This window comes from Bidens hawaiensis, unplaced genomic scaffold (genome assembly GCF_021521415.1).
Source record: "Bidens hawaiensis isolate Kalapana, Puna unplaced genomic scaffold, B.hawaiensis_p1.1 tig00006109_1, whole genome shotgun sequence".
NCBI lineage: Eukaryota > Viridiplantae > Streptophyta > Magnoliopsida > Asterales > Asteraceae > Bidens > Bidens hawaiensis.
In genome coordinates this window covers 527,143-599,231 of record NW_027491407.1, presented here as the reverse complement: position 1 = coordinate 599,231, position 72,089 = coordinate 527,143, and the positions used below count along the sequence as shown (strand labels likewise).

The following is a 72,089-nucleotide window of genomic DNA, read 5'->3' as shown; positions in this document are numbered from 1 at the left end:
ATACAAACTACGATTTTGTTTGTCGCTTGAATCTTCATGATAGGCTATGATTACGCTTGGCTATTTGGCGAGGAAACCAATGTTTCAGCAATAACGGAGATTTGAGCCTCGACAAATTAGGTCACATTTCGATTTGTTTTAAAGTTTGGTCATATATTTCTTTGTTGCATTTGTATTTTGAGTTGCATTAATATATTTAGATGTTTACAGGTTTGTTTTGCTTTGTCACAAACCTTACACAACATTCAAATTGACCGAACCCGACCCCACGTCCCCCCCCCCCCCCCCCCGCAACGCCCGGGGGTTGGGGGGGGGGGGTAAAATACTAGTTAAGTCTAATAAGCAAAGCACTAAATACTTGAAAAGCAATAATTCCAAATTTTCTAATATGATGCAACAATCATTTATTATTTGGAATATTCTTATTAATACTATCATATCACGTTACTTGTATTAATCTTTTAATAACTACCATATTTAACATTTTTAGTACCTCCCAAATCTTCCTTCTATTAATGACTACTAATTAAATTTTTTAATTTCCTCTAAAATTACTTATTCATCACTTTTAATTTCTCATCATTTTTCTATAAGTATTTACTATTAAGCAACCACTTTCATTACCTTTTTATCTATTTTTTTAAGATTAAAATGATATAAAACGTTACTAATATTCTGAAAATGGATGATCGTGTTCTTTTGGATCTGAATGAGCTTCGTGGTGAAGAAGATGCTATTGAAGAACAAAGTGAAAGCAAGAAAACAATTTGTACGGAACCATTTGTGAATTGGTCAATTTTTTATAAGTGATAAGAGGCTTTTGCTTTTTTCTTTTATCAAAATTATGCAAAAAATAATGAGTTTTCCGTTCGAAAAGGGAGGTTTGTGAAGTAGAAAGGAAAAGACGTGAAAAAAAGAGAAAAAAAATAGTTAGTAGTCATGAATGGAGTGAATACTAAAAATGTTATATATGATAGTTATTAAAAGATTAATATAATTAATGTGAATGATAGTGTTAATAATAATATTCATATAATAAATGATTGTTATATGAGCAAAATACCAAAATGATTGTTGTTTTGGTTAAAAATCGGTTTAAGGATCAAGTAACCAAATTAGTTTGTGAGAATTTATGCTTGTATGAATAATATGAATAAAATGACAATTCTAAGAGATAAACAACGAGATTTATATGAGGAAAAGCCCTTGGTAACTAATATCCCGCCGACATAAAAACTTCGGGTAGTGAAAACTATCACTACCAATTATATTAAGCTAAAAATAATTACAAGAGATGGAATCAAGGCTGATCGTGATTATAAAGTGTTTTTGCTAAGAGTTCTAAGTGATAAAGTGTTGTGTGTCATGTGATCTAAACAGCTCCTATATATAGTTACAAGAAGGATAATTAAATAATAACTAGCCATAAAGAGTATTAATTGTCCTGGCGAGAATCTTGGAGCGATTACGACTTGTATATCATTGTTATAAACGAGTTGTAACTCCTTCCAATGTCTACAATCTTCAATGCTTTGACCAAGTCTTCGGCTAGGCATTAACTTTTGTGGATCCTTTAACCATAAAGGATCCTTATTCCTGGAAATAGTCGCAAAGAATAGCTTATTCACAAGAATCAAGAATCCTGGTCCCAATAATTGTCCCCAAACATGATAGGTGTGAATGGATAACAGCTGCCATGTTTATTCCGAGAATTCAAATCGCAGCCGTTGGAAAGAAATGATGTGACCATTGCCTGCTGACTCATTATTATCCCTAGGTTATAGCATTGAGGCGCCTTATAACCATTCTTCATTCCAGATTAAAAACACTATTCCGACGATAGGTGGGGATCAAGATGTTGGTGATGGTGATGGTAGCGTGGTGAAGGAATGAGCGGGGAAATTAGCCATGATGGATATGAAGACAAGGCCGGAGCCCATTTTTTATGATGTTTTAATGGTTTTTTTTTGGTGGTTTATGTTCGAACAATAGTAGTAGTAATTCTCAGGATCGATGATCCTTAAGACAATTATCAAAGGTGGTTAGGGTGGAGGGATCCTCAGTTTTTTAGGGATGAAGTCTTAACCGCCTTTGTCTTTTTAATTTCTGCATAGACATATGATAATCTTGTAAAGGCTTGACCCGGGGTGGATGGTCCACCTGTTGCTGGAGAAGCCCGGGTCAACTTTTGGTTTGCTAGTTGATAATATAACTCTTTTGGTTTCCGTTTTGTATTCTGTGTTTCTAGGATAGAGAATCTTGATTTCTTATAGTACTTCTTGAATTGCTTACCTGTTAAAATAAGTAACCAAAAGAGAACAGAATAATTAGAAAAGTTGGATCTAAATCTAACCATCTCGGGGACAAGCCCAATAAAATGTGGGGACAAGCCCAAAGAAACGTGGGGACAAGCCCGATAAAACGTGGGGACAAGCCCAATAGATACGTGGGGACAAGCCCAATAAAACGTGGGGACAAGCCCAATAGATACGGGCGACGAGCCGATCCTTGGCGTTGGCCCAAATAAACGCGGTGACGAGCCTAACCCGATGTTGACCTTAACTTGTGCATATGGTACGTTTACCATTTAATTCGTAGGATCCGAGACATGATTTTTAGCCATGAAATTGTCAGCCACGTATAGTGTACTGGTCCCACAGCCTCCAATTATACCCAGATAATCGTGCGCTCCAGGCGAGGGTGTCAAAACCCTAATTTCATGGGATAAGGTGAAGACCTTATAAACCTGGGGACAAACCCAATTAAACTTAGGAGAGAGTTGGTCAATCCGTTTTTTCCACTTGAGGGCCCTATTGCTCGGCATTTATGCAAACTTGACATTTTAGCAAATCAAAGGCTTAACATAATTAATATGAACATAGACATAAAGTAAAGTTTTACTAAGTACTAGAGTGAAGTGACCGACCAGGATCCAGGATCCTGATCAACAAAAACACTTTTTCAGATGAATTGTATTCCAAGCCCTTGGGAGCATGTCACCCTCCATATTCATCAAACAATATGCCCCCTTTCCAGCTTCGGATTCAATCAAGTAAGGCCCTTCGCATTTGGGTGCTAATTTTCCATTAGCAGGATTAGTTGTATTTTGAAAAGCCTTTTGAAGAACTAAATCCCCAACTTGAAACCTTCTGATTTTGATATTTTTGTTGTATGCACCGACTATCTTCTGTTGGTAGGCTGCCATCCTAAACCTTGCTTGATCTCTAAGTTCTTCTACGGTATCTAGGTCTTGGACAAGATTCTCTTCATTTATTTGAGGATCACGGATGCTTGTTCTGGCTGTTGGATAGACCATTTCGCTGGGGATCACTGCTTCAGCTCCAAAGACTAATGAGAACGGTGTTTGTCCTGTGACATTCTTTGGAGTTGTCCTATCTGCCCAAAGCACGTAGGGTAGTTCCTCAGCCCATTTGCCTTTCTTTATTCCAAGCTTCTTCTTCAAGTTGTTGATGATGATTTTGTTGCTTGATTCTGCTTGGCCATTTGCTTGTGGATGGACTGGTGTTGAAGTGATCATCTTAATTCCCTAGCTGTCACAAAAGTCCCAATAAATTGGGAACCATTATCACAAATAATTTCAGAAGGGATACCAAATCTAGTAATAATATTACGCTTAATAAAGGATATAACTTCCTTCTTCCTGACTTGAGGAAATGCCTCAGCTTCAATCCATTTAGAGAAATAATCCGTCATAGCTAACATAAAGACTTTTCCCCCTAGAGTTGTAGGGAGTTTGCCCACTATGTCCATTCCCTATTTCATGAATGGCCATGAGGAGACAATGGGGTATAAGGGTTCTGCTTGCTGATGTAGGATGTTGCCATGCCTTTGACAAGCATCGCACTTCCTTTAGTATTCCATAGCATCTTTCTTCATAGTAGGCTAGAAGTATCCAGTCCTTAGGATCCTGGAGAATAATGCTCTGCCCCCTGTATGATTGCCACAATCTCCTTCATAGAAATCCTTTAGTACTTCCTAGATCTCAGATTCCTCTATGCATTTTAAGTATGGACCTGCAAGGGGTTTCTTGTATAGCATATTATGTATAATAGTATATTTTGATACATTGGCTTTGAAAGCCCTGGGGTTTTCGCCTTCTGGGATTTTTCCCTTTTGGATGTACACCATTATTGGAAGGATCCAAGATGAACGATCCCGAGGATGATCCTCAGGATCTATGAGCATCTTCCCTCTACTTCCAATGTCTTGTATTCCTCGATTGCCGGAGATAAGACATGAATAATGGGAATTTTTGTATTCTCAGGGAGCTTCAAGGCTAAAGCTAGATTTGCTAAGGCATCAGGCTCGGCATTTTCTTCTCTCGGTACCTGTGTAATATTGAAATAATCAAAGGATCCTGCAAGATCCTTAACTATATCTAAATATTTAACTAACTTTTCACCTTTGACTGCATATGAGCCATTAAAATGATTAGCAATTAATAATGAATCTACAAAAATTTGAAGATACCTGATTCTCATACCTTTGGCTAGTTGTAAACCTGCAATGAGTGCCTCGTATTCTGCTTTATTGTTAGTAGCCTGGAACTCACAAGCTATTGAGTGGGGTAGTATGTCCCTTTGTGGCGATTTTAGTAGTATTCCCAATCCTGTTCCTTTAACGTTTGAGGCTCCATCAGTGAAGAGTGTCTAAGGATCCTTGGTTTCTTCAAGCTGTTGAACTTCAGGATTGGCTTGTTCCCTTATGTCACTACTGAGATCAGCCACAAAGTCTGCTAGGGCCTGTGACTTGATTGCGTTTCTAGGCTCATATTGAATATCATAAGCACTCAGTTTTACAGCCCACTTAGCTATTCTACCTGACATTTCTGGTTTTCTAAGGACATTCTTAATAGGATAATTAGTTTTTACGATGATAGTATGAGTTTCAAAATAATGTCTTAACTTAGTTGAAGCCATAATTAGAGCGAGAATAAGTTTTTCTAGGTGAGAATACCTGGATTCTGCATCAAGGAGGCATTTACTTACATAGTAAATTGGATGTTGGTTACCTTCGTGATTCTTTACTAGGACTGCGCTTAAAGCAGTGAGAGAGACGGCTAGGTAAAGGATCAAGGGTTCTCCATCCACAGGTTTCATCAGAGCGGGTGCCGAAGATAAGTAGTCCTTTAGAGCAGTGAGGGCAGCCTCGTGTTTCTCCGTCCACTCGAATTTCTTGTTTTTCCTCAAGATGTCATAGAAATCTTTACATTTCTCCGAGGACTTTGATATGAACCTGTTCAATGCTGCCACTCTTCCAATCTTTGCACCTCTTTAATGTTTGTTGGGGACTTGAGATTTAAGATAGCCTGAATCTACTCTGGACTTGCTTCTATCCCCCTTTTGGTTGCTAGATACCCAAGGAACTTTCCGGCTTTGACACCAAATACACACTTAGCAGGATTTAGCTTTATGTTGTATTTGTCAAGGATGTCAAATGCTACTTCCAAATCCTTGAGGTGATCTTCCGCCTTCTTTGATTTTACCACCATGTCATCGATATAGACTTCCATGGTGTCTCCTAACTGATCCTTGAACATCATATTAACCAGTCTCTGGTACGTAGCACCTCATTTCTAAGACCAAACGGCATAGCAATATAACAATATATGCCCAATGGGGTTATAAATGTTGTGTCCTCTTGATCAGATGGTTCCATCTAGATTTTTTGATGAAGCATCCATAAAGGTCAACATTTCATGCCCTGCGGTAGCATCCACCATAGAGTCAATGTGGGGAAGAGGGAAAGGATCCTTGGGACATGCCTTATTCAAATCAGTAAAATCGACACATACCATCCACTTTCCGTTTTTCTTTTGAACTACAACCACATTGGCTAACCATTTTGGATACTTTACCTCCCTAATCATACCTGCCTTTAATAGTTTCTATACCTCTTCCTGGATGATTGCATTTCTTTCTGGAGCAAATTTCCTTCTCTTTTGATGAATAGGCCTGAAAGAAGGATCAATTCCAAGTTTATGGGTTATAACATCTTTAGAAATACCTATCATATCTTCGTGTTTCCAGGTAAAGGTTGATTTTCTTCGTTGTAAGAAGGATACTAGATCCTTCTCAATGGATTCTTGTATTTCAACTCCAATTAGGACTTTGCTGTCAGGATCCTTCGGGTGTAAGACCATTTCCTTAGAATCTTGTTCCCTAGTCTCCATGACGTTTCTCCTCGCTTTTTGTAATTGCTATGCTTCCCTTAGCTTTTTTGTAGGCTTCATTGAAGAAGTATAGCAATCCTTAGCGTCTTGTTGGTCGCTCTCGATCTTCGCTATTCCCCATGGGGTAGGTAGCTTTACACATTGGTGGTAAGTAGAGGGAACTGCCTTCATTTCATGTATCCAAGGCCTGCCAAGAATAACATTGCAACAAGACAAGGAATCGATAACACAAAATTTTTTGAATAGAATTTACTCCCTCTATATATATGGGTAGTTTGATGTCCCCCAATGTATTCTTCGTTTCCCCACTGAATCCTACAAGAACTGAGGATCGTGGGACAATTTCCGACTTCGGGATATTCATCCTTCTGAGTACTTCTAATTGGATGATGTTAACTGAACTTCCTCCATCAATGAGTATCCTGCGAACAAAATGGCTGGAAATAAATAAAGTATTGACTAAACCGTCATGATGAGGATCCTGGATGTTGACTCGATCATCCTCATCGAAAGAGATGACTTTTTGTTTGACTGTTGTAGAAGTCCAGATCGGCCTTTCACCATTTTCCAGTTTGGATTCTCTAGCATGCTTCTTTGTAGCAGAATAACAAGTCCCGCATATGTCAGATCCTCCGAAGATCATGTTGATAACTTGAGCATCCAGGGGAGGTGGACCAGCTTTTTCCAGGACCGGTTCAGGATCCTGGGTCCGGGACTTTTTTCTTCCAAACAGCTCCTTGAGGTAGCCTTTGCTGAGGAGGTTGCTAATCTCTTTTCTCAAGGCTATGCAGTCTTAAGTCATGTGGCTGAAGTCTTCGTGAAAGGCTATCTTTGGAGGGAGGTTCCTTCTCATTTTTTCTTGGCCATCTTGCTCTGTCACCAAGTTCCTGACGGCAAGCATCACTCCTCCCATATCTGCAGAGAAGCAGTAGTAAGATATTCTTGAGCAATCTTCATCGTCTTCTTCTTACTCCACAACATTGATCTTCGGGCCATTTGGTTTAGCGTATGCTTTGGAGTTGTTGTTTCTAAAGTAGGATCTCATTTTCTTGTCTTGAGATTCATTTTTTGCCGGAGTGTTCAGTTGATCTTGTATCCTTTGATCCTCCTCCAATCTGATGAATCTTAATGCTCTGTTTCGGACTTCATCTAAGTTCCTGTAAGGGGTCATAGCAAGATCTTGATAAAATGTAGAGTCCTTTTGTAATCCTATTTTGAATGCCTCAACAGCTGTTGGGACATCCAGATTTGGAATTTCTAAGGCTTTTCTTCCAAACCTAGTAAGGAACTGCCTAAGGGGTTCCCCACGAGGTTGGACAACTCTATATAAATCACTAGTTAATTTTTCAAAGGATATACTGCATGAAAATTGACTATTAAACAGATTGATCAAATGAGAAAAAGAAGTAATAGAATAAGGAGGAAGACTTAGCAGCTATTTGAGGGTAGATCCGGTGAGGGTTGAGCCAAAGCCTTTACATCAGCAAGCTTCTTTCAACCTTTCTGGGATTGGGTTGATTTCCATTCTCTCACGATATAAGGCTACATGTTCCTCAGGATCCGTGGATCCATCATATAACTTCATACTAGGGGCGGTGAAGCGCTTTGGTATCTCAGCATCACAAATTGGTGGAGCGAATCTGGATATGTTATGGCTTCCTGCTGATAACTCAGGGATCGGTTTGATGACTCATGGTACATGGTATATCATATCCTTGAGCTTCTGTAACTCACAGGCTATAGTTTGATTGATTCCTGTATCCTGCATACCACCATGATTAGTGCAAAAAGATAAATTATTTTAAGTGTTACCTCTTGTGTGATCAAAAGATCTCCCCCCATAGCTGTGTCCGGGGTACATTGTTTCAGCGTCAAGAGTTGGTCCAGCAGGAGCAGTGGTTTGCATGGGAATGAAGTCCCCTTCGTGGGCCTCAAGTGGCCTTGATTGTGGTTCCTTCAAAGATTCTTTCCCATAAGGATAGTAGTATTCTGGATGCTGATGGACGATGGATTCTGTCTGGAAGCCCAAGGATCCTGGTTGATAGATAGAGGATCCTTGAGGCTGGTGAGTAGAGGGTCCTTGACGGAAATCTGAGGGTCCAGATTGGAAGGCGGAGGATCCTTGCGAATGGTGGCTGGAGGATCTTAAGTGCTGACTTGAGGATCCTTGTTGAAGGATAGATGATCCTTGTGAATACTGGGTAGAGTATCCTTTCTGGAAGAGATCCGAGGATCCCTGTTGAGGATAAGAGGATGGTGGGCACCTTTGACCAGGAAAATCTGGAGTGCTGAAGTCAAGTATTTTTGAGATGATGGGACTTGCTTCTTCAATAGTCTTCCTAGTTCTCTTGATTTCCTCAATATCATGGGGGATCCTCTTGTTGGTCTTTTTCTGCTGCTCCATATAGTTTTTCATCTGTGCATATAAAACAGAAACATCATTGTTAGTAGTTACCGTTTGGGATACAGTAGGTGGATTTTGATCCGGAGAATACGGCAGTCTCCTTCTTCTGAGCAATAGTTATGGGATTTTGTGGCTTTGTAGAGACAGGTAGCGGTGGCAAAGATACTTGAGCCGAAACACTTGAAGCAGCGGTTGTAGCTTTTCCTTGAGAGGCCATCGAGTGATAACTTTGAGTGTAGGAATTGAATAAAGGTAAGAATTTTTTAGGATTAAAGTACCAATGGCCCCACGGTGGGCGCCAAATTTTTTTGGTTAAAAATCGGTTTAAGGATTAAGTAACCAAATTAGTTTGTGAGGATTGATGCTTGTATGAATAATATGAATAAAATGACAATTCTAAGAGATGAACAACGAGATTTATACGAGGAAAACCCTTGATAACTAGTATCCCGCCAGCATAATAACCTCGGGTAGTGAAAACTATCACTACCGATTATATTAAGCTAAAAATAATTACAAGAGATGGAATCAAGGCTGATTGTGATTACAAAGTGTTTTTGCTAAGAGTTCTAAGTGATAAAGTGTTGTGTGTCATGTGATCTAAACAGCTCCGATATATAGTTACAAGAAGGATAGTTAAATAATAACTAGCCATAAAGAGCATTAATTGTCCTGGCGAGAATCTTGGAGCGGTCACGACTTGTATATCATTGTTATAAACGAGTTGTAACTCCTTCCAACGTCTACAATCTTCAATGTTTTGACCAAGTCTTCAACTAGGCATTAACTGTTGAGGATCTTTTAACCATAAAGGATCTTTATTCCTGGAAACAGCTGCCAAGAATAGCTTATCCACAAGGATCAAGAATCCTGGTCTCAACAATTGTTATATGTACCCATATTAGAAAATCCCTGATTTATAAGGTTATTTATTTTCAGTTTTAGCATTAATAAATATTTCATACCAGTAAAAAAAATTCAAGCTTGAATTTTCGACAAGAGTTGCACGTGAGTCCCGATTGATGGTTTGGAACACGATATTTTAGTAGATGTGCTATGTTACAAATAGACTTCCCGGTGACCTCTTAACATCTTCACTCATTTTTCCTTAAGTCATCTTTTACCTTTTTCTTTCTTCGAAATTTTACAAGGGTCGATATCAAAATTTCACATGGATTGGTAAAAAATTATCGTACATATAACACTAGAAAAATGGAATTTCACAGGGGTCGGCCACCCCCCGCAACATCGCAATAGGTCTGGCCCTGTCTAAGAGTACCCACAACACAAATGCAAAGGTTGTGGGCGCCGGCCCATCCCATGTGGCAGAGCACAAACGAGCAGCAGCAAACGTGTCGCATTGTGACTCTTGTCCTTCCACTTTGTCCTCCCCTCAAGTTTGTATTCCCAGACTTGCAAATTGCAGTGGACTTGTTGTGTGGGTCCCTTCTCACATACATATATACATATATTATATATACACAAAAATAATGATTTTTAATGGGGTTTGTGGAAGAAAGTAGGGAGTATTTGAGAAAAATTTGGAATCTGATGTGGTGGTTTGCAGACGTCCAACAATGAATTAATTGTTCTGAAAGTTGTTAACGAAATTGTGGGATTAGAACGAATATATGAAAGAACTCTCAATCAAACGATTATGACTCCTTTGACCAGATGATTCTACGAATTACAAAAGATAATGAAAACGAATTACAAGAATGGTTGATTTTAATTGAAAACAAACTGATGAAACCCCCCAATTATACGAGGCCTAGCAGTTAATGGCGGTTAACAAACTATATTTGAAAATGACGCAAACACCCATTGAACGTTTAGCACCATAAAACCTTAACCAATTTGTCATCAGCTCACCAAATTTGTTAATCACACCAACTCATCAACCTAACGTCGACTAACATTGACCAAGCAAGAGTTGACTTCAGTAACAGTTGACAATCGTTGACCATATTGAATTCCTATCTCAATACTTAACAAGCTCCACTTTCGAGAGGGATTATCAAAAATGCCAAAATACTCCTGATGGTAAGAAATGTGCAGCATGTTTAAACAATGCATAAAACTTCGAACTCAATACACTTTTACTCTTTTAGTTAACAGATAAGCTGCAATTTGCCTTCATGCCTTGTATCAACACACTCCACTATAACTTCCTTAGAATTTAATAATTCTCTAATCCAATGCAGCTTTACACTAATGTGTTTTGACCTTTCATTGAACACCTGATACTTTGACAACTGTATAGATTCTAAGTTGTCACAATAAACGACTCCACATCATTCACATGCATACCCATTTCAGTCATAAACCCTTTTAACAAGATAAGCTCCTTCAAAGCCACAGTTAGTGCAATAAACTCAGCCTAACGTGTAGACTGTGCTGGAAAGAGGCTTTCCAACTAATTGCCTCCAAGTACTTTAAACACAAATGACCATGTGTAGCCATAAAACTCCACCTAGTAGCATTTCGCGATATGTGGCGTCCCAGTCAGCAATGAGACGTTTTGCAAAAAATGATTTAGTGGTAAAATGTCCTGTAACCCTTTTCAATCATTACACAATTATTATTTTTTTTAATATAAATAAAATATAAATTAAAAGGTAAAAAACCTTGATTGGCCAATGCTCTAGCCCACCATCACTGTGTACAAAGCGTTGGACGCCCAAAACTAGGGGTGGCAAGACAAACCCAAATGGGTTGTTTTGGGTTAATATGAATAACTTTTAAAATTGAAATGAGTCAGGATGGATCAAAAGAATTTTCCAAGGAGGTCAAGATGGGTTGGGAAATGCTAGTGACTTTTGGTTATGGGTTAACACTTAGAATGGACTAAAACAAGCTTCATCCTATTTTATTTCAAACAAAACCCACGAAACCGAGAAATCAAATCGAACAGAAACCTAAACATTAAAACCGAGCAGATACCAAAATCGGCCAAACGAAAAAGGAACCAAAACCAAACCGAAAAAACGAACCTGAACCAAGACGAAACCAAGTTGTTTTTTTTAATGAACAAGGACGACGGGAGAAACATTTTAGTTGTTTTACTTTTTTCTTTTTTAATTTGTATTGAGTTATTATTTTTTTATTGATTTTTTTGAATTTTTTAGGGGTTTCTGAAAACCTTTACTTGGGTCGAGATGGGCTAACTTTAGGCATTTTGACCCATACCCATCCTAACTTCTTTTTGTTTAAAACCCATCCTAACCCAAACCCATTCTGACCGATCATCCAATCCAACCCAATCCATTCATATTACCATCTCTACCCAATACACACCCAAAACGTTCAGGGGGCGGTGTTCCTGGGCATTGGGGGGGGGGGGGGGGGCATTTTGCAAGTGGGGAAACATCCCCTACGGATGTGCCTTTGTCAAAGTCCACCAAAGTCAGAGTTAACAAGCACAAAAGTGCTTAGTGTACTATTCATGACAATGTTTTCAAACGAACATATTTTGAATCGTTTGATGAAAAATAATGGTGAGCTAACACTTTCTACAGATAAATTAGGTGATAATGAATCAAGGACCGGACCAGCATGGGACCGACACTGAATGAGGTGATAAGCGAGGGCCAATAAACGGACCATATATGCTCGGGTCAGTCTTCGGTTAATCCGTTAATGTGTATATTTTGGGGCCATAGAATTAGTCCAGATCAGCTTGCTATGCTTGTTTAATTAGTTCATCTATATGAAGATGCTAAAGTTAAACTGAACCAGACCATACATATTAATAAACATCATACAAATATACAACATCCCTCTCTTCTCAATGCTTCAAACACACACAGTCATACAAGGATACACACGCACGTATATACCTCGTCCCTGCTAAGACAAATGAACTGTTTCAATGTAATAATGTTAAACGAACCAATTAAATCGTTACATACAAAAGGTACGGTTGGTGATGACGAACATAGTAAGCCGATTCGAGATGGCTAATCTCCCAAGATAGTGACCCTTTGAGCGGGTTAGACTCCAAAGAAATAGAGAGAACAAGACATAATTTTACTTCAATATCCTTCTTAATCATATAACAAAACTAAGAGGCCTTTTATAAGGCTTACAAAGTGAAAGACCAACTACCCACTACTTTAAATAAAAACAAACTAATTAATAGACTTATAGTTGGCATGTATATTTCCCTTGTAATTATATTGATCTCTATCCTGATATAGAGAACTGTAAGTTACTATTTATTGGAGAGATTAATGAGAAAGGAATCAAGAAAACCAATTACAAAAATATTGTACGTTAACATGGTATTAGAGCAGGTGACACAATGTTCTTGAATCAAAGTTCCTACGCTCAAGACATTATTAAACGGGCCGGCATGCAATCGTGTAAACCAATTGCTACCCCGGTTGACACCGACGGGAAATTAAGCTCCAATTCTGGTACACCTTTTGATGATCCCACTCTTTACCGGAGCATGGCCGGGGCTCTACAATATCTCACATTTACACGTCCGGACATCAGTTATGCGGTACAGCAGATTTGCATGCATATGCATGCCCCCATGACTACGCATTGGGACACTCTTAAACGCATTATCCGTTATGTTAAAGGTACCGTTCATCTTGGTCTCACTATCGGGAAAGCTTTGAATCCGTCTCTTCTTGCATACACTGATGCCGACTGGGCTGGTTGTCCAGATACTCGCCGTTTGACATCAGGGTATTGTGTTTACTATGGCTCCAACCTCATTTCTTGGTCTTCCAAACGGCAACCAACAATTTCTAGATCGAGTACAGAAGCAGAATACCGGGGAGTAGCCAACGTGGTAGCAGAAATATGTTGGCTTTGTAATCTACTTCTGGAGCTTCACCGACAGTTATCTCAAGCCACCATTGTATATTGTGATAATGTTTGTGCTATTTATCTCTCTGGTAATCCGGTGCAACATCAGCGGACGAAACACATTGAACTTGACATTCACTTCGTTCGCGAGCAGGTTCAACGAGGTTAGGTTCGTATACTTCATGTCCCTCTCCATATCAGATTGCAGATATTTTTACTAAAGGTCTTCCACGAGTATTATTCGAAGATTTTCGCTCCAGTCTCAGCATCCGTTCACCTCCCGCTTCGACTGCGGGGTGTAATAGACTTATAGTTAGCATGTATATTTCCCTTGTAATTATATTGATCTCTATCCTAATATAGAGAATTGTAAGTTACTGGAGAGATTAATGAGAAAGGAATCAAGAAAACCAATTACAAAAATATTGTATGGTAACACTAATGCAGAAAATAAAGATATAAATTGCAAGCATTACTCCACGATTTGTTGTGCATGGGAATTATGGAAGATCATGGGTGACATGGCATGATGTAACATGTATGGCACCTATCAAACCTACGACTATTTATACCTTTTGGTTTCCATGTACACCCTTTAATAAAAACAAGTTTCCTTTTTTATTTTTATTTTAAGAGAGAACTCTTATTTTGGTCATTGTGGTTTTTTGATTTTAACTTATTTTGGTCTAATCCATAAACCTTTAACAATTTAAGTCATTAAAGTTTTATATTGTAACAATTTTAGTTCAATTGATTAACGGAGTTATACTTCTCCATTAAACCCCATCTAGATGAGGGGTATTTTCGTCAATTATAACTCTTTTAAATCACCCCCCCCCCCCCCCCTCATTTTATCCCTTTCAACATGATAAAAACTATAATAATTGTTAATTGATATAATAATGCTTCTTACTATTTTAACAGATATCATCATCACCATCATCATCGTACTTAGTAAATCCCATCAATAACAAAGTTATGGTAGGGTCTGAGAAGGGTAAGATGCAGACAGTCTTACCTCTACCCCATAGGAATAGAAAGGCTGCTTCCGGTGAGACCCCGACTCGATAGTAGTTTTGCATCAAGCCTTGGGTATAAGGCACATAACACTCAACAACGGGGACACCGGCTGAATGGTGCATGCACCCTTGTCTTTCGGCTATCAACGCCACCACATGATGCCTGATTAACCTTCCGCCACTTTTAACGTTATTTTCACGAGATTAGTAAAATAACGACAAAATTAGTGCAATTTTACTTTTGCACCCAAGGGTTCACACATATATACATTAACAGATAGTAAAAAAATAATAATAATTGCTATATATTATGCTAATAATTGTTATATACTATGTTAATATTACAATAATTGTTAACAAATAGTAAACGAGCCAAGCCCAAGTTGAGTTCAAACTTGAAAAATGGCTCATAAGCCGAGCTTGAGCTTTAGAAACAGAAATCAAAACGAGCCAAACTCGAGCTCGAGCGTTGTGTATGTTAAACAAGCCGAGCTTGTTTGCACCCCTAATGCAGGGCTCTTTATGTTGTGTATAATGCATATAGGGGTGCAAACGAGCCGAGCCCGAGCTCAGATCATTTAACCTATACTGGTCTTGGGCTCGAGCTCGGTTCATTTCAATCTCTATTTCTAAAGCTCGAGCTCTGCTCGTGAGTCGTTTTTCAAGCTCGAGCTCGACTTGGGCTTTCGTTTACTATTTGTTAACATTTATTATAATTTTACATAATATATAGCATAATATATAACAATGATTATTATAGTTTTTATCAAGTTGATAGGGATAAAAAATGGCGGACTTAAGAATTATGAATTGGTGAAAATACTCCTCACCTGGATGGGGGTTAACGGAGAAGTATGACTCCGTCAATCAATTGGACCGAAACTGTTACAATATGAAACTTTAATGACTCAAATTGTTAAGGTTTGTTGATTGGACCAAAACAGTTAAAATCAACAAACCATAGAGACCAAATCAAGAGTTTTTCTCTTATTTTAATTAACATCATGTTTATATGGGTAATCTTTGCGTTGGGACTGAGTTGGCCTGAAACCGAATTGCATACAAAATCAAGAACCAAGGATCAAACCAACTTTTAGTCGACTGTCCGAACTAACGGTCCAATAAAAACATCATTAAACTCTCCCATCATTCAGCTCTGCAAACATATTTTCATATTTACAACAGCCATTCTATACATATTTTCTCTGCATCTATCATACTTTCAACACGATTTCCTAAGAAAGCACGACCAAACTGTCATGATATGTTAGTTTGTAATAGTCCAAGGGTTATAGTGTCAAAAACTGGACGGTCCAAGTTGTAAGTTGTTAACTAACGCGTTATATAGATCATTAAACCGAACCCAAATGTTTTCTAGAAATTAATCTTCTTCCCAGTCGATGCCGTCATTATCTTCGTCTAGTGAATACTTTGCTGCTTTATCATTCAAGCCCACCCTGAAGGTGTCTCCTGCAGAAGTCAACAAAAAAGATGTGGGTTATGTTTTACCTCAAACGGGTCAAACTAAAAAAAGTAGCTTATTACAATCAAGGTTTGAAAAACTAAAAATGTGACACTTAAAAAGTCAAGTGTTGACTATTTTCAACTAGAACCACTTTTGACCCGTTACAGCGTTACCTAATCTACAAGAGTTAATTAAACAATGTGATGTTCATAGCATACCATACCAAATGAATGATGTGTAGACACACAAAGACACTACCTGAATTGTCATCATACCGTTGGCGTTTTCTAGAACTTGAAGGGCCAGCATCAGCATCAGCATTAGTGGAGATGTTATTGTTTTGCTCCCTTTTGGTGGCTGCTTCTTGTTCTTTTTGCCTCTGAAATAAAGCAGCATACCACGCTTTCATATACTCATCCTGCAATAGTGCAATGCATCAATCAATGGGCTAACGGACGAGGTTGTAAAATAAAACAAAATGTAGCAATAAGTGCAGGTTGGATAACGGGTCAAAATGGGTCTAGATTCTAAAAGGTGAATTATTAGTATAGGCGGTTGGGTTGGGTTGACTTACAAAGTATCATTCTGCCCTTAATTTTTGTAGTAAACAGTATGTTTAAATATAAACGACTTCAAAGGTTGGATGCATTTACTAAACACTTATTATGAATTTCAACCCGTTTGATACTTTAGCTCATTTTAGTTAGCGGTCTACAAATAAGAAATATGAATCTTGAACTAGCCTGAAGATTCTTTGCATCATCTTCTTGATTAATTGGCTTATCCTTTAGATCCTCAGATGCTGAACTTCCCTCCGTGTTTGATTCTTGATTTACACCCCCGCACTGCTCGTTTGTAAGATTCATCCCTTCTTTAATCATCCACGGAGGCAAAACTTTCATTGCTGCATTTTCAGATTTTATTTCTCCTTTTTCTTCCGCACCACAAAAAACCACTTCCACCTGCAATTAATAATATTGTTATCATCATATAAAACCTCAACCATCAAATAATAGTTAATCACAGTTTGAGTTTCTAAACATTGTAAGCGGGAGCACCTTTGTCTCTCCAAGAAATGGCATAGGGGTCCCACACGGTCCTGATCTCGAATAATCATTGGTACTAGGATCAGAATTAGAAGCACGCGCTCTAAGTTCCCATTCTTGAAGAGTTCCAAAATAAGGAGCTTCTAAGTCTTTCACCCTGCTAAGCTGATCTGTCAAAGGCTCAAGTTGCACCTGCATTTTAATCACCAAAATCCAATTTAAAAAAGATAAAAATGAATAAACATGAAGATAATAGTTGTTACCAAACTGGAACCAAGTTAAAACTTTCTTTATAGTATTCATAAAATTTACATTTACAATAAAAATACCTCCATCTTTTGAAGCAAATCCCTCAATTTTTCATCACCATTTACATTATCTTGTGAAGTTACTTTGTCGCACGATGCAACTAATTCCGTGTTGCATCTTTCACAATGAAATGATTCATCTTCCAAAGAAATCAGCTGCATAGCATCAAATGCACTATATCTGAAAATATTCAAATAATTACTCAACTTTGATTGTCATATATCCTTTTATATAATATAAACCGATAAAGATCAAACCTTTTTCCACAATATGATTTTGGGCATACGTATTCCGGGGCCTTATTCTTGTTGTCTAGGCCATCTTTCACCTTTTTCTTCATCAAAAGCATTCTATACCTCACCACATCATGTATCTGCAAACCGAGATAAATTTCCAAGTTTCCTTTTGTTTTCTTTTAATTCTGAAAATAATAATATTGCAAGTCACCCGTGCATAATCAAGACAACAGCAAGAGTGAGTGTGCAGCTTAATCTTCTCTTCACGTTCTCTTCCAATCAGATTATCAGCAGTAGCAGCAACTGCGGTACTAGAGAGTTTCTTGGCGGTCTGTTATAATATAAATGTATTTATAAAACTCACCTCTTTATTGCATGTAAACATCACATATATATTAAAGAAATTGTTACAAGTATAAAACTTACTTCTTTCCTATGATGGACTCACTAGCTTTTCTTCTTCAAAAAACTGCAAAATTTTCCGAAGCTGTTTTACATGCAACTTTAAATCTTCTGCTAACTCTTTTTCGTGAACCCATTGTCGCCTATAATAATGAAACAAAAATGCACAATAATAACAGCATCAAAAATAACCAATTAGGATGTTACTGGTTCAAATTATAAAGCATTTCAATTCTGTGCAAGTACAAATGAATATCTGATCATGAATCTAGTGGCATTAAGGCTTGAAATTGATTACTGCATTTTAAGGTCACAGTGTCTCAGATAGTAAGTTTCTAATTAAGAGTTTGCAAACACTCAGTCGAAGTATGATCATGATCATCAAAAATTCAACACTGAAACTCCAGATCCAAATAATCTCCTGCAGCCCCTTATATATAGCAAATTACCAAAATAGACGTGTTTGACCATTTTTTTAAACAGGGGTTGACTTTTAGCCTACAAGACTGTAAACATTTTCAAATTTAGCCAGTTAGAAGTCGCCAATACGCTAAGTAGGCTAAGTGCTAGCCAATAGTTGACACGTGTCATATGTAGGCTAAGCTTAGGCTAGCCTACAAAGTCAGCGAGCCCCACCCTTTGACCACCTAGGAGTTGACAGTGTCACAACTCACCCTACAAATGTCTTTCCTTGTGCTAAAAACTGCAGTTGTATGCTAAAATTAGCCTACTTGTGCCACGTGTTAACTCCAAGTTCGTCAAAAGGTGAAACCCATCTTATTTTTTATGATTTTCCAAGCCAAAATAAACCGGCTAAGCCTTAGCCTCCTTAGCCGGCTTGTCGCTCGTGGGCGCAATTTGACAGGCCTAGAATGGGATGTCTAGTAACTTAACAGGCTAAAAGTCTTGTCTGTTTTTCTAAAGGATCAATATTGTCTATTTTGGTAAATTTCCCTTTGCTAAACTTGATCGTGTAAATCTTTATTCATCGGATAACGACACTCGAAAGGTGATACGGTGCAACAATTTCCCCAAGTATATATATGTATGTATATATACCTGGTGAGAGCGTCAAGTACAACCACAGCAATTCATCCGATATGGCGGGAACATAATCGTAAAACGCCCTTGCCGTCAACCTCACCAATCAAACGCAATTCAATTCAATTTAATCAAGATCATTAATCATCGCATAATCAATTAATTATTAATCTAATAACTAGGGTTTAAGACTTTACGTCTTAAACGGCTCGATGATGCTCATGGGGAAGTCAAACTCAATGAACTCTAAAATAATGATTTCCTAGGGCTCTTTAGTCTTTATAAACTCCTTCAGATTTATTTATTTATTTTAAAAGCCTGCTTGGCGGCCAAGGAAGTTTTGTATTCGTTTAAAAGTTTTAATATTATATAGTTTAAAACTTGAGTCAATTCTATGGTCTTGTCCTGAAACCTAAAACGTAGTTGTTAATCTTGGGTGACTATTTCGCTGATAAGGCTTCTATGGTGGTCATTTTTTTGCAATTTGGGTCTATTGTCAAGTCACAGCGTTAGTGTATATGTGAAAAGACACTAATACCATTGTAATTTGCAACCTTATGGTTTTTAAATAAATAAATTTGGAGCCTCAATTTATTTAATGATATCCCTCAAAAAATAATAACAAAACCATCCACCATGGGTTTCGAACCTGGGTCTAGCCACACTAAGTACAACACTCGCAACCAGGTGAAATAAAATGATTATTGTTAAAAGTTTGATTTATTTATTCAAATACACACGATATACAGTCAACCTTCAAATCGTTTTCTTTTCCTACTCCGACCACCATTAATACTCCAACCTTTTCCAAATCAAAACCTCCGATCACTCCTCAACGCCAACAACCCCCCACTCACCACTCCAAAAACCCACTGATCACCGGCTCATCGGTTGAGGTTACAATCTTTCTTGAAAACCCCAAATTTTTAACGAAATTCTCACATGAAAACCCAAATTTTATCAAAATAATTTAATAAAATTCCACCAAAACATGTTCCACAACAATCTCACTTCACAAAAATTCCATGTTTCAATCAAAAGAATCTAAAAACACATCTTGCATGAATTCAAATGAAATTATCACATGTGACCCAACTTCAATAAACCCAGAAAAACAAGATCTGACCAATTTTAATCTCTAGCTCACACAAATAATTAAAATTCGAGCCTGTATTTATGAATTGAATCATTGGTAGGAGGTGCGACGCCATCAAACGCAATCGTTGTACAAGGCGGAAGTGGAGGGCGACTAACTGTTTATTCCAAAGGTTCCCCGGCAGAGAAGGTGGAGTGTTTGCAGTGGTGTTGCCGATATAGGGTTGCAGACAAGGTGCTTGTTGTCGGCCGCTATGGTTATTGTGGTGCTGGGTGCCGGCGTGATGGTGGCGGTGGTTTAAATTTGGGGTTTTCTTTCACGGTTTTCTAAGGCTATTTAAGTGTTAATGGTGGGATTAGTGACCTAAAAAATTTCCGGATTTAACCTTACCGAAACCCTTTCTCCAGCCATCAAAAGCTTACGTAACCTTGTAAATCTAACCTTCGCCGCCAACAACCTCGCCGGACCCATCCCGCTGGAGATCATATACAAATCGGGCCTCCGTCATGATACGATATTATTTCTTTTATATATGTTTGGTTATTATTTTCAAGTTTGGGTACATGTCAGGTCTTTTAGGGTTAGTAGAAGGGGGTGTTTAGTATTTCGTTTGATTATATAATAAGTATCGTACATGAATAAAAGTAAGCAGATTGTTTTGAGTTAATTCTTCTCTTAAATCCTAGCATTCTTCTTCTTCTTCATCAAGTCTCTAACCCTATCAAGGGTATCAGAGCAACCAGTCGATCCCTAGTCGCCATGACAAACACACGCAATCAAGGGGTTGACAAGACGATCAAGGACCATGACAAAGCCATCACCGATATCCAGGAAACCTTATATACTATGATGAAGCAACAAGAACAGCTGATTAAGCAACAAGAGCAGATCTTTAAGGTGAATACTGAAAACAGAACCAACATGTTCGGATCTGGCAGGGCCATTGATGGTTCTAGCAGCAAATAGATGAGGATCGGGAAGGTCGACTTTCCCAAGTTCAATGGGGAAGACGTACAAGGGTGGTTGTATCGTTGCGGGCATTTTGTGCAAGAGATGAGACACCGGATAACTTGAAACTCTGGCATGCTATCATCCACCTTGAAGGCGATGCTATTCAATGGCACCGATCTTACATGAAGACCCGAAACGCTACTATAGCAGAACTCCCAATGGAAGAGTATGCTAGGGCTATCTCAAGTCGGTTTTCTAATAGCATGTTTGAAGACCCATTGGAAGAAATCGCGTCCTTGACCCATGCTGATTCTCTGCTCGACTACAACAATTCATTCGATGCCCTGCTGAACAAGGTAAACATTAGTGAAACACAAGTTGTCACTTTATACCTTAAGGGCCTTAAAAAGGAGGTCAGTTGACCAGTCAAAATGTTTAAGCCTCGTAACCTACACGAGGTATATGGGTTGGCACGGATACAAAACAACAACAATTTAAGGGGTGTGATAATCCCCACAGGTGACTCTCAAGAAAAAATTATTCCTCCAATTAACACTTCAAAACTGCGATTGCTGCCAACTTTAACAACAGGAGCCATCGAGCCACTGGCTTCTAAATCAGGAATGCGATTGAAGGTGATGAACTTGAGTTAAAAAGGGCAAAAGGGGAATGTTTCTAGTGTACAGAAAAGTTTTTTTCCGGGGCACAAGTGTAAAAAAAAGCTTTACATACTCGAGGTGGAGGGTGAAAAGACAAGCAACAAAAGAGGATGAAGACAATATTACTTAAATCGCCTTTGTGGGCAAAAAGTGGATTAAGGGGGGAGTATTGATATGATATTATTTCTTTTATATACGTTTGGTTATTATTTTCAAGTTTGGGTACGTGTTAGGTCTTTTATGGTTAGTAGAAGGGGGTGTTTAGTATTTTGTTTGATTATATAATAAGTATCGTTACATGAATAAAAGTAAGCAGATTGTTTTGAGTTAATTCTTCTCCGAAATCTTAGCATCCTTCTTCTTCAAGTATCTAACCCTATCACGTCATCTTGGTGACTGGTGGGGATGGTGTCGTGGTGGATGAAGCTGTTGTATATATTAACCAATATATACAAATGATTATCAGGTCGACATGTTTATGCTTCCACCAGCGATCCCTTTTAAAAATGAATTATATTATTATTAGGCATGTGAAGACGAATTTACCCTTGGATTTAACAGTTAAACAAATGGTCAAAGAAACAGAAAACCCAAATTGTAAAAAAAGGACCATCACATGGGCCTTATTTGCGAAATGGTCATTAAGGGGGTCGAAAGCTGTGTTTTGAGTTTCATCATAGGGACAATAACTGCAATTAACTCTTAAAACTTTTATATTATGTGAATTTTAAAACAAATGTCTATTTAAACACTTTTTTTTTACTATTCAGACACTGTTTTTATATAAAATTTCTCTCTAATACACACCATCTCTAAAACAGAGATGGATATCTGAGAGTGTAGCGGCTAGCATGATAACATCAGCTAAGGTGGATGTGTTTACAACTCCAAACCAAGTCTTAGATTCGCATAGGGAGGCCCCAATTTACTTCTGGATGGCTCGAGAAAGTGGTGTGACTAGGTGTGGGACCAAGAGTCTGAGCTCATGTAAAAGGTAGTTGTAAATTAAGTTGTCCCCACTTTCTTGTTTAAAGTTTCAAAATTCGGCCTCAAGTTTCATGATCTCATTTCTCAGGAAATATTCCTTCTGCATGATATCTAAGGCCACCTCCGAAAGTCCCTAAAAATTCAAGAACCTGAGGCAAGTAAAGAATAGGCAATATAAACTCAGTAACTCCTACATAAAAAAGTAAATATACGATGATAATTGTGATAACAATAAAAAAAGTATATCAGTGTTTTGGTCAAAGTTGTTTTATTTTAATTATAATTTTATATTTTTATTTGTATTTTTATTTCTATTTATTTTTTATTTTATTTTAATTATATATTTTTATTTCTTTAAATTTTATTTAAGCTTTATCTAAATATTATTTATATGTGTTTGTTTCTTTGTGTTGCGGTCTCTTATGCAAATATTGTCAAACGTGTAGACCAACAAAAATATAAGTTGTATATTTTTTAGTGTTATTTTTCGGATATAAATCAGTTAATATTTTCAAAGTTTGAGGGTTGAGAGTGAAAATTCGTTTAAAACTCGAGAGGTTTTGACCTTATCGCGAGATAGGCTGACCCTATATAAAGGAGATCTCATTTTTTCTTTCACTTTATTAACTTTTCATTTTCCCAAACCCTCTCAACTCTCTCTCTCTCTCTCTCTCTCTCTCTTAGCCGATTTCAAACCTCAAAACATAAGCAAATCTGCTCATTTGTCTTAGAGTTTTACACATGAGTATAATAATCATGGACCCTTCATCCTCAGTATAACATTTTATTATTCATAGTGGCTGATTTCTTGTTCTTGACTGTGACAGTTCATAACCGAACCATTATAGGATCAAGGGGACCATTTATTGTTGCTTGTTTGTTAAAATAGATGATTATTTTCTGTCATCGACATCGCAATGAATCTATGAACTGATTTGATTTGACTTTAGAATAGTTTTGATAAGTTTTTGAAATTTCGGGGTTTTATGGGCCTTTTATGGAGCGATAGGTGTTCTTGTGGTTGTTGTTCTTACGAAAAAATTATACAGAAGAATATATTGGGTGTAGGCGATCTTAGATCTGAGTGGAATTGATTTTTGGACAAAGTGAAGCTCAATCGAATTGCACGAACATTTTGATATGAGTCGAGTTCCTAATCTCAATCGAGTCGCATGAACATTTTGATTCGAGTCGAGTTCCTAATCTTAATCGAACCGCACGAACATTTTGATTCGAGTCAAGTTGCAAATTTGGATCGTATCACATAACATTTCAATCGAATCGAGTTTTGGAATTCCAATCGAATTTCGGAATTCCAATAGAATCGAGTTTTCCATAAGATGCAATTGGATTGCCTATGCGATTCGATTGGTTTGTATTCGGTTCGATTAGTTCGTATTCAATTCGATTGGTTCGTATTCGATTCGATTCATTTTTCCTTAGCAGATTTTCAATTTTTTTTTGTTTTTGTTTTCAAAACTTTCATTGTCTTCAGTTAATTTTGTTTTTTGGTTTCTTGTTTATATCTTTAAACATTAGTTCTAATGGTTGTTTGATGATGTCTTTGCAGCAACATAACATGTATTGTACACTTAATCTACCAAAGAAGAGGAAGCATAAAGTATTCACATCTATGATAAAGGGTCTTAGGGAATCTCCCTTGATGCATGCTATATCAACCAACCTAGAGATTCATACCCATTGGATTGAGGAGTTCTGGTCTAAAGCAAAGGTTGTCAAGGACGGTGATTTCATTACAATTGAAGTAGCCTTTAGAAATTAAAGATCACCGAGACTTCTATAAGGAGGGCCTTGAGAATCAAAGATGCTGATAACCACTATTTCAAATGAATGAAGAAGGATAAGTTGCAGGAATACGCCACTAAAATTGGATATGATTCAAATTGGATGACTTTTGAGAAGAAGCATCTACCACCATACTGGAAGTTCTCGTTTCATATTGTAGCTAATTTTTTATCAGAACTTAGAGGTGGATTCGATAAATTGAGGACTAATTGGGTTTCTGTAACGGCTTTCATGACCAACAAGATTCAGTTCAACTACTCAAGACTGATCTTTCTATGTATGCACGCAAAGGCTTCGACAAACAGTACTTGGATGACGTACCCAAGATTTGTGCGCTATTACTGGATGATTTGATGCCCAAGGTGTCGCGACCTGTGTATACTGTTAAGTATGAAGGAAAGGGTAATGAACTTCCTCCGACCGAGCCTCATCATGCAAAGATGGTGAAGCAGACGGTGTTTAATGCAATGTTAGACACTCCAAGCTGTGGATATCGTGATAGAGGAGAAGTTCCTGGGAAAAAGTTTGGTCTGTTTGCTGAAACCGAACCTGCTGATAAAGCTGCTGGTGAAGGTGGTGGTGATGATGATGATGATGATGATGATGATGATGATGATAGAGGTGATGAAGAGGAAAGTGAGGACGAGCATGAGGTGGAAGAGCCTGATGATGAGGCTACTGAGACGAACCCAAGGTTGAGGTTGAAAGGAGGAAAAAAGAAGAAGAAGGCTGAGAAAAAGAGGAAGGCTACTATCAAGCCTTCTGCTGGTGGTTCTTCCCAACTAGCTGAGGAGGAAGAAGTGCTCGAGTAGCTACTGAAGCGTTTAAGGAAGATTGGAGACTCCAAGAAGCCCACTTCCTTGAAGGTAAAATTCTCGGCTTCCACCGTGACACAGACCACTACACCACCCCCAAACCTCCACACCTCCAACAACAACTATTGAACAAGATCCTTACCAAGCCTCCCCCGAAACCATGTCTTGAAAATTGCCACCATGAAAGGCAAACAGGTTCACATTCCCCGACCCAAACCAAAAAGCAAAACCAAACCTTAAACAAAACCAACAAAATTTATCTTACATGACTCACCTGTTACCTCCCCTAAAATCTCTCCCTCACAACAAAACCATCCCATTCAAGGCCTACTCTTACCAAACTTATACTTGCCCATTTCTTCACCAGACCAACCCAAAAGCATACTACAATAAACCTCACCTTTAGCCTCATCCTTTAAGTCACCAACCTTTACCTCACTGCTTAAAGCTACAACCTTCTGGTCATCCACCTTCACATCTTCACCTAGTACACAAACTACATCAATCCCCATATCAACCAACCTCAAACCTTAACCACATACCAACCCCAAACCCTACATTTAGTCTTACCACTTCCTTCCCTACCCAAATCATAACCTTACCTCTACCCAACCTACACAATCCTTCACTCATCCTACAATCACAAAATCCTCAATTCTAACCCTACACCCCTATCTGGTAGCAATTATAAGAAAGCTCTAGTGTACACTTATCCTATGCTTGATAGGATTATTGCACTAGAGGAATAAAATGCCAAACAGGCTGAACGAGAAAAGGTGTTGCTTGAGTTCGTGAAGGATTAGAAGAAGAAGGGTGCATAATTGGAAAAGGAGAAGGCCATGTTAGTAGAAAGAGTGGCCATATTGGTCAATGATAGAGAGGATGATAGAGCTCTCATTGAAAATCAACAAAGTTAGATTGAAGTTCTCTAAAAGCGAGTGGAAAGTCAGCAAACATTATTGACTGATCAATCACTGTCACTCGCTCGACAACATGACGAAGGCATAAGTCTGGAGTCAAGAATATCCTATATTGAAAGTGACTTGTTGTACTCATCTCGCATCAAAACAAGATTGAAGGATGACTTGGAGAAGGAGATTGAAAGGTTGTTGCTTGATACTAAGCGTCTAGAAGCCAGGATTGCTCTGCTTGACAGTGATCAAGGTTCATCAAGAAATGTAGGAACTCTCATTGTAGAAAATGTTGAGTTCACATCAAAGATTGAAGATCAAGTTGGAGGAGCAGGATCAGTTGAATGAAGCTCAACTAAAGATGAATGAAGAGTTGATCAACAAATATCTCTCCACCTCTAAGCTTATGAAGACGACCGATCACGAAATTGAGGATCCTAAAAGTCGTTTGAGGACCGTTTTTGGAGGTTGGGTGAACTCCGATGACGAACACGAAGGAGGAAAAGGGAAGAAAGGACAGTCTACTACGGCTGGTGGTAGTGGTAGTGGTACTGGTGTTGATATTACCAGTAATGATGCTTTGGTAGTTGGCACGATTGTTGGTGGTTCAGGAAGTGTAAGTGTTCCTGGTGCAACTCCGATTGTTGGAGTGTGTGAAGCTGGTGGTGATGAGCAAGGTGATGAGGATGATGAAGAAGAGGATGAAGATGACGTTATGGATAGTTTTGATAAAGAGTCAGACGGTGATGATGATGACTCGGACAATAATGATGTTGAAAATAATGGTGGTGGCTGATATAACGCTAAATATATATTAATCCCTTGTATATTTTAATTAATATTTTAATCGTTTATGTTCGGTTTTTATTAGGATTTGTATATTACTAACTTATTTGAATAATGTAGGTTTCGGGTTTTAATTCCGGTGAAAAGAGGGCGAAAAAGGAGAAAAAAACAAGCCGAACCGGATAATCGACGCATCAGGAAACGAACAGGACCGAACCAGGAAGTAAACAAAAAACTTGATGTGCTAAAAGTAGTTATATAAAAACACGCTAATCTAGACAATAAGTAATAAATTCTAGACTCTTAAACTTAACTAAACTACTAACTGGCAAGTGAACCGGCCGACTCTAGTACAGCTAAGTAAGTCCGGATATCGAACCCACGAGACTCTTTAAATTATGTTTACTAGCTAATTAGACTCGACTACAAAACACGACTTATTATTTATATTTGTTTAAGGGGTATTTATTTAAAATACTAAATTAATACTATAATTAAAACTAATTAAGAAAACAAGTAAATTAAATGAAAACAAAGTTTGTTATGAAAATAAGATGATGATAAGAAAACTACCTAGGCTAGACTCCCCTAAATTTCGGTAATGAATTGACTTGGGAAAATATTAAGTTATGGACTGGGATCGTAAAATAGACACTTAAAAGAAAAAACCAAATAGGACCCCTGACCCTTCTAAAGAGAAAACCTATGGATTTCTAACAAGTTTTAACGCACACCAGTATTAAAAATCAAGTTTGCTTACGGTCACCCAATTGTTTATAATTTAGTTCCTTTATACGAAATCCTACCTTATAGCGCGAAAATCAAAGGCAGTTTAATATATCAAAGTGATTCTATAGAAAATAATTAAATAATCAAACCTAGACGAACTCCTTACGAAGAACTAAATCTAGCAAGATCAAATGATAAAAATCTATCGATAACCTAGCACCTTACAGCTATTTAGGTTAGCAGCACACTTAGATTTATTTGATTAAATAATATTATTCCTATGATCTTATTCGAAATCAATCACAAAATAATCAAAAACACAAAGTAATTTACCTAATAGCAACCTATCATAATGACAAACAATAATCAAGGCAACTATGGAATAATAACAATTAATCAAACAATCCTAAATATCCATACGCATCAATTTAATATAAGCAAACCTTTTACTAAACCATAAAAACCATAACGCAAATAAATCCCAAATCAAAACAAAACGTCAAAGTAAGTTCATCATAAGCCTAAGCAGTCTATAACGTTTAGCCTAGCATCTCAAAAACAAACAAAACAATAATAGACGAAATCATGGCGAAAATAAATAAGAACGGAAGAATAAAAGTGATAAAACCCGGAGTCTTCGTCCTTGATCGATAAGCACTTCGCCGGCTGATTCCTCGACTCCTAAGCTGCCGGAAACTCGCCGCAGACGCCTCGGAACTCACCAAATTCGTCTGGACTTCAAGGTATGATTAATGGTGAGTTTAGGGGTCTTTTTATAGTCAACAGGGGGTCCAAAAATAGGTTAAGTCGGCCAAAAACAAACATTCTGGAAATCCGGACACCGGCACCACCCGCCGCGCCGCGCGATGAGTCTCTTCCCCTTGGCCGCGCAGCACACCGGCCTAGGGGGGTTGGTCCACCTCGCTGGTCCGGTTCACTTCCTGGTTCGGTCCGGTTCGGTTCCTGATGCGTCGGTTCTCCGGTTCGACTTGTTTTTTGCTCCTTTTTCGCCCTCTTTTCACTGGAATTAAAACCCAAAACCTACATATTCAAATAAGTTAGTAATATACAAATCCTAATAAAAACCGAACATAAACGATTAAAATATTAATTAAAATATACAAGGTATTAATATATATTTAGCGTTATATCAATGGTGCTAGTGTTGGTGGTGGCAGTGGGGCGGATAAGCAATCCGCTCCACACGATGACTTGCCACGTGATGACCCCTCGGCTAGTGATGCAGCCAAAGGAGTCAGGGATCGTGATGTTGCGTTGGAGCAAGACTTTAACTCTATTTTTAATGTTGACGAAATTGCAGGTACCCAATCGTCGGTCAAGGAATCAACAGCGATCTTTGGCATTGATGATGACATCAACTACTCCCCACATCCTGATACACCCGAACAGGACGCAAGAGATCTAGCTCTTGAGTTTGAAACTGTTGTTTCTCTTCCTGTTGCTTATACCTCTCAAGTGCCGAAACCAAGAAATAAGAAATGAAACTTCGTGAACGATCGTGGGAGTGCTCGTTGCTGAATTATCCTTACCACGATGATTCACTAATCCTTTATGCCAAATGGCACGAAGATAGCCCGTCTTGGGATATCAGAAGGAGACATCACTTACATGCATCAGACTGAGATGCACATATTGTCTAAGCACGACATGAACTACTTCTGAAAAGCAGTGGGTGCTGGAGCATGAGAGAAAAGACTTGAAGGATGGTTCAAGCGACACATGCACAGAGAGTCAAAGGATGATTACCCCAACTTCCAACTGAACAAGGTGAGGACTTACAAACATCCTACTGAGATTGATCCCGTCACTTACAAAAGAAGAAAAGCCTAGAGATACAAAATGCCTGCGGAAGGGGGAGAAATCTATCATGGAGAACCGTTTGAGCCAAATCTGCTTCATGATTTCTTGTGCTGGGAGTTTGACAATAATACTGGAGAAGCAGTGATTCAGTGCCTAACCATGCATCCGCTTCGTGCATATAATGAGAACGAATTAATGGGTCTCGGCAAGGAAGACATATTGAAGCTATACAAGTCTCATATGCGTACACTTGAAGATCACGGCAAATAAAACACTAATAAGATAGTTGATAAGTTCAACAGGTTTGTACGACGACTTATTGAGGATCAATTGCAAGACGATGGATGTCTAGTGTACGAGTCTGACTAATGACGAAAGCTAAAGATAATACTAAAGACTAGAGGGAGATTGTTAGGCCCTATTTTATAAACATGGTCTTTTGTATTATCTTGTTTATTCGTGTTGTATTTTACTAGCCTTCGGTTCATACTGTGATAATGTTAGGGTTTGGCCCATGTGTGAACAAAGCCCTTTAAGGGCCCATGTAATGAAAATAGCAACGGATGGCTTGCACTATAAACAGTGTGACCATACCCATGCATACTTACCTTTTTTTTGCTAAACTCTTATCCACACTTTCTCAGCAACTCTCTCTACTCCCTCTGTTCCTTACCATTCTTGGCAATAACCAACACTAAACAAGATCCGAGGTCTCGATTGCCTGTGAGTGATTTCCGCTAGCTCACAAGTTAGATTGATTCAAGAACATGTTGTTAGATCTATTCTAGGGACCTACACATATGTTTTTAAATTATAAAATATTATAAAAATTATTAACCAATAATTAAAAAAATGATATTTTTTCTTTAATATTATAGAAATGCAAATTATGTTTTATCTTAAGTCAAAATCGACTCAAGTTTACCCACTAGATGCTATTCTGAATGAGGTTGACCACTATTGATTGATTCTTAGTAACAAGGTGGAGTTAGAGAAACTTTTCTCGGTGGCATATTTTGTAGCAAGTACTAAGGGAGTACTCAGCCTTGTAAACCTACTTTTACAACATTGCTAATGGTGAACATGATGATAGGCCATATGGATGAGGAAGAGGATCCTGCAAATGGGGAAAGAAGGCGTGGAAGAGGCTCGAGTTGAGGAGACAAAAGCGGATTCAAGTTTATGCGTGTGAAGCATTTGTACACTTTGCTAATGATTGTACATATTAAATAGAAAGGAAGGAAGAAAAAACTCAACTTGATTGAACTAGATGAATGCACAGGTCAATGTCAAGATTAAGGGGTGAATGATGGGGTTAAACTAGCGAGGCCCAGTGGATCACAGGTAATTTGGATGTATATGCTGGGATGTTGCTTTGGTGAAGCCCCGTTTGTTTACTTGGGGATTAGTGTGGGTGCTAACATGAATAGGGTATCTAATTAGGATCAAGTGGTAAAGGTTTTCCAAAACCGACTTTCTAAATGGAAAGCTATCACATTGTATATTGGAGGTCGGGTTACGTTAATAAAATCGGTGCTTGAAAGTTTACCCACGTACTAATTTTCCATCTACAAGGCTCCGGTTGGTGTTATTAAGAAGCTAGAGGCGTTGATCAAAAAGTTTTTATGGGGGGTGGTACGGAGGGGGCTAAAGTTCATTGGTTCGCTTGGGATAAGGTTACTCGTCCAAAGCGAAGTGGTGGGCTGGGGTTAGTAAACTAGATTTGTATAATAACGCTCTCCTACTAAAATGGATGTGGAGGTATCGAAACGAATATGAAGTGCTTTGGAGAAAGACTATTTATGCAATTCATGGTTTTAAAAGAAGGTGGGACACGGTTCCATGTAATAGAAGGACGTCGGGTACATGGAGTAGGTTGGTGGCTGCCGTTTACAGGGTGAAGGTTCAAGACAAAGATGTTAACAACATGTTTCTTGGGATAGTGGGGAATGGAAAAAGAATTCGATTTTGGATTGATTCTTGGGTCACCCAAGTACCGCTAAGGAGTTTATTCCCGGACCTATTTCGCCTTGAAAAAGATAAATGGTGTTTTGTAGCTGATAGAATTGGGCTACATAATGATTACGTTGTTGTGTCTTGATCTTTGAACAGTTACCCCACATCGAATGATCATTGTCGTGAGTTGGTGGAGTATCAAAGGTTGGTCAATGGCATACGGTTGTCTAGTAAAGAAGATGGATGAAAATGGAATGATGGGTCAAACGAGATCTTCTCAGTGGCTATGGTTAAAAAATGGCTGAAGGGTGAGGAATTGGTAAGTAATGGTGACGTTTATAAATGGTGTAAATGGCTCCCACATAAGTGTAACATATTTATGTTGAGGGCCTCTTTAGACCAGATTCCAATTAGGATGGCTCTTCGAAGGAGGAACATTGATGTAGATGATTTCTCATGTGCTTTTTGTGGTGTATACGAAAAGACAGCGGATCACCTTTTCTCGGCTTGTGCGATTGCTATTGGGGTTTGGCAAGGTATAACGGCTTGGTGTGGTATTCAATTTCCTTTTCTTTTCTCGGCCAAAGATGTGTTAGCTATTGGGGTATGGCAAGGTATAGCGGCTTGGTGTGGTATTCAATTTCCTTTTCTTTTCTCGGTCAAAGATGTGTTAGTTATTAATAACCAAATGGCGGTCTCGAAGGAAAAAAGAAAGGTCTTATACGACATTGCTATATTAACGTGTTGGCGATTATGGAAAGTTAGGAATGAGTTGATTTTTCCGAGCAAGGGAAATAGTTTCGGATGTTAAATCTTTAGGGTATCTTTGGTATAGAAGTAGAGTAAAAATGACTTTGGTAGATTGGAAAGGGTGGTGTAACTTTGATGTAATGTAATTGCTTGTATGTTTTTGGCGTCCCCTATTTGCGTCTTGGAGATAAGGTGCTTGGTTTTATTGAAGTGAGCTTTTCAATATATATATATATATATATATATAGGGTTAGGTTCAAATAAGAAGTTTGGTTTTCCTAAGAAGGATAGGAAGGAGGGTATTTTGGTCACTTAAATCTAAAGAAAACCCACTTAATAATCCAGCTTTCACCATCTTCCACATCTTCCCAACCATCACCATTTCATCATCCATAGCTGCCACCGCCCACCACCACCAACATCCTCGGCCGCTTTCCTCCGTCACCGGAAACTATGGTGATAGTGGATAAGGTGGCCATACGGCAGCCTCCGACACCGTACACCTGCAACTCCAGCACCGTCCTACCACCTGCGACCTCCGTCAACGCCCAACCGCCACCACCTGCAACCTTCGTCACCGATCAGAAACCATCAGATCTGAATCCGCCGCAAACTATAGTGGAGCTGGATAGGCTAGGCGCTGTCACAATGTGTTTAACCATCAATGTGATCTATGGCACCTTACTTTGACCCCAACTCTGTCATCATCTTCATACCTGCATTTCTCTCCGACATCGTTACAATCCGAATATGCTCAATTGTGTTTTTCAATGTTGTAGGTTTTCCGGCTGTTAATGGGTTGGTGAGATTTGAATAATTACAAGGGGTGTATCGTGTATTAATAAGGTTTACAAACAAACTTGATTAGGAAAAATGGAGCAGATAGTGATGGATTGAACTGGAATTTTAGGAGATTGAATATGAGTATTTGGGCTGTGAAATCAGCACACTCTAAATAAATAAACCTTGAGGCCCAACTAGCTAAGGTTTAAGAGGGAAAAAAAACACTAACACAATTTTAGTAAAACACAATGATAAAAAAATTAAAAAACACAATGACGATTAGTGCTTTATTGTTCCTAATCATATTCTTGAAAATGCTTTATATTTGGTTCAATTAGGCCAAAAATGCAAAGAGGTATTTTGGTTCATTGGGCCATTCAACGAAAAACACAATGATAAACGAAATGGAAAAACACAATGAAAAAATACAACAAACAAAATACGAAAAAACACAACGAAATGAAGTAACACAATTGTGTTTTTTTACCTAAAAAATACAATGGTAAAAGTACAATTATGTATAACAAAATTTTGGTAAAACACAATGAAGAAAAAGAAAAACACAATATCCATAACCTATAACAAAATGTATAAAAAACCCACTAACTTTTTTTTTAATTTTTATATAACAATATGGTATTCATATTAAACATAAAAAAAATACACATTATTATGGTGAGTTTTTTTTTTAAAAAAAGATGTCTTACAAAAAAGTTATAGACGTTCTTAAATGATGGTGAAATTAGCATGTGCCTTGCATGTGGAGAGAGAAAACTAACAATCATGTGTTATTCCTTTTATGCCCTTCCACTTGTTTTATACTTAATTTTTCTCCAAACTAATCTCAACCATTCAAATCCAAAATCAGTGGTATAGATTACTTCTTATCCTTCTTACAAATAATATACTTCTTATTTTAACTTGACCCAATATATATATAATATAAAGAATTGTGCATTAAATTAAACCAGCTTGAATAAGTATTAGTAGTCAAAGTGAACCTTGGGCTTTCTGTTTTGAAACTAACGGTTCTTTAAGAATTAGGAACTTTCTTTTTGAGTCGGCAATAGCATGTTGAGTCTGTTGAATTTGTTGTTTGGATGTTAGCCTGTTTAAGGCAGGTTTTGGAATTGAATAAAGTTACCTGTTCCTTGTTTACTTCTAAAGTGTTAAACTTTCATATTCATGAGTTTTTGTGTGTTTCGATATTGGGACTGAACCAACACTAACTGGTATACAATTAACGTAACTTTGTTGCGGCCATTCGAAAAAAGATAACTTTGTTGCTAATGATTACTAGTGCAAGGCTTAAATTGTACCTGTATTTTTATCACCAAAATAAATTTAATAAAAACATGAAGGAAATAAAATTTGTTACTAAACTGAAGGTGTTGCATGAATCAGGTCCTTAAAAAAAGATGAAGAACCCTGAACCTATGGTTCCAAACTCTCTTTATAATATCATAAGTACGAAGCATATCCCTCAATGTTCCATGTTTCGGTTTCGGGCATACGTATTCCACGACCGCATTCTTGTTGTTTATTTCAGCTTTCAATTTTTTCATCATCCACAGCACCCTATGCCTCACCTCTTCACGTATCTGCAACCAAGATAAATTTCATTTTTTTTTTGTAACGGATTCATGTTGATACCAGATTACCAGAATCAAAGGAAACATTTGTGCTAATTCTTAATAAATAAAAAACAAATAAATTATAAAAATGCTTGTAGCAGAAAAAACCTGTGCATAATCAAGACAACAATAAGAGTGAGTATGAGTAGCATCAACTGCAGCGTTATCGGCTGTCTGTTACAAAAATAAATAAACTTATTAGACTATAGGCTCTTTATATTAGGGTTGAGCACGGGTCAGTTCGGTTCGGTTATTAGGCGAAACCCAAACCGAAACCGATGTAATCGGTTATTTGAATATGCAAACCGTTCGGTTTTCGGTTTCCGGTTTTTCGGTTTTCGGTTTTTCGGTTAATTTCGTTTTTTTTTCCAATTATGTGTTGACATTGCAAAAAAAAATAAAAAAATGAAAATGCATATTTTGCGGTGCGGTTTTTTCGGTTAATTTGGTTTTATGCTCACCCTTTCTTTATATGATAGAGATTATGCAAGTTAAATATATATAACTAACCTCTCTCCTATGTTCCCTATTCACTAGCTTTTCTTCTTCAAAAAACTGCAAAATTCTTCGAACTTGTTTCGAATCCAACTTCAAATCTTTTGCTCGCGCACCCATTGTCGTCTACAATAATTCACAATCATAACAGAAACAGAATCAAAGACTAAAACTGAATCATGTAAAGCCTTAAATAATATTCAGCTAGAGTCCGCACACACTCGATCAAATAAGCGTATGATCAATAATACCTCGTGAGAGCGTCAAGAATAACAACAGCAATATCTCTATCACCGTAAAGTGCCCTCGCCGTCAACTTCACCAATCTACATCGAACGCAAGTTTATGAATATGTGAAGGAATCACATAACTATAACAATATTCCGACAAACTCAATTATTAAAAGTAAGGCAAATAGAGGCTTTACTTGTTGAATGGCTCCATAGTCATGTTTGAATTATTTGATTTGATCAACTAGGGTTTGAGATATAGACGGAGAAAATCTTTTATAGAGAAGCGGGCCAAGGTATGGTTACTCTAAAACCCCAAGTTTTAATATGAAGTTATGAACTAACTAATGTTCTTTTTTTTTTTTCAAATTTTTAAGTATATCGACATACGTAGGGTATGTTTAATTTGAAAACCCTGATGACTTAAGAAAACCTTTGTAAGGTCCATATTCATCCACATCACTAATTACTTGTTAAACATGCATGAGTAATATTGGCATTTATAATCTTTCTCATGTCTGACAACTACATCTTTTCTCCTGTCATTTCCTATGTATGAAAACTCTCATAATATTTCAAAATTCTAATTTGCATTTGTCTCTCTTCAAAATAGCTAACTAAAGCAGAACGAGCCACATTATGTTTGCACGCTCCACTCAAATAATAAATATTATATTTTAAATAAACTAACAATATTCTTTTTTTCACCCATGTCTATGTTTCATACAAAACATTATGTTCAGAGTTTTTAACTTATTTTTTTAAAGCACCTCAAATCTTATTAATATAATAATTCAAAACCATAAATATTGTAATCAATCGCTATTTTACAGAAGTGTCATATATTATTGAAAAATAAAAAGCAAATGTAATTTATATTATTGAATGTATTGTTTTTATATTTTAAATCGTAGTGTGCATTTAAAAAATAATAAAGATTGTATCAGGTAATCAGTTAGTACATTATTATATATATTTATTATTTTGGTTACTTTTTTCAATATTATTTTTCAATTTTTGATTTTTGGTTCGTTCACTTAAAAAACAAACCATTTCAATTTCACAATATTAACAAATTTTAATTAAGGATACGTACTTTTATATATGTAAAGTATTTTTAAATATGAAAAACAAACCATTTCATTTCAATTTCACAATGTGAATTTTATTAAAATATGTAAGTTATGTTGGATATATAATTAACAAAAATCTTAAACTTAAAATTATGTAAATTTTATTTAACAAAATGTAAATTGTGTTAAATATGTAAATAGACATAAATATTTAAGCTATAAAATATGTAAATTTTATTGAAATATCAAAATTATGTTAGTTGACATAAATTTTTAAACTTTAAATTATGTTAATTTATTAAAATATGTAAAATATGTAACCAACATAAATTTTTTAAACTTTATATTATGTAAATTTTATTAAAATATGTAAATTGTATTAAATATGTAAATTGACTTAAATTTTTAAACTTTAAAATATGTAGCTATATATATATATATATATATATATATATATATATATATATATATATATATATTATGTTAATTATGTAAATTAACATAAATTTTTAAACTTTAAAATATGTTAATTTTATTAAAATATTTAACTTATGTTGTAACATAAAAAAATACATATTTGATTTCTTATTTTGTAGCATCAAAACATAATATATTTAATATAACTAAAATATATAGATTATAATGCATATAAATATAACAACTTTTTTCAAATCTATATCATGCATTCCCAATTTAGTTACCGAACCAGATAAAAGAGAATATGTTCCACCATTAAAAATACTATTTAATTTATATACTTTTTATAAAAATATAAACTAAAAAGAGAATTTTGTTTACATCTCTTTCAAAGATATAAAATATGAAATTCAATAATGTTACACAATTGGTTGACACCCATTTAAGTCTTTTACCATATGACATTTTCGATTTTTTTTTTTTTTTTGAGAAAACGAGAATTCAATATGAATTGAATACAAAGTGCAATTTAGTTTATAAAAAAAATATCAAATATTGAAAGAAATGATAAGGAGATGGTAAAACTTTGATGAAACATGAAATGAAAGGAATCCACAACATCTTCACTCAATATAATCACCATCTTCAGTCCCCATTTCAAAATCAACAGCATCTTAAAATCCTCTATAAATTTCAAGAAACAAAACGCTTAAATTTTTACCCTTTCAATGGTGAAAAACAAGCCTCATATTGTAAGACAAGCTTAAATCACTACCGATAACCTTGAAATTGCCTTCCAAAAACGTTTAACTTTTCTTCTAAAACATTCATAACTAAATCTTAACTAATTAAATCTTGGTTTTAATTTTTGATTGTGCTGTTGAGGAGAGAGGAGAAGAGGTTGCAGAATGAGAGTGGATTTGATAGATGGAGAGAGAATGAAGGGGTAAGGCTGAAAAAGTTAAAATGTCAGGAGGAAGGATATCATTTTTCTTCCGATTTTACCCTCTTTTGTACTTTCTAATATTATTAAATTGTTTTCATCAAACATAAAATACACTTTCAATTCTAACAGTAGATTGAGTAGAATCAAGGGTCATCTTAGAGTTTCTAAGATTTTTATAACTCAATAGAGTTTTCATAATATCCATACCCTAACAACACACACATATATATATACTAGTTTTAGAGCCCGTGTCACACACAGGATAATTCAAGTTATAAAATTATAAGTAAAACAAATAATTACATAGCGTATATGGAAAAAAATATATTACATCTATACTTGTATCTATACAATATGTACATAAATTGATTTTATTTATATCACAAAATTATTTTTTTAAATGAACTTAATAAAAAAATGCTCGTGTAAAAACGTACCCGAGAATATTTCTTTCTATTGAAAAATTCATTCTTGGTGCCATATATGTATAATTGAAAGACTTTTGGTTATGAACCGATTTCGGAAATAAAGCTTCTCATACGATAGTAGTTCTAACCACTCAGTCTAAATACAAAAGGAGCATTGCCCGTTTGCCTGCCACTTTATTGTAATCGTTTTATAGTAAATTATATAAAACTTCGATTTTAAGGAAACTTGAACTAGGGCTGGCAATTTATACACGAGACACGAATACACGACACGTACCTGCACGACCTTAATAGGTAACGGTAAGGCCTTAACAGGTTTCGTGTACTAAACAGGTAGACACGAATTTACCTGTTAATTTTCGTGTCTAAACAGGTAAAATACTCGTTTACCTGTAAGTACCTAGTTAAATTTTTATAATTAAATATATATAATATTATAATTATAAACTATTATTGTCCTCAAACCCTAACTCACGTTTCCACTTTTCACATTCAGATTTCAGATATCCACATTCACTCCATCGCCGCCACCACTTCTTTGGACAAACCCCTCTTCGCCCGCCGCCCCTCTCTGGTGATTCCCTCGCCGCCGCCGCCCCTCTCCGCCCGCCGGTGATTCCTCCGCTGCCACCACTTCCTCACTGGACTTTCTCCTCTCCGCTGTCAGAGCCGCAGCCGCCCGCCGGTGCTTCCTCTTACTTGGTAAGTTATTAATCTTTACTTACCTATTATTCCCTAAACAGGTTGTCAAATATGTGTTACTAAACAGCTCTTATCGTGTATTATCGTGTATTACAGGTATTAACAGGTTCGTGTTCGTGTTTAGGATACAGGTACACAAAAAGTTTTCGTGTCGTGTACAGGTATACCCATTTCGCGTTCGTGTCTTATCGTGTACGGGTATACACGATATGCCAGCCCTAACTTGAACATTAAATTGTAACACTGGATGTTTTTCAAGAGCTTTGTTTTTCCGAACTACACCATGAAAACGATTTTGATAAGTTTCTCGACTTTGTCATAATGACAACATAAAAAATAACATGTTAACCCATCCAATTTTGTGAATATTTTGTTTCATTTGAGCATAGTTTTCAATGACATGCTTCCCATACAACATTCTGATCACCATTGAAGGAAAAATTAATGCTAACATAAATATTTTAAAATTGATAAAAGTTAGAAGCATTAATAAGCATGGGGGTGGTATGTCGAAAGTGTTCGCAGTGTGGTCGCTCCCCCTTTTTTGAAAGCAACCAGATTTCTTGATTTTTAAATGGAGGCCTCTCATTAATTTAACCCAAATTCATAGGTATAGGTCTTACCAAAACCAGATAGCTCTTAAACGGGTTATAACATCTCATTAAATTAAAATTAATCTTACCAATTATTTGATATGAAAATCTTACAAAATAGGAATATACTAAAATTTAATATCCAATTTAAAAAGAAAAAGATATTATTTATAATTAATAAACAATTTTATAGTAAAAACATAAGCGGGTCATGGGTCACCAAATCCAAATAGCTTTTAAACGGGTTATAACATATCATTTATTTATGAAACACTTTTATCATCAAACCTTAAGTATATTATTAACTTCCTTACAATAAAGAAAATTAAAATCCACTAAATAAGTATTAAAAAACAAAAAATGTAAAACAACCATTCTCTCAAACCATCAGATTATTTTATTTGTAAATGAAGGCTTCTCATGCATTTGACCCGAATTCACGGGCAATTGTCTCACCAAACCCAGATAGCTCTTAAACGGGTTATAACATCTCATTGTATTAAAAAATAATCTCATCAAATATTTGATATGAAAATCCTATAAAATATAAATATACTAAAAATTAATATCCTATTTTATTTTAAAAAAAAAAGATATTATTTATAATTAAGAAACAATTTTATAATAAAAAAAATAAACGGGTAATGGGTATCACCAAACCCATTAGCTTTTAAACCGGATTATAACATATCATTTATTTGTGAAACCATTTCATCATCAAACCTCAAGTATATTAATTATTAACTTTATTACAATAAATAAAATTAAAATCCAAATATACATATATAAATATTAAAAACGAATAATGTAAAATAACCCCCGTAATACGGGGGATTAAATCTAGTGTGTGTGTGTGTATATATATGTTGCAAATATCAACCTTACATCTTCTCTTTCATAATTACTTGCTTAAAAGAGTAAAAAGCCCATAATTAGCTCGTTTTTGCTATTCCTATATAAACAAACCTCATAATTTCTGTCATAAACCTTCCTCATACTCTAATATACTAAACCTAGCCGTCCCAACCTCTGGTCATCATCAAACTTGTTGGTTTTTGCTTATTTGGTTGAAGACACAAGCTTGTTCGTTTGACTTTGCATGCGTGTGGACCGTTGACTCGTCATATCTCCTTGTTCTTTCACTTTCCGGGTAAGTTGTAAACTAAGTTTTCATTCATATACTTTCCCTAGTCAATAACCTTCAATCAATTTCTGAGATTGAAGGGTGTTGACTGGTCAATCGCTTTAAAACTCGATAAAGGGCAAAATAGTCAACTAGTTTGACTTAACGTTTTCTCATACTTCTGTCCGGATTCAACGTTCGGTCCAGAAGACTTTTATTCTCGTAACGAAATTTTAAGGCTACTGATCAAAATCCGACTCGCGACTCGCTGTTCGGATTCTGGTCAGTACCAGCTCGCTTAAATCTTAAATATAACATATCTAGAGTTCTAAACGTCCGTTTGGATTGATTCCAGTGGCCACCAGTTTGTTTTTACTTATATTATCATATCATAAAGTCTCAGATTCTGAATTGTTTATATAGTTTGACATGTAGTGGACGACTCGCTTATTCGTTAGCTCGTTTAATCGCATTTATTAATCGCTTGTCATTAATTTAAGGTGAGATTCATTCCCCTTTTTATCTACTGTTTTCAAATGTTTTGGGAGAATATGCGTACTTATTCATATTTTCTATCATATATTATATACACAAACTCACGAATATAATCATTATGTGTATATCAATTGAATGCTATTTGCTAATTGCTACATGTTTAATTGTTTGTTTTATCACATTCGGAGAGGTCCAGCATATCCCCTTGTATAAGGTTCTCATTAGTATGATCATACGACCGTCTTAGTAACCGGAGCCCGATTCGCTTGGCGAAGGTAAACCGACAATTTTAGTCACCGTAATGAATGCCCGATTCGCTTGGCAACAATTCATTGACACACTAGCAAGACTTTGATTGTGTATATGGTTTGTTAAACTTTGATTGATTATTACCACATAGGTTGGGTTGCGTATTTATCATTTGTCATTTATCTATCATATATATATATATATATATATATATATATATATATATATATTGTTGTGTCAAAATCTGGTGATCATCGCACTCAACATGTGTTGTTGACAAACTCTTTTATTTTCTACGCATATGTATGTTGCTTTGTATTGAAGATTGAAGTTGGACTCTTAGAAAAGACCTTAGGTTATAAACAAGATAATCATTATTTGAGCTTACATTCATGTATTTAACTTGTTTGTATTATACTTGGATATTGTGTGTCTTTTTTTTCCATGAAATAATTAATTAGATATTGTCGCCTTTTATGTATGATAGTATCTTCGAACTGTGAGTAATCGGATCATGCCCCAGCATTTCCACCTTAGGTTGGGGTGTGACACATATGTGCGATAGTGTGTATTGCATATATTTAAAAGTGTTGTATTGCATAGAATACAACACTATTACACATATTTGATACATAGTATTGCATATATGCAATATAAGACAACTACACATATCGAATACACACTATTGCATATATGTAATACGGCACTAATTCATATGTGCACTACATCGACTTTTATTTATATATTTTTTTATATTTTTGCATATAATACAATACTATTGCATATATATACAATACGCACTGTTAAATATATGCAAATAAACACTATTGAACATACAAAATACACAAGATTGCACAAATATAATACAAATCTATTGCATATGTGCACTACATCGACTTTTATTTATTTTTATTTTTTTCTGTGAAGAATAACAAAACATAAGAAAGATGGAAGAAAAAAATTGAAAATACTTTTTTTTAAATTAAAAGTATTTATTTATGAGTTTTTACTCTCTAAATAGGAGTTTTCTTCTTGATCATTCCCCTAGAGCAAGGCTAAAATATTATATTTATGTTGGTATTAAATTTTTTAAACCAGAAAAAAATTATTAAAAAGAGAAAATAACAGATCAGAGCACGAGTTATAATAAATAAATTTATTTAAATAATAACACAATCTAAAATATAAAAAAATATGTTCAAAAAATATAAAGATATAATATATGGTAGAATAACTTACACATTACACAATATGAAAATAAAAAGTTGTTGAAAAATCATAAATCTCTAAATATTATTTTGTATATAATATTTGTAATTTTAACCTTCATATCAAAATTAGTAGTTTTGTTTTGTTTTTGCTTACTTTAATTAGATAATAAAACACATAACTTATCATGCATTAAAACATGTTGTCTCAACAACAAATCAACCATTTATAGTGATTGGTTTTAGTTTTTATTAATCTTTATTTCAAAACAAACATGAAGGAAAAATTTCTTTCTTTAAACTTCAAAATTAATTATTTTATCTAAATCAACGTGAAAATCGTTACTTAGAATATTCCCATTCACAAACTAACCAAACTCAATCTTTATTATAAAATTAATTTCTCTTGCTTCTACCTACTTAATCCAATCAAATCCAAACTTTCCATAGTCATTAGCAACCCAACCTTCATTATTTTATATTCAATAAACATAATTTATAATTGTTTTTTAAGTGGCTAGAAATATAAAAATTAATAGTATTATTTAAAATATAAACAAAATAGTTATTTTAAAAATATTAAAAAAACTATATTCATTGCATATATTTAAATAAATAATATTTATTTTATATTAAAAAAATATTTTTTTAAACTAACTCATTTTTTAATAAAATTTATACATGTATGCTAAAAAAAACTGAGCAAGGCTGTACTTTTAAATTCTTATAAAAAGATTAATTATTAAAAGTTATTAGCAAAACTCAAAATTAAACATAAAATTAATTATTGTGAAAATTTAAAGAAAAATATATTAAAAAATATACCCACTCATATGAAGACATGTGACACCAATATCTTTTCAAGATTTTTAATATTTTTTAAAATATTAAAAATCACTATAAATAGTATGACAAACCATCATTGGTTTACCAATGAGAGTAGTCTTAGACTGCTCCCACTGACAAACCACCATTGGTTTGCCATACTATTTGGAATACAAATATATTAAAAAACCTTAAAATGATGGCAAACTAGTTGCAACCCATATTGGTGTCGTATGTCATCATATAGGTGGGTATATTTTTAATTTCTATGTTCTTTCACAATAATTAGTTTTATGTCTAACCTTGAGTTTGCCAATAACTTTTAATAATTACGTTTTTATAAAAATATAAAAACATGGTCTTGTTCAGTTTTTTTCTTCATTTTTTTGAGCGTACATGTATAAATTTTACTAAAAAATGTGTTAGTTCAAAAAACATATTTTTAATAAAAAATTAATATTACTTATTTAAATATTCCTGATGAATATAGTTCTTTTTGATATAAAAGTATTATTTTTTATATTTCTAGTCACTTAGAAAAACAACTATAAATTATATTTATTAAATAAAAAATAATAAAGGTTGGGTTGCTAATGAGTGTGAAAAGTTTGGTTTGATTGTATTGGATATGTGGAATAGTGGGAAATTAGTTTTATAATAAAAACTGGGTTGGGTTGGTTTGTGAATGAGGATATATATAAGTTTAATATTAATAACTAATAAAAATATATCTATATAAAATAAATAATATATTTATGTTGATATTAAAATTTTTAAATCAAAAAATATTATTAAGAAGAAAAATAATAGATTAAAAAGAAAAAAAGTTAAATATAAACTATTAATAAAAAAGAGAAATGTATTTAATAAGAGAGAGAGGTGGATAAATTTTGTAAGAAGTTATCTTATGTAATAACATGCGGTATTGAGTAACCTTTATTTATTATATAGTATAGATAGGGGTGCAAATGTGACCCCTGAGTTGAATGAGTTGTAATAAAATGTATATAATGGGTCAGAAGGGGTCAAGCTAAAAAAAGAAAATGATTGAAACGGGTCAAAACGGGTTAACATTTCTTGAGTTTTTTTTATTTTATGGAACGAGAAAAACGGAGGAAACTTTTTAGTTTTTTTTACTTTTTTAGTTTTTTATTTATATTTCGAGTTATGATTTTTTAATTATTATTTTTGAATATTTTAGTGAGGGGTTTTTGAAATCTAAACTCATTTCAAAACCCCCTCATTAAAAAATTCAAAAAAAATAATAAAAAATCATAACTAGAAATATAAATCAAAAACTAAAAAAGTAAAAAAAAAAACTAAAAAGTTTCCTGCGTTTTTCTCGTTCCATAAAAAAATACTTAAGAAATGTCAACCCGTTTTGACCCGTTTCAATCATTTTCTTTTTTAGCTTGACTCATTCTGACCTATTATATACATTTTATTACAACCCATTCAACTCATGGGTCATATTTGCCACCCCTAAGTATAGATAATTACACTAAAAATCACTACAGTTTCTCTCTCATTCCAATTAAATAATACATTTTTATGCTTTTATTATTATGAATTCTTTCTCCTTAACTCACAATCAATTTCAGAAAATATTAAAATATTATACGGTGTGGACAGTAAAACCATAAATTTAACTTTTATGTATAACATTTTATTTCTTTTTTACTCATAACCACTTATAATCATATCATGTAATTTACAAATTTCCGTCGTATATTTTTAAGGAATAAGTTGCAAATGATATTCGTTACACAAAGTAAAATAATGGTAACTAAAAAGGACGGTGTCAATAAAGTAATGCTATGTGCTATTGTGACAATGACTTCTTTAATATCATAATTTGATTGAAGGAAGAAATTATTGCATTAGTTACAGAAAAAAAAAACATAAACGTCAGCTTATAAACTACCCTGGTCAAAGTTCAAAACAACACCAAGGGTATATTCGATTGAAGATAATGGAATGAAGGAGGAATGAAATGAAAGAATGAATAGAATAAATAAGGGAATGAAATTGATTATTCTATTCATTTATCTTGTTTGGTTAACCTATGGGAATGAAATAAATTATTACTTTATGTTGTTTGGTATCCTAAAAAATTGTATGATTGAAATAGAAGTAATAAAAACACTCCTATCTCAAAATAATTTTTTTTTACAAAAAAAAAAAACCCGCAATGGCGATGGTAGTGGTGTTAGCTCCGGCGATGAAACTGGTGGTGACAGTGGCGATGGTGGAAGTGGGGGTGGCAGTGGTCAAGCGGTGGTAGCATTTGTAGTGATGGCGATGGTAGGGTGGCGGTGATTAGAGGTGTACAAAAAAACCGGTTTGGGACCGGTTTTAGGCAAACTGAACCGAACCGGTTTGGGTTTAAAACCGGTTTCACACAAACCGGTTCTCAAACCGACCCAAACCGCCAGTTTCAGGACCGGTTCCTCTTAAGATCGACCAAATCGGTTTATAAACCGAACCGGTTTGAGGAAAACCGGTTTATAAATCGAACCGAACCAACGTGACCAGGTCGACCTATCTTGTGTCTAAACCGGTTTATAAACCGAACCGGTTTGAGTCAAACCGGTTTTGACCAGGCGTTGACCAAACCGATTCGGTTTGGATTTAAAACCAGTTTTGTACACCTCTAGCGGTGATGGTTAGGCGGCGGCGGTGACAATGTTTTCGGTGGTTACAACGACGATGGTGGTGACGGCGGTGGCGGTGGTTGCGCTGGTGGTGAGGTGGTGGTGGCGGCGATGGTGGTGGTAAGGTGTCGGTGATGGCGATGGTAGTGGTAGTTGTTGTTAGGTGGTGATGGTGTTGTTGAGAAAGTAGGGTGAAGGAGAAATGAAATGAAAAAAAAAAAGAAGGGGGGTAGGAGGAATGGTTTTGATGGAATGAGATTCCATGTGTAATGGATGATTCCATTCAATTGGGCAACCAAACATCACTTTTTTCATTACTACGTAATTAATCATTTCATTCCCCCTATCATTCATACATACCAAATGCTACCTAATAGTGTTACACTATTGAATCTTGGAAATCACCTAAATATATAAAAATACTTTATTAAATCGAGGGAAAAAAAATAAAGGAATTTTAACCTATACCAACTATCCTCAAGATAAATGTAAACTGAATAATAAACTCAACATAAAATAAGAGTATTCTCGATCCATCCCTTAAAATTATGTAAGAAGAGTTTGTAAATTATAAGGTTATGAGTGTAAATTATAAGGTGGAGAGAGAAAAGGTGGTGATTTTTGTAAATTTGAAGAAAAAATAGTGTTTTTTTTGTAAATTATAGAGCGGAGAGAAAAAACTGTAATAATAAATGTATAAAAAAATATTATTTAATTGAAAATAAAAAAAATATAATATTTTTTAATATAATTATAGAGATGGAGACGAAAGACGGGTTAGAAATGCCATGTGGAAATCGTGTGCAAGTCTTTTGTCGGGACCAACTGATTTTCGTGTTTAAAGACTAATAAACTAGCGTGATTTTCACTTTTCGGGTGGTTGAATATTTATTTGTTTTGGACTTTTGGTAACTTTCTTGTTCAAAACACTATTCTAGTAATTTTTTTTGTTTTTTATTTTGATCAAAATTGGTATTTAGATAACTCCATCCACATCTTGTTTACAAAACACCTTTTTGAAAGGTTCAAATTACAGCGATCAAAATTCCTTTCATCCAAAACTCGATTCCTCATCACTCTAAGAGCTCCAAATTAGTTCTCTTAAGCCCCATGCACCTGTAAACATAAAGTCAGTCAAAGTACTCGTGTTCGATGCATATAAACAGTTTAAGCACATAATATCAAACACTTAAAACACGTTCTTTCACCCACACATCACATCCCCAAACTTATCGTTTTCCATTCCAAAAAAGAGTTACGATGGAATCAGAACTAGATATTGTCTTTACAAAACATTTAGGTATTTTTAAATAATGACAGACTAACACAAAAACTGTGATCACCGGTATTTTTGTCCCGTCAAACCCATGCCCTAATACTTATCAAGACAAATAAGGTATGACAATTCATTAGTTCATATGATTAAGTGGGACTCACACTACAAAGGCCTGAAGCAGCTTTACCACGCTTCATTATGGTTTTACCGAACCAAGCAACCCTAACTTGACTTAAACCTTAAAATCAGTTGATTAAACTCATGACTTATTAATTAATAAGATAGGCGGACAGACAATGTCAAGCGGTTTGAATGATTTAATTGTTAAAACACACTTATTCTTGATTGTAGAACAGTATTAGAGAGATAACCAAACTCCATGGTTCAGGTTGTGATGATAGAATATGAAGGATAACCGACCTTAGGGTTTTTCCGGCTTAAATATGGAATAAAATGATCAAATTCGGAAATCACGTTAAACCAGGCCGTAAGCTACGGCCTGGTCGTAGCCTAGGGATTTGAGTCATTGCTCTACGGTGACACGATCATAAATCAGAGTCATAATCTATAGTCTGGAACCCGTAGCTTACCGCTACTACAGTTCCAAAATATATACTTTTTTCATTTTCTTAAAGCTTGTTCACCGTTTCAAATCCCAGGTTGCTTCCTTTAATCCAAAATTCGATTCCTCATCACTCTAAGAGCTCTAAATTAGTTGTTTTAGCTCCAAGCACATGTAAACATAAAACCACTCAAAGTACTCGTGTTCAATGCATATAAACAATTAAAACACATAATATCAAACACTTAAAACACGTTCTTTCACCGACGCATCAGCATAACACTTGATGCATTCACGTTAAGTAATAATATTCCTTTTAAAAGGGAAATTATCTTTTGTAACAACTAATAATTAGTATACATTATTTAATTATGTGTATTTAATCACTACATTAAGTAATAAATATCTAATTCACTACGTTATTTAATATAACTGATGATGATGATGATGATGATGATGATGATGATGATGATGATGATGATGATGATTGTTCAAGCCAAGTCGGTTAATAAAAAAATAAAATAGATAAGTAAAAGTCACCACTATGTTTAGCCTGTAGGGCATGGGCCTCAACTAAATTTGACTTCCAAACCAAGAAAATCCGTTTTAATTTTGTGACGAACCGGTGATGCAAAGTACAAACCATATAAACTAGTTAGATCGTTTTAACGGAAACAGGGCTACTAGTTCATCCAGCTTGATACTAATTGATATATGGTTTAGTTGCGGGCGATTTTGATTTTTAATTGTCCGGCTGAAAATTTGAAACTTGAAACTAGACGTTTATATGGAATCATCTTTTTAACTTATGATTTATTTATTATACAATTTTTTAATCCACTGTGCTAATGCAGTTTAGTAAGAGTAAAATAGAGGATCTCAGGATCTAAATATTTCTAAATCTAATCTAACTATACTATTAAAGCAACACAAGTTTTCAACATGTCATTTAACTAGACACTTCACATAGGATGCAAAATAGATGCCATATCAATATTTCCTATTATATTTTGACCAATGACTCGTTTTTCTATTATAGCCCATGACTCGTAAGGCTTTATAAAATTTAAAAAATATATATTATTGTGTGATACAGGTTTCGAACTAAGACCTCATGTTTTAAATTAAATGTGCTTACCAACTCTACTAAAATGGTTATTATGTTTGATTTATTGCCTTAACATATATAAATGTGATCTCTCTTCTATACAAAACTAAAATTATATTTAATTGTTAGCATTTTCATAATTCACAATATAACATTGTCTTCTCATATCTATTTAATACAACCATTTAAGATTGCTTATCGTTTCTCTCTTTATTTTAAAATATAATATATATTTATTTACTTTTTTATAACAAAGCCTTAGTCTTTTAAATTTAATTTTTAAATCTGTGACAACAATTTGTTATAAATATCATTTTTATACACACAATATTTTAATATAACAATATCGGTATGAATGTTTTATTTGAAATAAATTAAACATCAAGATTTGATTTTCAACTTAATATAAGTCATAAATAAAAATTATTATATAAAGCAATTGAATTTACACATTACATATAATATTTTTTTATTTTTATTATATTTTTCATCTGCGTGAAACACGGACGCTAACATATGAAATATAGTAAGAAATAAAGGACTATGTCAATAAAAGATGCTGGTTGACAATGATTTGTTTAATATCATAATTTTGATTGAAAGAAGAAAATAAAGCATTAGTTGACCTAAAAAAACATAAACGTCAGCTTATAAACTACTCTGGTCAAAGATAGAAGCTGTACTCTTGAATCTTGAAAATCACCTAAATATGAAAAAAATACCTCAATAAATCAAGGGAAAAAATGATAAATTTTTACCCTTACCAACTATCCTCAGAATACATGTAAACTGAATAAAAATCACGATGTTTTGGGTTCTTACTGCAGAAATCATGAAACGATTCATTATGCAAGTCTTTTGCGGAGACAGAATGATTTTAGCGTTTAGAATAGCGTGATTTTCACTTTTCTGGTCGTGTATTTATTTGTTTTGGTAACTTTCTTGCTCAAATCACTATTCTAGTATTTTTTGGACAAAAGTCAAGTGTTATTAAAGCAAATAAGAATTCAACGACTCTTTTACAACTCACAATCTCACATCATCAGTGACGACCAAATATCCAATCATGTTCCACGGTGGTTGCACGGCAGACGGCTCCTTAAACGCCTCAAAATTCAATGATCCGATGCCATGGATCGGCATCTACGTAGCAGCAGCATCATTAATATGCGGCTTAGCCATGGCCTTGGATGCACTCCATGGTTTCAGATACAAGAAATTCTGGTTCCCTTGCAAGTTCTTCAGCCTCAACGCCACAACTCTTACTTTCATAGCAATTGCAATCAAGTTTTCGGTCGATCTGAACGCTGCGATGCCCCGCCGCCAAGATCAGCTAGCGAAAGTCAGCAGCTCAGCCTTTATATGCATGGTTATGGGGAACTTGCTGCCTTCTTTAGGTACAATGGAAGATACTGAGCTTTTGATGAATATTATTGCTTTGGGGATTCTTGTTGTTACCGCGATTACTAATATTTGCATACAGATGGGCACTGGTGTGATTTTTGAGTTTTGGATGGAACAAGCTTTGATTATGGTTTTGATGGTTGTTTTATTGGCAATCTTGTGTTCTTTATCACTGGCTATTCCCACCAAGAAGTATTTTTTGGATATAACATATGAAAAGAAGTTGAAGAGAGCAAATAAAGTGTGTTTCACTCAACTACATCTATCCGCAGCAGAGAGGTTAAGGCAAGATTTAGGAAAGTATTGGATGATGGCGTATACGTCGAGCCCTCAGTTTGTGATCGGGCGGTCCGCACCCTGCTCGGCTTCCGGGGCCTTTTGTCTTGTAAATTTGTTGATCTTAGGCGAGTCCATACTCAGGTCGCGGCTCATGCCATGGTCTTTCAGGTTTTGCATTGGTGATTCGGATTATAAATGGTCGACCACTATGGTTCTCATGTGTCAAACGGCTGCAGTGGTGGTTGGCACGATTTCACCGGCTTTTAGATGGTTTATGACTGTTAATTTTAGGTGTCCAACCAAGGCCTCGCGAGCGTGTGGGCACGAGTTTGTTGTTGAAAGATATTGGATCAAGCGGATTCTTTTGTGGCAGGTGCAGCCTTTAGATTTAAGATTATGTAACCGGAAAGGAAGAAAGCTCATTCATAGTGCGAAGTTTCATGTTTGCAAGTTGTTGATTGGGGTGCAAAAAGGATTAGTCTTTTCTTGTAAGATGATCAGATATGTTTCAATTTTCTTTGTGGGCAGGTTCTTGAGGTTAAGAAAGTTTTTAAAAGGCGAGAATGATGTGCATAGTGACGATGCAGAGAATATGACTAGGGATACGAATATGGATCTAAGTCGTTATGTTATTTATCTGGAAGGAGAAGAAGGATTGGTAGATTTGATGATGGAAAACAACTGTGATGCTACAGCTCACTGGATCAAAATAGGGGAGAATCAGCAGCCGAGAAATCTGATCAAACTTTTGGAGCGATCGAGTTCTCTAAGTTCCTTTAACGGAGTACATGATTTTGACAGTGATAAAGTTCCATCCTTGTGTTCTGGAGAACCACCACAATGTTGGGCTCTCCCTGTTGTGACTTTAACAAGCATAGCAGCTGCAATTCCCAATATCGACAAACAGTTGAAAGATCAACTGATATGCGGTGTGGATGAAGGTCTCAAGTATGTCCAAGAGATAGAAAATTACATGAAAAATGTAAAAGAATTGAAACATGTGATGAAAGCGGCAGAAGTAGTTTGGTCAGGAGTTGAACTTTGTAACAAATGGTTAGATGTTGATCTTTCAAAGCTAGCACATGATCAAGAACACAAGACAGGGACCGACATTATCAAATCACTAGTTGAAATCTCGAAGGAAAAGTTCAAGGAATTTGAGAACAAGGATATGGTGTATTTGAATGAATGCTTAAAAGAGATCCCATCGCGATGGCCAATGAGGATGCTGGCAGCAAACTCCATGTACAGAATATGTGAAACACTGCTGTTAACAAACAAGGATGAAACCAGTGAGAGGCTATTTGAGAAGATCTCTATGATGATTTGTGATATATTATTAGCAGCATTGAGTAACCTTCAGCATGTTATTTCAAGAAAATGTCATGAAAGTAGGATTGAGGAGAGGGAGAACACTATCCGGAGCGCGATTCTACTTTTTGGGAAAACCAAAAGGATTTTGGAAGTTATCGACAAGAAAAGACCTCAGGACTCAGACCACGGAAAACTGATACGTATCGATGAGTGGCATCTAGTGAGCAAGAAGATGGACACGTTGTGCTCCATGTCTTCTTCGACAGACAAGGAATCAGCAGCGTCTAGTCCGTCTGATTTGTATATATCAGTTGAGTAATGTTTATGGCTGTAATGTTAGCCATCAAGTTGCCCTATATAAATGAAGAAGAATGAGCACCGAATCATATATGGTTATTTAATGATGTAACATGGTGGAGTTATTTTAGAAACCACTTCTACAATGATCTTAAACTCTTGAAAAACCCTTTAGGCATTGAAAAGCATTTTGTTTTGTACTTTCATTTTGTATAATAGTAGAAGACATGAACTGTAGTTTGTTTTACAAAAGTCTCAAAAGTATTTGATTAGGTTTTATAAAAGTTTATTTAATATTTATTTATTTTTCTTTCAACACTCGTTAGACCTGCTTTAGTGATGATCAATATGAGACTCCCTCTGTCTTAAATGATTATGCATCTTGCATTCAACTTCTATTCGTTGTAGTTGATTGCTAATACCGGAATACATATTTAATCTTTAGGGGGAAGTTATCATACAAAGTAAAAAATGGTACTAAACGTGCGAACTGAACAAGAATTGAAATTTGGGTGGTGGCATAGTCGTAAATAATAGGAAATTGATTCTTCACGCTTCACAAATAAACATTGCTCGACCCATCAAATTTTTTTACCAATTTCCATCAAAATCGCTCGGTATCTTCATCAATTTAATTTGATTTTAGAATCAGAATCATGAGCCTTACACTTCAATTTGAGTTTTGGGATCGTTCAATTGAGCCCACATAATGCAATAACCAGTCGATTGAAGATTTTGAAGTTTTAGGGTTTTTAAAGGATGTTCAGATGTAGAAGACGATATGATAATTACTCTACTAGAGTAATTATTTATATAACTAGAGTAATTATGAAATCAAAAAAATTATGAACCCCCCTTGTTTTACAAATTACTCTACTTATAAATGTTGATTACTCTACTTGTAATATATAATTACGCTACTTGAAAATGAAAATTACTCTATTTCTAATAAAATTACACTAATTGTAATTGAAAACTACTCTACTTATAATATAAATTACACTACTTAAAATTAAAAATTACTCTAATTTTATGTTTACTCACAATACCAGTTACATAATTACTCTACTTCTGAGAAAAAATACTCTAGTTACATGTTTAGCTTATTGTATCCAATAATATAATTACTCTACTTAGGAAAGTAATTACTCTAGTTATCATATAAAAACATTTGAAGTGTAATACCCAGCAACATATCACACTCTGTTTTTTGAATATTTGGCTGGTTTAAAAAATCTCCGTTGAAAGCTTTAAACAATCAATCAATTATATTTGCAAAAAGCTTTAGTTGCTCAATTAGTTCAATTCATGGATTAGTATAATTTGCAAGCATCAATATATTCGTCTCTGTTGTGAACTTTTGTTCATGACATTGATTTCCTTAATTGATCGATCGATTATGTATTTACAATTGATCTATTGATTTGGTATTTACAAATGATCAATTAGGTGTTTTATAATTGATTGATTGTTGTGAAAGTTTTAATTGTTTGATATGTTTGAATCAATAGGATGAAATAGATGAAACCATTTAATTACCAAAATGTCACCGCCAGAAATTTGTGAAACCTTTAATTTGCACGTTTTGTACAATATTTTAGTTTGTATTTGATCCAACTCCTAATCTATATTAATATTACTTGGTATTTATATTTATTCTTTGTTAACATACTTGAAAATATTACAATTAACTCATTTTTAGAAGGTTATAACTTGCTAATTCTCATTAAAATCAAAACGATTACAATAAAGTGGCAGGCAAACGGGCAACAAGCTGCGCCACAACCCCCTTCGGACATGGACGGACCCACTTTATGGTGCGGGGTCAATATATGTCTTTCAAATGTAACGCATAATGTTTTTAAATCAACCTCTTGATATTTTCGAACGCCCACCTAAAGGTTTTTAATATACTTAGAAAGCATCAATCTACATGTATTTTAGAATCCTTCAAAGTGTGAAAAGATGATATTTGTTGAATCCTCGTCATGTGTTTGTAGAAATGCATTACGAAATATATTTGTTCCCTTCATTTATCCGTTCTATAATTTCCTTTTGGATAGGATCAGCCAAGGTGAATTGTAACAGAATAAAATGCATACCAATGCTAAAATAGTAATTGAAATGAACACAAGTACATATTTGATCAACACCATGTTTTGAGTAGTTGGAGCTCATGAGACTTGCCTGAGCTTATCAGGCCTAGCTGCACGGTCGATTAACAATCGGATTTTACATCAACCATCATTCTTCTTTCGATTTAGGTTTTTTTTTTTTTTGGATATTCGTTGTTGTTATAATTTATTTTCATCATTTTCTTAATGTTACCACACTTTAAATAAAGAGATTTAGAAGTGATGTTAAATAATATTAGCTTCATATTCTTTTCCTTCATTAGTTTCACATTCAATTACTTGTTCCATTTGTATGGTTGCATTATCTTTCATTTATATATTACTTTAATGCATAAGTTCATCTCTTTTTCTAAACATATGCTACAAACACAAAACTAAACAAAGCATTGCCATCCTAAGTAAAACAGTAGTGTTTGCAAGTAGAATATGCATAAAAAAGCACATATCTGTGTGTCAAACACAACACACGACTACGGTCACTCTCACAGTCACAAAATTTGATTTTAAGACATATAACACCACAATATGGTGTGACTACATACACACTTGCCACAACATCAGTCAACTGATATATACAGGTCAGACGGGCTAGACGTAGCTGTTTCCTCGTCTGTCAAAGAAGACAGAGAGCACAACGAAGTCCTCTTTTTGCTCACTAGATGCCACTCACTTATATGTATAAGTTTCCCATGATCCGAATCTTGAGGTCTTTTCTTGTCAATAACCTCTAGAATCTTTCTGGTTTGCCCAAAAAGCAGAACTGCGCTCCGGATACTCTTTTCCCTCTCCTCGATCCTACTTTCAGGACATTTTCTTGAAATGACATGTTGCAGGTTACTCAAAGCTGCTAAAAAGATATCACAAATCATGAGAGATATCTTCTCAAATAACCTCTCGCTGGTTTCATTATGACTTGTTAACAACAGTGTTTCACATATTCTGTACATGGAATTTGCTATCACTGTGAAGCATGCGTTCAAATACACATCCTTGTTTACAAACTCCATGAACTTTTCCTTTGAGATTTCAGCGAGTGATTTGATGATTTCAGTTCCGGTCACATGTTCTTGATTATGTGCTAGCTTGGAAAGATCAACATCCAACCATTTGTTAGAAAGTTCAACTCCTGACCAAACTATCCGTGTTGCTTTCGTTACAGGAGTCAGTTCTTTAGCATTTGCCATATAACTTTCTATCTCTTTGACATACTTGAGACCTTCATCCACACCGAATATGAGTTGATCTTTCAATTGTTTGTCTATACTGGGAATTGCAACCGCTATGCTTGTTAAAGTCACAATAGGAAGAGCCCAACATTGTGGTGGCTCTTCAGAACATAAGGATGGAACTTTGTCACTGTCAAAATCACGAACTCCATTGAAAGAACTTAATGAACTCGATCGCTCTAAAAGTTTTATAAGATGTCTCGGCTGCTGACTCTCCCCCATTTTGATCCAGTGAGCTGTAGCATCACTATTGTTTTCCATCATCAAATCCACCAATACTTCTTCTCCTTCAAGAAAAATCACGTAACGACTAAGATCCATATTCATATCCCTATTCATGTTATCTGCATCATCATTATGAATGCCATTATCGCCTTTCAAAAACCTTCTGATCCTCAAGAACCTGGTCACAAAGAAAATGGAAACATATCTGATCATCTTACAACAAAAGACTAATCCTTTTTGCAACCCGATCAACCAATGACACACATGAAACTTAGCTCCATGAATGAGTTTTCTTCCCTTCCGGCTACATATTCATAAATCTAAAGGCTGCGCCTGCCATAAAAGAATCTGTTTGATCCAGTATTTTTCAACAACAAACTCCTGCACAACGGCCCGCGAGGCCTTGGTTGGACACCTAAAATTAACAGTCATAAACCATCTAAAAGCCGGTGAAATCGTGCCAACCACCACTGCAGCCGTTTGACACATGAGAACCATAGTGGTCGACCATTTATAATCCGAATCACCAATGCAAAACCTGAAAGACCATGGCATGAGCCGCGACCTGAGTATGGACTCGCCTAATATCAACAAATTTACAAGACAAAAGGCCCCGGAAGCCGAGCAGGGTGCGGACCGCCCGATCACAAACTGAGGGCTCGACGTATACGCCATCATCCAATACTTTCCTAAATCTTGCCTTAACCTCTCTGCTGCGGATAGATGTAGTTGAGTGAAACACACTTTATTTGCTCTTTTCAACTTCTTTTCATATGTTATATCCAAAAAATACTTCTTGGTGGGAATAGCCAGTGATAAAGAACACAAGATTGCCAATAAAACAACCATCAAAACCATAATCAAAGCTTGTTCCATCCAAAACTCAAAAATCACACCAGTGCCCATCTGTATGCAAATATTAGTAATCGCGGTAACAACAAGAATCCCCAAAGCAATAATATTCATCAAAAGCTCAGTATCTTCCATTGTACCTAAAGAAGGCAGCAAGTTCCCCATAACCATGCATATAAAGGCTGAGCTGCTGACTTTCGCTAGCTGATCTTGGCGGCGGGGCATCGCAGCGTTCAGATCGACCGAAAACTTGATTGCAATTGCTATGAAAGTAAGAGTTGTGGCGTTGAGGCTGAAGAACTTGCAAGGGAACCAGAATTTCTTGTATCTGAAACCATGGAGTGCATCCAAGGCCATGGCTAAGCCGCATATTAATGATGCTGCTGCTACGTAGATGCCGATCCATGGCATCGGATCATTGAATTTTGAGGCGTTTAAGGAGCCGTCTGCCGTGCAACCACCGTGGAACATGATTGGATATTTGGTCGTCACTGATGATGTCAGCTGTTATTGAATTTTGTTCAGAATCATTGTGTTTTGGGAAACTTTAAAAGGGTGTGTTGAGAGTTACATATCGATATCAGTGTCAAGTGGATGGAGTACCTGGAAACTTCATATCCATTTGACCACAAAATATGAACACGTGTCCAGATAAGACGCGGCAGAACAAATAAAACATATTCAGTAGGTTTTAAATAAAAAACTTGATTTCTCTGAACAATAATCTAACAATGTTAAAAATGACTCTTGTTTTAATCTCAAAAATCCATTTCGGGGTTTGGCTGAGCTTTTTAAAATGCTTTATTGTTTATTTGCTTTTCGAAAAGCAAAAACAATTTTTAAAAAGCTTTAATTTAAAGCTTTTGAATGAGATTTGCCAAATACATTTTGCTTTTCAACAAGCAAACAAGTAAATAAACAAGTTTTAAAAGCTCACTCAAACACCCTTAATTTAATCTTAAAAATCAACTTACATCTTCACTCTTCTATAACCACCACTACTCCAACGCCCACCGCCACCACAACCCTCACCCACCGCCACCACCTCGCCGGAAATGTTGCCGGAAAATTTCACTGGAAATTTCGTTGGAAAAGTCATCAGAATTTTTTGCCGGAAAAGTCACCGGGGATTTTTGCCGGAAAAGTCATCGGGGATTTTTGCCGGAAAATTTCTCCGTAAAGTTACTGGAAAATAGTCGTAGGAAAAGTCGCTGGAAAAAGCACAATAGAAAACACTATGAAAACACAATATTAAGAACACAATTGTATAACACAATTAATAAAACACAATTTGTAAAACCCCACTATTTTTTTTAATTTCATATGACAATATGATACTAATATAAAAGATAAAAAAAACACTCGTTACTTTGGTGATTTTATTTTTATTTTTTAAATGTCGTATAAAAAATTTATTGACGTTTTAAAATTATAGATGAATTTATATGTGTTTTGCGTGTGAGAAGAGAAATTCAACAATAACGTTATCCCTGTTATGCCATTCCCCTTATCTAAAAATTGATTTCACCAATAAGGCTAAGAGGTATACACCCCTCAACACCATGTCTCACATTCATCACGTCTGCGTCACATCAACCTCCCTCCCATCATTCAATCTTACCCTTAAGCCAGGGGTTAACAACCTTCTTTTCATTCTCCATTTTTAGTTTTTTTTATTTAATACAACTTATATATAACATATATTCAATCGTTAATAATTAAATTTAAACTTAAAACATTGGAAATAAAATTATGAAATAAACTATAACTAAAAATATATACAGTCTTCATTGTTGGAAATAGGCGGAAGAGACCATATATGTTCGACCAAGTTCGAACGTAAGGCGTTATGCGTATCTTCATTTTCCAAAGCCAGTCGATTATAATTCTCGTTGTGTTTCGTCAACCGGTTGATATTGGACGTACGTTGTCTTCATCCTCGTTGCACTCGCAAATCGCACGCCATTGTCTTCAATATATAATCATGTTATGCAAAATACATATTGCATACATCATCTACCTAATTTTTTTGGTGCCCATGCTCGTGTCGGGTTGGCCACTACGTGTCACTTTCTTTTTATGACACCGAAATATCTTTTAGTATCTTTTCTTTCCACCTCTTGAGCTCCCTTAAATTTCTTTTGTTTATCATCTTGTGGGCACGTGAACGATTTCACAAACATGGACTACGACTATTTCAAGTTTATATATAAATTTTCATGTTTTAGGAATCGATTTCATGTTTTCACGAAAGATGATAAAGATGATAAACAAGTTTTCATGTTTCAGGAATCGAATACAAGCACGACTATTATCTTTCCGTCTCTTGAGCTCCCTTAAATTTCCGGCATCGTAAATTCTAATATATTATTGTAAAGCCACCATTGATAGAGGACAGTTAAATGATTATTTATACCGGTAACACCAAAGAAGGCATGCCAAATCCATAAATCCTGTGAAACAACTGCTTGTAAAGTTATAGTCGGGTGTGCATAATCACCTCACATGTCTTGCCGCGCCAAGCAGTTGGGCAGTTTACCCACTCCCAATGCATATAATTAATACTACCAAGCATCCCGGGAAAGCCATGTTTTGTTTCATGGCGTTCATATAATTTTTTATTATTATTTCAAGTAGGGCTATGTAAATATTTTTGGTAAACTTATAAACATTATTGCGTACCGTTCTTTCGGACATTTGAAGATACTCGGCCAAAGCATCATGAACCGTGTCGTATGCCATATGCCGGATCGCTGTAGTGCACTTTTGTAGTGGAGTAAAACTTCTTCTCGCTCTCGTATCCGAATGTAACTCAAACCATGGATCCGTTCTCACTATATCGTCAACTATTCTTTGAAATAGACGTTTACTCTTTCGGAAACGCTTCCTAAAATCTTCGCACGTGAAAGTTATGTTTTCGGTGAAGTAGTCGACTACCAAACGGTCATGTGCACCTTTACCATCTCGATTCAACCGAGCTTTTCTTGTGAGAGGAGGCGATGTTTGGTCATTTACCAAATAAAGCATGTTCTACCATAAACTCCATTGCATGAAGAAAAAAATCTGTATCGTTGGACGAAAAAGAATCATTCGTTTTGAATTTGTGGGTTGAAATTATATTGTTTTGGTTAAAATAAACTTGAGAAATGGTTTGAGAACGGTTGAAATGGTTTGTATGTATTCATAATATAATAAAATTAAGTTTTTTTTAAATGGATCGTTGCCCAACGGTCATAAAGCACAAATTAGAGGGAATAACCATGCTGAGCACCGTTAGTACCATCAGGTCATGTGTGACCCTTTTAATTGGAGAAGGGAGGGGGGGGGGGTGTTCTAGGGAGACCCCTCGCATGAGAGGTGCAATGTGGGCTGCCACATCAGACCCGTGGGGGTGGCTCAGTGGTGTATAGTGGTTAGCCTAAACTAATCTCAACTATCTATGTCCAAAGTCAATGGACCAGATTACTTTATTCTTTCTACAAAAACCATACTTCCTATTGTAACTTAACACTCACTTATTATCATAAAACTCATGTTTTTGTTTTCCTATTTTACTTTAAATTCTAGTATTTTTACCTTGAAATTTTAAAGTTTAAAGGTCCCTTTTTTTATTATATTAAAAATTTAGTGGAACTAAATTTGAATAAGCTTTCTTGATTATTATCATGTATTTTGCTCCTATAATTTATTGAAATTGGAATATGAATTTCACTATTGGCGACAACAGTCTGTTGTTGATTGGTAAGTGGTGGCACTTGGTACATTGAGATGACTATGGTTGATGGTGGAGGTGACGACGCTGATGGTAACGGACTAACGGTAGGTGGTTTCCTAGAAAATTTATTAGAATAACCGTTTGACCACACAAAAAGACCGCTTGAACCGAAAAAAAGAAATTAGTAAAAAAAATAAGACGATAATATAGCTTTTGATGAAAAATTGAATATTACAAATTTCTTGCACAACTAGATGGTTTAACAGAATAATTTGGATATCTAGATGGTTTTGTTAAAACACTTTAAAAACTAAGTAAGTTGCATAAAGGAGTAGCCCCTGATTAACTGAAATTGCTCATTGGTTGTGTTCCACTAAAATTTCTATAAAAAGAAAGAGTCGCTTAAGGGTATAGAAATTATATGTCAGGAGTTTTAGTGTAGCCGTATTAGAACGAGAAATGTTGAATAGGGAGGTACGGTCCGATCTCGAGGAGTGGAAGAAGGAGATCATAAAAGTCCAAGGGGCAATTATGCTTATTTGGAGAATAAGTTTAAATTCATTTGTTTAATTAGATTTTAATAAAGTTGTTTTAGTTTGTAAGCCATATTCCACATTTGTGTTGGTTTAAGATTATATTTGTATGGGTTCTATATAGTTCTTTTATTTTCTTTGTATCATGTTTTTCGCGAGTCGAAGCATAATATCAGAAAAGCTCATTGAGCACAAATCGTGAATCAGTATATCTGTTTGGGTGTGTTCGCTTGTATTTCTTGATTTCCATTTGTAAATCGTAACGAGTGGTATCAGAGTCGACCACCGATTCGTATCTGGTTCTTTGATCGAAGTCCAGCCCGTGTGATTTGTTCCCAGATCGATTGCTTGTTTAAGCGATTGATTTAGCTATAGGTTAAAAGAATCGTTCGGTGAAGAAAAGCAGAAGCAAAGTTTTAGGGGGCTCAGTGCGGTGAAGAAGTTGAACAACTCGAACTACAACACATGGTCTACCTATATGAGTTCGTTTCTATAGGGTTCTGATTTATGGGAGGTTTTCAACGGTGCAAGAACGGAGGAACCAATAATTGATACTAACGGAGCGATTCACAAGTGGAGAGTTAAAGTTGGATGAGCGAGTTCATCCTAAAGACAACAGTGGAGGATGAACTGTTAGAACATATCCAAGATCTTACAACACGAAAGTTAGCTTGGGACGCGCTGGATGCCTTGTTCTCTAAAAGATACGATGTCAAACTTCAACTCTTGGAAAACGAACTCTTATCTGTAAGTCAGAAAGATCAATGAATTCCACAGTATTTTCATAAGGTGAAATCATTGTGTAGGGAGTTTGGAGAATTAGACCACCAGGCTCATATCGGTGATGCAAGAATGAAGCATATCATTTTTCATGGTTTGAAACGTAGAATCTATGTCTCCGCCATCCCTTGTTGAGTTCGAAAATGTTAGCTGTACAAGAATCCCTTGCTAGTCAAATGCCTAGGTTATCAGTTTCTGATCAACTAAAGAAGGAGGACTTGGCCTTGTATGTAATCGTGGCAAGGGGAAATTTTCTAACAAACAAAATTATAAAGATTAAATGGATCGAAAGAAGAAACCATGGCAACACAAACCTGAAGGTAACAGTTTTGAAACAAGTGACAGGAAAAATCAAAACAAAAAATTCCCATACAGTGCTATAATTGTGGCTTGCTAGGTCATATGTCTAAGAATTGTCCTACTAATAACCTTGAAGAAGAGAATGCAACAACAACAAGCGTGAAGAACCATGGGATGTCGAGGTAAATATGGCACAAGTTTATGAGGTACCAGTTCATACGGTTACAACCGAGCCTAAGTCAAACCGGTTGGAAGAATGGATTATTGATTCCAGATGCTCGAATCATCTAATCGGGAGAAAGAAAAGTTAAGTAAGTGCAAGAAGTATGCCGGATATAACGTGGTGGTTATTGCGGATAACTCGAAGCATTAGATTGCTAATATAGGAGAGGTTCACTTTCCAGCTGATGGTAATCAAAAGTAGTTCATGATGCAAGATGTTTTCCACATTCCGGGAATGAAAAAGAACCTATTCTCCGTTACCCAAATAACCTCAATCGGTAAGTACGTTATGTTCATACCAGATAACGTATTAGTTTTTGATAAATTTGAAACTCCATCCATTTCTATTTTGCAAGGAAAACGAGCTGACACTATTTATGTTTTATCGATTGAATCTGTGTATGCTGTCAAAACGAGTGGAAGCACATTGGGTTTGAACTAGAACTAATGCTAAAAAATGAGTTTGTCGAAGGCTTACCGAAGTTCGAAGTAAGGAAAGAATCGGTGTGTGTCGGGTGTTAATTTTGAAAAGCCCACGAGCAACCATATGAAACCGCAAGTTATATAACTAAGGAACCATTAGAATAATTCACTCGGACGTGTTTGGTCTAGCGAAACAACCCTCTGTTCTCAAGTTCATGGTTACATTCATAGATAATTTCTCTAGATACGTGTGGGTGATTTTATGAAGGAAAAATCTGAAGTATACGAGAAGTTCGAATTATTCAAGGAGGAGATTGAGAGGCTAACGAAGTTCGCAATTCAACGCCTAGGATTGGATAATGGTGGGGAGTATTTGTTGTTTGTTTTTGACTAATACTAGAGAGAATAAAATAAATAGACAACTAGCGTGTCCAAACACGCTACGGCAGAACGACGTGTTTGAAAGGAAGAATCGACATTTAGCGAAACGTGAAAAAGCGTTGTTCATGCTATGTAATAGCCCAGCTATCGCCACATCATAATATTGTCCGCTTTGGCTGGGACGTTCCACCATCGCCTCACAGATTTGCTTTTGGTTGCCCAGATGGAGACTTCCCAGGAGGTCACCCATCTTGATACTACTCCCACCTGAGTACACTGTGAAATTCTCCTCTCATCCACTACCTTTAAGCGCCCGAAACAGGTATGATGGGAAAGGTATCCACCTCCTTATAAAGAAGGCTTAGTTCCCCTCCCCAACGGATGTGGGGTGTCACAATCCACCCCCTTAGGGGTCCAGCGTCCTCGCGGGACCTGGCACTACTGGTTCGGCCCTGGCTCTGATACCATCTGTAACAGCCCAGCTACCGCCGCATCATAATATTGTCAGCTTTGGCCGGGACGTACCACCATCGCCTCACGAATTTGCTTTTGGTTGCCCAGGTGAAGACTTCCCAGGAGGTCACCCATCCTGATACTACTCCCACCTGAGCACGCTTAACTGCGGAATTCTCGTCTCATCCACTATCATTAAGCGCCCAAAATGCGTTATGATGGGGAAGGTGTCCACCTCCTTATAAAGAAGGCTTAGTTCTCCTCCCTAATCGATGTGGGATGTCACACGCTAAAAATGTTCCAGGTCATTTTTGGGCTGAGGCAATGCATACGGCAGCGTATGTTATAAATCAGTTACCACATCAAGAACAAGATTACCAATCTGTAACACCGTGAAAATACCCCATCTAGTTTTGGGCCAAAAATGTCAAGATTAGAAGTTAAGGGGCTAAAAATGCCAATTTTGAAAGTTTAAGGACTTAAAATGAAAATTTTGGGTTTTTAGACCCATTGCGCTACGCGATGGTCTGAACTCCGTCGCACTACGCGACAGAGAATCACACATTTCAAGAAAAAGGTAGGCGTCGCGCTACGCGACGAAGAAACTCACGGGTCTCATCGCGCTACGCGATGACCAGCTTAAGTAACCCGGGACACGTGGCCAACCACGTGTCAACATGTGGCAGCTTCTGATTAATTGCGGCGTCGTGCTACGCGACGGCCTTGGGGAAAAGGCCATCGCGCTACGCGATGGTCTGCAAAACTCGCCTATAAAAGGGCAGCTACGGGTTCAAGCCATTTCATCCCATTTTCACCTTAGTTTTCACATAGTTAACCTTGGTAAGCGTGCAAGAGAGTTCCGAGGTGCCGTGGGCTGTTTTCGTGAAGAAACGAGGTATCGTTACACTGTTTAACGAGCTGCTGATCTTGTAACGAAGTACAAGCTGAATTGCTGCTGATTTCTTAGCTCTTAAGTCTCGTCGAGCCGATTAAGGTAGGATTAAGGTTAAGTTACTTTACTAGTTACTTAAAATACATAAATATATAGCTTAGTTAAGGGTATAGTCGTTAAACTATAATTATTTTCCAAGTAATGATTTATAAAGCAAAGACGTTGCTTCCACGTGAAGTAATGTTATCAAAACTATTATTTTGACGGGCATGTAGTAACTGGAAGGGGGTATCATTAGTAGACTCTTCTTGCCTAAGGAAAGCAATTCGTACAAATCCCAATCAACCGCGGGACCCGTTTGCTTACCTGGAGAAGTTTGCCAATGTGATATCCTTTATTAGGCCAAAGCGTGCTATTCCAAACGTCATATGTAAATTCAAAGTATTTTCATAAAACGACTATAACGATACTAAGGTTGGGACAGACATACGAGTCTGCTGAAACTGAATCAGACTTCAAGTCTGCTGATCAGACCTCGAGTTTGCTGAAACTTAATCAGACTTCAATTCTGCTGATCAGACCTCGAGTCTGCTGAAACTGTAACAGACTTAAAGTCTGCTGAATTATATCAACTAGGTACTTGTGCATACCTATTATGAATATAGGTTAATAGCATACTGAAGTCAAGGAGGTTGATATTTCCTACTGATAACATAAGGTGAACACGTTAACTTTTTACTGTCTGAACTGATTTTACTCTTGTAATAGACAGGTTGTTTATTACAAAGAGTCTGATAAATGTTTGCATGAGATATAATCTCTAAAATCGTTATAATACAAAATAGATAATAAAAAGCAACTCAGTCCGAATACACATGTGTCTGGATCCAAACATAACTGATAATTGGCATACAAAACCAAGTCAGTCATAACCGGTTCTCCAAGAGGGTTATATAACCTAGGGGAAGGTTGTCTCCGAACAGGGGCTATATACTCGGGGAACCTTTGAATTGTGTGTGTAGGGCAGTGGTACAAATCCCGAGAATGGACAGGCATTCCTGCTGAGTTTGTGAAACAGAAAACTATGTTTGTATTTAACGACTGTTATAAATGTTTCATCGAGTCAACGTTTCACCAGCATATAGCTGACGTATTTTTCCACCCTTGCAGGTAACTAGATGATAATAGATGATATACAAGGATTGGAGTCCTAGAAGATCGCTCGAGATGGCTCGTTTTTAATATTACAAATCCTTGTATTATTAATATCACGATTTTGTAAACCTAAAACCGGTGTTTAATTCCCAAGTAATTTTGATAATGTAAATTAATATTTAAAGACTTCCGCTAAAATGTACCTGTTACTCTGATATATTTACAAAACAGGTACCAACTGCTGGTCACACTCCTAAGCCCTGGATTGGGGTGTGACACAATCACCATATAAAAAGTTGTTTAAGATAAAACCGAACGTGTCTTATTTCCAAGTATTCAGATGCATTTATTATGTATTCATGTCGAACCATTTACGAGACAAGGTATAAGGCAAAATGGTGTATCTTCGTTGGGTACGAATTAGAACGAAAAGGTGGGTGGTATTATGACCTGGTTAAAAATCAATGCTACGTGACCGTGTCACGTAAAGTAGTGTTTTACGAGAACTCGTCATGGTGGTCCGCTGGAAAAGAGGCGTTACCTGGTACCGAGTTTATTTAGGATAAACTAGAGAGTTCGACAATTAATCGGGTTATCAGTTAACAAAGTTAAATGATCAAAGTGGACGAGACAATCTCATAAAATAGTCCACGGTCAGAACCGATACCGAGATTGCAGCCTTGGACGACCGGTTCAGTTGAATCATCAAGTGAGAATCTGAAAACAACCCGCAAATAGAACCGAGAAGATTTACTCGAGTTAGAAAGCCAAATGCAAAGTATTATGCAAATGTGGCGGTTACAGAAGCTAACGAAATTGAACCAGAAAGTTATAACAGTGCATGCGTTGGTGTTGAATAGTGTAATGCCATTCAAGAGGAAATAAAGCTATAGAAAGAAACAAGACATGGGTTTTAGTTTCGAAACCCGCTAATATAAAACCCATAACATGTAAGTGGATCTTCAAAATTAAACAAAAAGTGGATGGTTCGGTTAATATAAGGCATGTTTAGTGGCGCGCGGTTTCTCTCAAAAATACGGTGTTGATTATGAAGAAACGTTTAGTCTCGGGGCTAAATTAACAGCCAATCGGGTCGTTCTAGCGATTGACGCCAGGAAGAGATGGGTCTACATCAAATGTATATAAGAATGTGTTTCTTTACGGTGATCTCGATCACACAATACATATGGAGCAATTGGAGGGGTTCGTAAGCAGCGAGCATCCCGACTATGTATATAAGTTACAAAAAGCAATATATGGTTTATATCAATCCCTGAGAGCGTACTTTGGGGAGATGAGTGAGTTTTTATGCAACATAATAACTTTCAGATGCCTAAGGCTGATGCGAGCTTATTTGTCAAAGCAAGCTGGCCTAAATTGGTTATAGTATTGGGGTATGTTGATGATTTAATAATCACAGGAGACGACATAAACGGGATAGAGCAGCTTAAATGAAATATGTATGTCAAATTTCATATGAAAGACATTGGAAAGCTAAAAATTAAAGTATGAAGATGGAGTTGTAGTTCTACATCAACAAAAGTATTGCATCAACTTGTTAACCTGGTTCGGTACGCTAGCTTGTAATCCGATTGATGTCAATTAGGTCAGAAACATACTTCTTATTTATTGTATTGTGTTTATAGAAAAAGAAAAAAAAACTATTAAATACTTGAGTTCTTGATCTTTTATAAAGGGAAATAAGGAATAAAAAGGAAAAGAAATCCTTGATTTTAATACTCCAACGGTCCAAAGTTAACTTGTGATCTTTGCTTGTTTAGAGCCACTAAATAGGAAGAGGATGTGAATAATGATATTTGACATGTTTTTTTTTATTTTTTCATTTTAACCCTCCCCCTCAAGTTGAGTAGTGGGGTCTCCAATGTTTAACTTGTCAAGACAATAGCTGAATATTCTTCCGCTAACAACCTTGGATAATATTTATGCTAATTGGTCTTTTGATCGAACGAAGGTAGTTCTATAATTCCTGCTTCAAGTTTTTCTTTGATGATGTTCCTATCAACCTCAACAAGCTTTGTTCTATCGTGTTGAATCGGATTTTTTGAGATTTGGATTGCAGCTTTGTTGTCGCGCATAATCCTACTAACTTCGGTTTAGGGAAAGCCAATTTCAGTCATAAGTTTACGTATCCACAGAATTTCTGCCACGCCTGTGCAATTCCTCTGAATTCTTCTTCAGCACTAGATAATGCTACTACTTTTGTTTTTTGATTCTCCATGTAACTAGATTTCCACCAACTAGTGTGAAGTATCGCGATGTTGATCTTCCATCATCTTTATCCCTTGCCCAATATGCATCAGTGTATAATTGTATCTTTAGGTGTTTGTTTGGTTGAAAGAGAACTCCATGGCTTGTTGTCCTTTTGAGATATCTAATAATTCTCCATACTGCTTCCATGTGGGTAACTTGGGGTTGGTGTATAAATTTGCTGACTAGCCCTACTGCATATGCAATGTCTGGCCGAGTGTGTGAGAGAGATACAATTTTCCTACCAAGCGTTGGTATCTCTCTTTGTCTGCCAGTTCATCTCCTTCTTCCATGTGGATTTATGATTAACCATCATTGGTTTGTAATCCGGCGTGCAGTCGATCATTCCTGTCTCAACTAAGAGGTCGAGGATATATTTTTTCTGACATATAAAGATCCCCATTTTAGACCTTAGTACTTTAATTCTCAGAGGGTATTTAATTCATCCTAGGTCCTTCATTTCAAATTATGAAAATAGGTTCACCTTCAATTTCTTCATTTCTTCCTCATCGTTCCTTGTAATAATCATGTCATCAACATATATGATTAAACAAGTTACAGGGTTACCTATGTCTTGCAGGAAGAATGTGTGATCGGAATTGTTTTGTCAAAAACCATATCCCTTCATTGCTAAAGTGAATCTGCCGAACCAAGCTCTTGGAGATTTTTTAAGACCATAAATTGTTCTTTTTCTACGACATACTTCCTTTGCTTTAAAATTTTCTGTGAGCCCTAGTGGAGCTTCCATATAGACTTCTCTTTCAATTCTCCATGAAGGAAGGCATTCTTAACATCAAATTGATGAAGAGGCCATCCTTTATTGGCAGCATAGAAAATAGGACCCTGATTATGTTAATTTTGGCTATCGAGGAAAAAGTTTCTTGGTAGACTATTCCATGCATTTGGGTATAACCTTTAGCTACTAATCGTGCTTTGTATTTTTCAATGGTTCTATCTGGTTTGTGTTTAATCCTGAAGACTCATCGACATCCAACTAGTTTTTTCCCAAGTGGACGGTTACATTTTTCCCATGTATCATTTCTTATCAATGCCTTCATCTCTGTCTCCATTGCATCCTTCCGATCCTTTGATTTTAAGGCTTGTTCTACAGAGTTTGAAATTTGTTCAGCATATAAGGAAGTATTAAAGGCTTTGGCTTATTTAGATATATTTGCTTCGGTTGTGTTTGCCATTGGGTATCTGGAGGATTTGGATTGTTTCTCTGGTAATATCTTTTTACAGATATTCCTCTATGGACTCTTGGTGGGAGGACATATTTCTCGACCATTTCTTCTTGTCTTGTCTTTTCTTGTATAGGTTCTTGTTCCTCCTGCATTGTTTCCTGCACAATTTGTTCTTCTTCTACTTGATGAATGATAGATATATCAATATTTTCTTGATCCTTCAGGCAGTGTTTCCTGCACTGTTAGTTCTTCTTCTTCATGAATGTCATATATATCAATATTTTCATGAGTTATTATTTTAGGTATTTGAGAATTACTTACTTCATATGTAAGTTTAGGAGCATTTGGGTCTGGAACACTGATTGAAGGTCCACTAGATTGATGTGAGGTCGGTGATTCATCTTGGGTACCATGATTAATTTCTTCAGATGATGAGGCCTATTTTGGTACCCATTTTAACCAATTCAGTGTGCCATGCTCTCTCTCCCCCTCACCACTATTTTGGGAGGTATAAAAGAGCTATGTTTCAAGAAAGTTACAGTTCATAGTAGTGTATATGTGACGTTTTATTAGGCTATAACATCGATACCCCTTTTGGTTAACCCCATGGATTACCAAAACACATATTTCAGCATATGGGTCAAGTTTGCTTGGATTGATTTTAGGTATGTGGAAAAAAACCGAACACCAGAATATTCATGGTTAAAGTGTAAGGGGTGGTGATAATTTGGTGAGTTCTGAAAGGGCTTGAAGAGGGGTTTTTAGGTCAAGGGTCTTTGTTGGTAGTCTGTTGATAAGATATTTAGAGATAGCAAGAGCTTCGGGGAAAGATTTTGGAACTCGGGTTTCGATTAGAAGAGCCCGGAATTCTAGTAAAATACGTTTTTTTCACTCGATGGTGCCGTTTCGTTCGACAGTGTGGGGGCAAGATGTTTGATGAATAATTCCTTTTTTTGGCAAAATTGTTTCATAGAATCATTTACGAATCCCCCCCCCCCATATTAGGCCAAAGAACTTGGATATCGATTTTGAACTGGGTTTGATCATGCTATAAAACATAGTAAATTTATCAAAATCTTTATACGTCGGAGTGGATAAGTGAAAAGGGGGAATTAACTCTTGTGCTGGTCGGTTTTAAAAGTATGTTTATGGCATTTAGCCAAAACACAAGTTTCACAATTTAATGCTTTATTAATAGGAAAAAGTTTTGGAAATAAAATATGCAAATAATCAATAGAAGGATGCCCTAATATTCTGTGCCATAACCAGGCTTCTCTATTTATTGTTCCATGGGCTAACATCACAGTACCATGATGATTCACTTCTTCCACATAGTACAATCCATGACGTTCAGTATAACGCCCAATAATCACTCCCGTCCTGATATCTTGTAGTTACAGAAGGTCGAGTGCATTAAAACTGTTCAATTTAACTCCTTTGTCACATGACTAATGAATAATAATTTATGTGACAAGGGACAAAAGACAATTTGAAAATTTTAATGTGGTTGATATTTCAATAGTGTCTCCCCCTTTTACCCTTTTACCAGACCCCCCCCCCCCCCCCACCACGGTTTTAATATGATTAATTTTCGATTTAGATTTTGAAGTTATGTCGGAGGGATCGAAAGTCATGGTGTCGGTAGCACCACATTCAAATATCCATGATTTGCAAATTTTTGTACATGTTTCGGCCATATTGATTTCCCCCGTAATTTTATTTGTGTCATTTTTATCAAAAACATAATCCTCCGGGGGCTTTAGTGTTACTAGTTTTAATTTTTTGGTATGTGTCTAAAATATTGGATATTTTACCAAAGGTTTTAGAACTAACAAGATCTTTAGGGGAAACTTCTAACAATTGTAAAACTGTAGGATCTATAAAATTATAACTACAAATAAGGAGGGTTTTAGAAGAGTTTCTCAAACCCGTTACCTGAGTGAGAGGCACATGGTTGATTTAGGGCTTCATCTCTTGCAGATGACGCCATTCCTCCGAATCCTCTGGTATCACTTTGGTAATCTCTTATTTATAGAGTTCTGACGGTGGAGGCGCTTATTTCCATATTCCTAGCAGTGACGTACCCCTTGTCCTGGATCTGCGTCTTCAAGTTGATCGAGTTGGAAGATTCCACCTCCATCGTGATTGTTTTGCTCTTTCGGGTTTGGTTTTGGGGTTTGATGTTGGCCTTTTGGTATTGTAGTGCGAGTTCATCGCTGCTATTGTTCCTAGTCATGGTGTTTGGATATTTTGACATGGCTGGATGTATTTGAGAACAAGGTAGATAAAGAGTGGGTTTGAGCATGTTGGTCCTAAGATCGTAAGCTCTGCTTTGATATCATATCAGTAAATGGAGGCCAGAAAAATACTTCATATTGATTGTATTGTTTTTATGTAAGAAGAAAGAAAACTATTAAATACTTGAGTTCTTGATATTTTACAAAGGAAAATAAGGAATAAAAAGGAAAGGAAATCCTTGATTTTAGCACTCCAACGGTCCAAAGTTGACTTATGATCTTTGCTTGTTTAGAGCTACTAAATAGGGAGCGGATGTGAATAATGATATATGACATATTTGTTTTATTATTTCTTTCTAACAAGATGCAACGTCAAAGTTCTGCGCCAATAAAGGTAAGGAGTTAGATGTTCCTACCATGCACTAAAAAATAGTAGGAAGCTTAATTTACTTAATGTTAACCCAACCCGACATATCTTTTGAAGTCGGAGTACTTATTCGATACATGCAACAACCTAGAAAGCCACATCTTGATGCGATTAGAAGTGTTATGAGGTATGTGAAATCAGCCCTTGGTTTTGGGATTAAATTTGATCAAGGAGTGAAGTTGGAGTTAACGGGCTATTGCGACGTCGATTAAGCGTGTGATTTGGGTACATGAAGGTCAACTATAGGTTATGTTTTTAAGCTTGGAGTGATGACATGGTGTAGCAAGAGACAAACCGTCTCGTTATCGACAACCAAGGCGGCGGAGTACCGAGTCACTGTAATGGCAGCCTAAAAGGTGGTTAGGTTACAATTATTATTTGGT

General features: G+C 35.9%; 1 protein-coding gene and 2 pseudogenes across 1 annotated transcript; 1 reads left to right on the top strand and 2 right to left on the bottom strand.

The window, feature by feature from the left end:
• Positions 1–15,818: 15,818 nt before the first annotated feature.
• Positions 15,819–35,565, bottom strand: LOC143631586 (uncharacterized; annotated as a pseudogene).
• A 14,505-nt stretch (positions 35,566–50,070) lies between these two features.
• On the top strand, positions 50,071–52,320 carry LOC143631585 (uncharacterized). Its single transcript, XM_077100303.1, has one exon. It carries the CDS (start codon positions 50,071–50,073, stop codon positions 52,318–52,320), a length of 2,250 nt encoding a protein of 749 aa, XP_076956418.1.
• A 2,668-nt stretch (positions 52,321–54,988) lies between these two features.
• LOC143631584 (uncharacterized) lies at positions 54,989–57,286 on the bottom strand (annotated as a pseudogene).
• Positions 57,287–72,089: the final 14,803 nt, after the last annotated feature.

Bases quoted from the DNA above. Each gene is read 5' to 3' on its own strand.
- LOC143631585 (XM_077100303.1), top strand. From the start codon at position 50,071: ATGTTCCACGGTGGTTGCACGGCAGACGGCTCCTTAAACGCCTCAAAA.